Source organism: Vulpes vulpes, chromosome 5 (assembly GCF_048418805.1).
Source record: "Vulpes vulpes isolate BD-2025 chromosome 5, VulVul3, whole genome shotgun sequence".
In the NCBI taxonomy this organism is placed as follows: Eukaryota; Metazoa; Chordata; class Mammalia; order Carnivora; family Canidae; genus Vulpes; species Vulpes vulpes.
This window is the reverse complement of record NC_132784.1, coordinates 7,135,246-7,207,334: the sequence shown is the minus strand read 5'-3', so window position 1 is coordinate 7,207,334 and position 72,089 is coordinate 7,135,246. Positions and strand designations below refer to the sequence as shown.

At 35.2% G+C, this 72,089-nt stretch overlaps 1 long non-coding RNA gene across 1 annotated transcript; it reads right to left on the bottom strand.

The window, feature by feature from the left end:
• Positions 1–50,930: 50,930 nt before the first annotated feature.
• LOC140598967 (uncharacterized) lies at positions 50,931–56,241 on the bottom strand. Its single transcript, XR_012001488.1, has 3 exons — positions 56,050–56,241; positions 53,318–55,514; positions 50,931–53,014 (listed from the first exon to the last, which is right to left on the bottom strand). It is a non-coding gene; the product is annotated as an uncharacterized lncRNA (long non-coding RNA).
• Positions 56,242–72,089: the final 15,848 nt, after the last annotated feature.

Genomic DNA, 72,089 nt, shown 5'->3' with positions numbered 1-72,089 from the left:
TTTTGTCATATTGTGTCTTCATTTTCAGTCATCTCAAATATTTCATAATTTCCTTTTGAGTTTTTCCTTGACTTGTTTATTATTAATGATGTGTTGCTTAATTTCCTCATATTTGTGATTTTCTCACATTTTTTCTTACTGTTGACTTCTAGATCTATGTCACTGTCTTCAGAGAACATACTTCTATTATTTTTGACTTTTTAATTTATTGAGATTTAACTATGGCCTAGCATATCATCTTTCCTGAAAAATGTTCCATGTGCACTTGAGAAGAATATGTATGCTATTTTGTTAGGTTAATTGCTCGCTATGCTTATTAGGTTTATTTAGTTTATATTGTTAATCTGTTATTCAAGCCTTCCATTTCCTTCTTGATCTTCTGTCTACTGGTTCTATCCATTTTGAAAGTGAGGTATTGAAGTCTACAACTATTACTGTTGAATTACTATTTTCCTCCTTATTTCTGTCAGTATTTGCTTTATTTTATTGGAACTCTATTATATATATGTATATATGTATTATATATATACATATATAATGTATAATTTGTTGTAACTTCCTAAAGGATTGTTTATTTGCTACTTACAATGTCTCTATTTTTCTCTATTGACATTTTCTTACTGAAGTCTACTTTGTGCAGTATTATTATAGCTTTTCCATCTTTCTTGTGGTTGATCTTTTTATAATATATTTTTTTATGTCATTTTATTTTCAATCTCTCTCAATCTTTGATCTAAAGTGAATATCCTGGGGGTGTCTGGGTAGCTCAGTTGTGTGTCCAACTCTTGATTTCAGCTCAGGTCATTATCTCATGGGTCCTGAGATTGGGCCCCAACTTGTGAGTCTGCTTTGAGTCTCTCCTCCTATTCCTTTCCGCATTTATGTACCCACATTTGTGTGCATGTATTCTCTCTAAAACAAATAATCTTAAGAAAAATACAGTGAGTCTCCTGTAAACAGCATATATTATAACTTTTAAAAAATTCAACCTGATAAACTGGACGGTTTTATACGTTTACATTTACTATTATTATTGCTATACTTAAATGTAAATCTGTTGTTGGTATTTATATTCTTTTATTTTCCTTTTTGCTTTTGGACTCAGTAGTGATGATGTCTTTTTCATGTATAATTTTGTTAATTTGTGTCTTATCTCCTTTTTTCTTGATTGAATTGAAAGTTGATTAATTTCATTGATCTTTTCAAAGGTTTTGTTTTAATCACTTTTCTGCATTTTCCTATTTTCAATTTTATTGAACTGTGCTCTATTTTTTATTATTTGTTTTTGACTCAATTTAGGCTTAAATTATTCTCTTCTCCCTAGATACCTAGAGAGAAACTTATGTTCTCAAATTTATATATTGCTTTTTAAAATAATATATGGATTTAATGCTATGTGCTTTCCTCATGTTACTGCTTTTGCTGTCTATCAAAAATATTGATATTTTATTTTCACTTTTATTAGTATCAAAACATTTTTAAAAAATCCTCTTTAAACTTCTCTCACCACATGCTTATTTAATGGTGTGCTGTTTAATCATACAAAGGTACTTTGTATGATTTCTATTTCCTTTATATGTGTTAAAGTATGTTTTATAGCATACAGTGAATCTTTGTGAATATTCTATCTGAACATGAGAAGAATGTATCTTATGCCATTGGTGGATCTGTTGGATGTTGTTGTAGTTATAAATGTTAACTTTAAGTTGGTTAATTTATGCTATCTATATTCTTACTGATTTTCTACCTGCTTTATATCTTAATTATGGAAAGAAACATGTTCAAGTCTCTGATTATAATAGTTTTCTCTATTTTTCCTAATAGTTCTATCAATTTGTATCAGTTACTGCCTTTTAAGTTTTGGTATTCTCTTTTATACATTTAGGATTGCTATTTTTTTTATGTAGGGGGGTGGTATTTTTTCTTTTTTGTTTTCCTTTTCTTTTTGTTGTATTGGATAATTGTCCTTTCATATTATGCAATGTTCATATTTATCAATAATAATTTGTCTTTATCTGAAGTAAACTTTGTCTGGATTGAATACAGCTACTTCAACTTTCTTTTGACTAGGGCTAGCATGACTTACCATTCTCTACCTCTTTACTTTTAGCCTCTCTCTTTCTTCATATTTTTAAAAAATATTTTATTTATTTGTTCATGAAAGACAGAGAAAGAGAGAGAGAGGCAGAGACACAGGCAGAGAGACAAGCAGGCTCCATGCAGGGAGCCCGATATGGGACTCCATCCTGGGACTCCAGGATCACATCGTGGACACAAGGCAGGTGCTAAACCACTGAGTCACCGAGGGATCCCCAACTTTCTTCATATTTAAATTTGGTCTCATTTATTCCTTTTATAATGGTTTTCCTTTTTAATGTACAACCACATTTTTGACATATATACCTATTTTTTTCCTCTGCTTGAAGTTCTTTCCACATTTTTTCCAGAGCTTGTACAACCATGATGAATTCCCTCAGTTTTCTTTGTATGATAAAATCTTTATTTCTCCTTCACTTTGCAAAGATCTTTCATCTATCATCTTCTATCTATCTATCTATCTATCTATCTATCTATCTATCTATCATCATCATCTATCATCTATCATCTATCTATCTATCTATAATCTATTTATCTATATATAATCTATCATCTATCTATCATCTATCATCATTATCAAAATCATCTATCTAATCTGTTTATTTATCATCTATTATTATCATCATCTATCATCTATCATTATCTATCTGCGTACATTTTTAATGACAAAATCTAGGTTGGTGGGATTTTTTTTTTTCCTCCAACCTTTTACTCTACTCTTTTCTTGTATACATGGTTTCTGTTGAAAGGTATTTTATAATTGTTATTTTTATTCTTCTGCTGGAAAGGTTTTTTACATTTTCTTTTGCCTTTAAAGACTTTTTATTTTCTGTTGTTTTTCTGTAGTTTGAATTAAATAATCCTGAATGTGTGTAGTGTTTATTCTTCTTCTGTGCTTTTAATACTTGGTATTTTGTGAACTTTCAGGATTTGTAGTTGATGTCTGCAATTGATTTTGGAAAATTCTTCATCATTATTACTTCAAACACTTTTTTTCCAGTCCATTTGTCTGTTTTTCTGTTATACCAAATATCTGTTATATCTTTTGAAATTGATATTGTTTCTTTCATTTTCATTCTTTTTTTCTATTTATTCCAGTTTAGGAAATTCCTATTATCTTTCAATTCACTGATTCTTTCCTTAGCTAAATCAAGTTTACTATTGGGCCCATGGAAAGCATTTGTATTTGTCATATTGTTTTTGTATTTCACTTATGATTTTTATTGTTTTTTTGTTTGTTTCTATTTTTTTGCTTGTCCATTTGTTTTTGTATATTCCTTTTTACCAAAGCTCTTAACATATTAATTATAGATTTTAACAATTCCCTATCTGATAATTCCATCATCTGTTCATGCTTTAATCTGGTTCTGATACTTTTGTTGCTTTTACAGACTAATGATTATTTCTTGCATGCCTTATGATTTATTGCTTTTGTTGAAAATGAATATAGTGTCTAGGGCTCTAGGAATTACTATAGATAAGGTTTCAGTGTGAACATTTATGTGAACTGGCTAGACTTGGACTGTGTTTAGTGTTTTATGTAGACCTTGGTGTGAGATGCTTCAAATTTCTCTATTTTGCTTGTTTTGTCTCCCCTTTGACTTTGGGCTTTCCTAAATATTTTCAGGGTATTAGTCTTAAACCTTTTTTTGAAGCTTCAGCCTACTCTTCTTTTTTTTTTTTTTTTTTTTTTTTTTCCTACTCTTCTTTATTATACTAGATACCTACAGGTGTGCTGGTGTAGAGGAGTAACATTCTATAATACTTTTTTTTTTTTCATTAAGCTATCACTTCCTAACATCTGTTAGCAATGTCTTATCTCCTTAGGTGAAATAGGAAGGCTAGAGGCAGATAGAATAAGATAAATGTTTCTCCAAGGCTGAGAACATGCTTGCAAAAATTATTTCCCTAGAGTATAGGCATTTGTTGTGAATACTGAGTGCATTGTATGCTTATTTTTCCTCTCTTCATAACAGAGTCATGCAAGGATCTTTTATCAGATCTTTATCATGGGAACCAGGAGAGGTTACTAGAAGTATGTAGAAGTTACAAAAGTTTAATGATCTCTCTAAGACTGCAACCACCAAGGAGCATCTTGCTCTCATGTTAAGACTATTTTAGTTCCCACCAGTGCATCAAAATGGCCACTAATATTCCTACTAGATTATGCCTTTATAGCTTCTGTTCCAGGTAAAGCATATCTCAGTTCTTGTATCCCTCTGAATGTACCTTTCTCTCTAGATTCTTAAGCGATAGTTTTCTTTTGGATTGAAGATTTTCCTTGCAACCTCAGTTCTCTTATGGACCCAAGAAAAAGAACTGATTTTCAGTTTTCCCAGTTTTTTTCTTGTTATAAACATAGGAGTGACAACTTCCAAGCTCTGGGCAGGTTGGAGATAAATCTGGAAGTCCTAGTCAAACTATTTTTTAATATTAGTCTTATATTTTACTCTATGTCAACCTCCATCTGTAATATATCACAGATATTTATTGATTTAATGACTATGGAATAATAGATCTAAGTCTATGCAAGGGAACAACTAGTCTTCCATTTCTCGTACATAAGATATGACTTTCCTTCACAGATTCTTTCAGTTGTCATTTTGAATTCACCCTCAATTAATGTGCTCTTTTCAAGAAATTATACAGATCACACTACACTTCTCCCATATTGATTTTTCCTATCCCTCTTCCTTACTTTACTTATTTAATTCTCCGTGTATCCTACTTTAACAACTGTTTTGAGTACTTTTGGAGACATCTTTCTCAAAATTATACATTTTGAATTGACTGGTCCGTACTGTTTAACAGATTTCAATATTCTTTATAACTTTAAATAAAAGTCAGTATTTTCCAATACTCTAGTCATTGAAGTCGTTGAATCAGATTAATGAGTTAGCCTTCATGACAACTAGGGAAGAGGATTCATACATTCTTTAATTTTATAGAAAGATGACTTGTCTTAGATCCTCAAATAGTGAAGTTCAATGGATGCTTTGGAGTTTAAAGCAAATGTGAATAGATGTCTTCTTTATGCCCTTGAATAAAGAAGAGTCATTCTCTTCTATTTGGAGGCTGTATTATTTGGTGATGTTCACAAATTTGAGAAGAATATGCCCAAAGTCCGAATAAATACACAAAGAAAATAAAGGAAAGAAAAGAACTTCAGTTGGTTGTCAGGTTAGTCTGTACTGGTTCTCAATGGGATGAGACATGTGACAGCATGATCATCCTTACATCTCACAGTGATTTATTGGCATCTCTCTGTAGGATCATGTTGACATCTCTGGGCTCTTTTCAGCTGAAGCAGACCCTTTTTAGAATATTTGCCATGAGCATGATGATCCCCTTTATCTGAGATATTTTCCATTGCCCCTGAAATGGACCAGGACATAATTTTGGCAAAAGTTGGGCCAATAAGATTCTACTTTTTAGAAATGGACTGGGAATTAATTCCTCTCCATTTGTTAAACGAGCAACTAGTGTAATGGTAATGTGAGTGACTCCAAGTTTGGAGATGCAAGTGGACAAAAACAAGAACAGAAATTCAATAAGCAGAAATTAAAGGGTGGATCAGATACTCAGACAGAAGCAGAAGTGAGAGATGAGAGAAAGGAGAGAAAGAGAAACAGAGGCAGAGACAGACTGAGTGAGAATGACATGAGGAAATGATGACAGTGATTCCTGCCTGCAGCTGGTTCTGGCTTGAGTTCCCAGTGTGGCCTTGCTGCATTCTATTTCTCCAGTGAAAGGGTAATCTTCCTCATCTAACACAACTCCCTTTTGGCTTAAGCTGGCTGTATGTTTTTCTGTTGTCAGTGATCAAGAAAATCTTGATTAATATGCCTCTGTTATTTTATTGTCCTGTATATTGACTAGCAAATATTTACCCTCTTGTGCCATCAGTGTTCCCAAAGAGGGTCAGTGGAAGAACCAGGAGCCATCTCAGAGTGGAGCATTCCAACCATGCTGATGTGTAAAATGTTCCACAATCATAAGGATATTAGGAATTCTAGGTAGAACTATTTCTGCTTCACTTCTGAAATAGTTAGACCACAAATATTTAATAAAATTCCTAGTTAGTAGGTTTTAAGAAATCCTCTTCCTCAATTTTAGAGAGATAGACATACAACCAAGGGACCTAATTATTCACAGCAAATGTTAGATGTATAATCTATATTCTCCCTGAGGACATATGTTTTAAAGGAGGAAAATATAAAATACATCTTTGCCTCTAAAAATTATTGAAATAGAACCTAAGATCAGTGACATATGATGATATCAGGAGATTTTTCCAAATTGTGCAAGATTTGTTAATTCCATCATGAATCTTAGGCTGTCAACACCAATGAGTTTATGAGATACTTCCAGTTTATAGGGTAAAATTCTTCTTGCAAAATTAATTTCTTCAAACTCATTTCTTTGTTAGGCAGCCACAGATGGCATAGTTGTAAAAATGTATATGATACAAAGGTGCCCCCAGTCAGAAAATGTTCTCTGGCATTTTCCCTATAAGATGCTTCCTCCTTCCCTGTCAGATTTAAAGTGTCTTCTCTTTCACCCCATGAGATATAGTTTTAAAAGATTTCTAGAATGCATGTATCTGAAAGCATAGATTCATTTTAACCTCAAAGAAATGCAATTCTTCCAAGTGTTGGTGACTGATTAAAAAGTGACTTAGATCTGAATGCTTAGTTTTTTCTCCCACATGCCCAACATAGAAATCTAGACCAATACTTGAGGGAGAAAGCCCTTAGGCATGACGATCCTTCTTTTTTTCTCTGATTTTTATTTGTCTATGTTTATGATGAGGTTTTAAAATCTGTCTCCAAACAAGTCGATTAATGGGACTTTAAGGGTCTTTATACTTGATAGGATTTATTACTTAACATTTTGCTTAAAATTTCTGCTTGCTTTCCCCCCAAAATGTAAAGGTTTTCACATCTACTTCAGCCCTAAGCAACAAAGCAAGGAGAATTACAATCTTACCCTTAGGAAAAGAGGTATCTTTGAATAAAAGTATTTTCAGGAGTTCTAGGAGAATCATGAAATAAATCTACTCTAATAACCTTCCTCGACACCTGAACTACCTAACTACATATTTATTTTCTAAAATCAATACTTTGAGGCATACTTTATTTAAATAAAAAAGCAATATCTCCTTAGGCAGACATCATGTAATATCTCAGTAGAGATTAGTAGCTAATTACCTAAAGCAATGTATTTAGGGAGGAGAGAAAGCACAGGGCCTGACAAAACATCATGGTATGACCTAAAGGAACCTAGGAAAGCGCCAAACAAGCTCTTTCCACCCCATATCCTCTCTGACAATGATTCTAGGTACAAGCCAGCCAAGCAATGTAGCATATCAATGAAGAGAAGCCTTTTCCCTAATCTGTTTGATTCAGTGTCTGCATGCTAACCATTTGGTCTTTCTCTAGTTCAACACACAGTTGTGTGTGTGTGTGTGTGTGTATGTGTGTGTGTGTGTGTGTGTGTGTGTGTGTTTTAGCTTCAAATATATTAAAGGCGTTCAAAGCATACCATTTCCAAATATGCCACTTTGGCACATTACTTATCTTGAGTTAAGGGCACTTCAGAAACAGCAGATGCAGATCAAGCACTCTGACCCTCCTTCATATTTCCTAAAGCAGGAGATAAAATTTTTCTATGAAAGATGCTTCATTCTCTTCCAGGAGGGAAGTTACAGTCTTAGCATCAAGGATACAAAGTGGAGACCTAGAGAATTCTATATAAACAGACTTGTTAAAATAATTACTATCTTCCTTTAGCCTTCTCCTGTTGTTTCCTTACTTTTTCACAGTTGCCCCTTTTTGTTCAACCTACTACAAAAGTATATAGGTTTCATCACCTATTTGAATCTTCATTCTTGGTGAGGACTTCCATGGCAAGGTAAATTTATATACTTGCATACTTATGTACTTTCTCCCATTGGTCTGTCTTATGTGAGCTTACTTCTCTAAAAGTGTAAAGGTAATGTGTCGCTTCTCCTACAATATGAAAGTGTTTAAGTTGAACAAGCATACTCACCTGCCTTACTTTTAAAAAATACACTTCAAAATAATATAACAAATATGATTACGTAACTATTAAATGAAATTTAAGATATAAAATAGATCAAAGAAGTTCATTTTCAAATTCAGCTGTAATCCCATCATTCAAAATCAGAATAGAGCAGTTCCTTCTGGTCTGTTTCTACTCTAACATCCCATTGCATTTTATTGTATTAAAAGCAGTGTCTTGATTTTTCATATGCTATTATATTCCAAATGATGTCCAATGATTATCTAGTTGTATGGATAACATTTCTAATGCATGCATACTGTTTTATTAAGTGAAATTACCAGTTTTCTTCTAACACTCTTGTTAAAATTTTATCTTCTCTCTAATAGCCCTGTCTTAAAGAATACATAAAAAAATGACCTTAAATGAATATTCTACTTTTCATGACATTTTCAGCTTGACATATTCCTTCAAATGCAACCATTGTATTAAAAATAATAAAACACTATATACATGTGTTTATAAAACACTATATACATGTGTTTGTGTGTAGTGTTTGCTAAATTTTGTCTAATTCTTTGCCCAAATTGTTGATGATTTTGTACTCTGTCTTTTGTTAACATATATAGCAATTTAGTTATGACTAGGAAATTTCAGGGAATTATGATTTTTTGAGAATATTTTTGAAAAACCTTGATGGGCAAAATTTAGTTTTATTTTGATTTGAATTTTCTCTTATTATATTTTGTATGTTTTTGAATTATCTATCCCTGTCCTTTGTCTCTGCTTCTTTGGAATACCATCAACTAGAATTTAGAAATTTTGTTTGTATGCCATACTAAGGTATCAGCTATGCAGAAGGATGAGACCATTCCTGAGGAACACACTCACTGGACCTAAGAGATTGGCATATGCTGAAGAAAACTTACAAATGACATTTTTGATGGTCCCCTTGTCTATTGCATCTCCTAAGGGCACTTCTAAGAGTCCTAACAGTATTTCAGGGCAGAGTGCAGGGAAGAAACCTCAACCATTGGGCTCTGAAGCTTCTAATCTGTACAATTATGGAAATACCAGCCCTTCCCATGCTGTTATCAGGGGCAGAGGTGCCGGGACAGAATATTGCAATACTGACATGGCTATCTCCTTATCTTTTCAGCTCAGCTTTGTTGTGGACTTCAGTGTTAGGTTGTAACTGATTCCGATGTACTTCTGTTTGCGGCCAACTCCTTTGCGGGGCGTATATGATGAAGAGTTGACAGTTACCTTTCTGTAGTCCAATTTTAACTTCATTATCAATTGATTGACTCAATTGTGTAGGTAGCTTGATTTTTGTTCATTAGTGTTTTTTTTTAAATAAATGATATTGATATGAAAAATGCCTATATACATAGCACACAAAAATCATTTTATGCAGCTTAGTTAGAACATTTTTATGAACTTTAATCAAGTTTTTTTTAAAGTGTCTTTTGTCAGACCAGTACTAAACTCAGAGTGAAATTCATTCTAAAGTTATTGTCTGTGTTATATTTAATTGTATTTATGACGTCTGATAGTAGACCCACAATATGAAAATGGGCATCCAGTGACCATGACATCGGCTTAAGGTTATCACCCTGGGTGTGGGTAATTGATCCAAGTTGAGCCAATTAGATTCTTTCACTTTAGGATGTGGAATGCAAGCTAATGGAGATGGAATCTGGGAATCATTGATGTTACATAATGTGTATAATCTACCCAGAGGCCTGCACATGCACCCCTGCTGCTGTCTCCTAGATATCTTTATGCCTTTTTTCCTGAGTCTTAATTGTTCATCTCCTCCTTTGAGAACAGTAACCAATCTCTTTGTTGTCCATTATATTTTCCTCATCTAATAAAGCTAGCTTGAGTCTGAGCCAGAGTCAGAATCATTTGCATATCAAAGGAGGATAATTGCTGTGGTATATATTGTTACCCATTTTACTATAAATTTGAGCCCATAAGGGACATAACACGAGCACATGAGTCTACATTGCTCACTTTGTCTTGATGTTTCCTTTGAAAAATCTACTTGATTAAACACATACTTCTTCCACTTTCATTTTTCAGGTTTCCATATAAATAAAGATATATAATTGGTAACTCTATAAAAAGCTCATAGATAATGAATATTTTATTTTGGGTTCCCAAGGAACAGACACTGAGATAGAGAATAGTGTGAACAAATTTTCTTAGGAATTATTCTCAGAAAATACACCTATGTAGATTGAAGAATGTAGGACTGTGGAGAGGGAGGAGTAGAACATTACAGTCAAAATAAAAAGATGAGTGGATTCCATCAAGAGCCCAGGATCTGGAATGGCTCTTAATATTTGTCCTACTTGGAGGCAAGGGAAGAGGTCTTTGTAACCCCAAGTGAAGCAGACATTGGCTTAGGCTGTGAACAGGGAGAGGGAAAGATCTTAGGTGAAACAGCATTTTTTTTTTTTTTCTGACTAAGGATAACTCTTCAGGTGTCACACCATGGTATGCACTACAATTCACTTCTTGTGCTGTTTAGATTCACTCCTTTGCATAACAGACTTTAAGAACATCTCCTGAAGAATTCTGGCTGGGCCTATTTTCATGAAGGAACTTGTAAAAAGACAAAATTAGTTGGACATGTGTACTTTGTCATGAGCTGAATTACGTTCCACAAAAGTCACATGTTGAAGTCCTAACTCTCACTACCTCTGGATGTAAACTTGTAAGGAGATACAGACCTTAAATATAATATCAAGTTATATTGAGTTTCTTCAGGTAGGGCCCTAACTCAATATGACTGGTATCCTTCTATGAAAAAGAAGAAACACCGGGGGTGCACACAAACAGAGAAAAAAAAAACTGTGAAGACGTAGAGAGAGAGAAGATTTCTGCCTGCAAGCCAAGGTGAGAGGCCTCAGGAAAAACTAACAATGCCTACACCTTGATCATGTACTTCTAGCTTCCAGAACTGTGAGAAAATAAATTTCTGTGTTTAAACCACTTAATCTGTGATATTTTGTTATGGTGGCCTGAGTAAACTAATATCAACTATGTGGCTGCAGCAGATGTCAAAGCTGTACATGATAACTCACTGTGTCTCTACTATAGAATCTAGACATCCTCTACCTTTGGCTACCAACAATGCTGAGGTAGGTAGCTTACTCTGTAGAGTAATTAGCATACTGTGACTAATATAGTTTCTTCTACCACCAGACCATGATAACTTAGAGCAGTAACAAATTTGCAAAAGCTTGGGGTATAGGGCAGCCCCGGTGGCCCAGCGGTTTAGCGCTGCCTTCAGCCCGGGGTGTGATCCTGGAGACCCGGGGCCGAGTCCCACGTCGGGCTCCCTGCATGGAGCCTGCTTCTCCCTCTGCCTGTGTCTCTGCCTCTCTCTCTGTCTCTCTCATGAATAAATAAATAAAATCTTAAAAAAAAAAAAGCTTGGGGTATGCTGTTAAAAATATAGTTTAAATAATAACCAAATATCATCACAGTTATCTTTGATAATGGTTATTTATAACCATTTAAATATATGGTTAAATATGGTTATTTATAACCAATATTTATTTTTTAAATGTTTCTTTTTTCAATATTTTATTTATTTATGATAGACATAGAGAGAAAGAGAGAAAGAGAGAGGCAGAGACACAGGCAGAGGGAGAAGCAGGCCCGATGCCGGGAGCCTGATGGGGGACTCGATCCCGGGGCTCCAGGATCGCACCCTGGGCCAAAGGCAGGCGCTAAACCACTGAGCCACCCAGGGATCCCTATAACCAATATTTATAACCAATATTTATAATGGACTAAAAGCAGATAATCACCATATAGCTATTCATTCTCAATTAATCTGGAGGGGATTTATGTATTGTTTTTAAGGGAAACAAACAGCAGAGCTAAGAAATGTAATATATTGGCTTCTGCTTAACTACTTTTTCACCTATTAACTGACAGAATTCAATAAGAGGGAAAGCAGTGTGCAAAAGATTTTCTAATTTTATTTAAAGATGACTAATGCATATAACTTAATTACATGATTGTCCTCTCATACACTGTCACATCCCAAAAGCAACATTCTATTTTGAGTTCTGTAATTGTAAATAACTCAGTTTAGTTTTGTTTAACATTAAGTTTTGTATTGTTGCAATGTTTTGCAAAAAGAAATATGAATGTTCTGTATTCTTGAAGAAGAAAGAACTTTGATTCATATAGAAGTAATTGTCCTTTCAAAGTTAAAAATGGCTACAGGATATTTAAGTGCCTTTTGTAAAATACCAATTAAAATGAGAAAGAAGTGAAAAAGAGGCCAGAATAGTTTTGACAAAGATCCATAACAAGGAATAGTAACATCCATTCACCCAGAGAACACTCTACACGTGTACAGGTACGAGGAACTCTTAGGACAACGTCATTAGGGAAAATTAAAAATGTGTGAATTAATTAAAAAAAAATGTGTGAATTAGAGACTTCAGCAGGACTTAAAATGTCCCTATTTTAAATAGTAGCTAGATGATGTTTAATTCAGATAGATTCATTAAAATTAATGAATACCTTTTATTGATGCATTGATTCATTAAATATTTGTTTTATGTATCCAAATGCATTCCAAGAACTATGAACTTGGAGTGCTGCATAAATAAAGGCAAAATCACTGTATTCATTGGAATTATAATGTAGTGTCAGAGTCCAACATGTATATATTAAAAGTATAAAATTTTTTTTAAAGTATAGTGTTGAATTTCAATGAACACACTTTAAAAATAGGTGTTATTGGAGCCTAACCAAAGAAAGCCTAAGTGACTTAGGTTAGCCTCTAAGAAGAGGGAATATTTGAAATACAGAGAATGAAGTAGCACTTGTCACAATCTGCTGATGAATATATTTCAGAGTATTTTCTTTTTAATTAAATACCAACTCTAATTGGAATATTTAACAGTGTACAAAAGTGAATTTAATTAAAGATGCTGCAGCTTAAATAAACCTTTTTATGCGTGCATATTCGTGAGATTCTGAGACAGAAAACTACCTGTCAGATACTCATTTCTTAAGAAATTCAAACAACTTTTTACATCGTATAAATTAGCCTCTGGAGTCTGGAGAGACAAAAATGTCTGCTCCATTACCCCCAATATGGGAATAGTAATACTCTCCTTGCTCACCTGATTACAATATTAAACATGCATGGGAAAGCCTTTTCCAGGTGCTGCTTTCTTTGCCTTCTTAAAGTTTGACACTTCTTATGGTTACATTTTTTTTAAGATTTTATTTATTTTTTCATGAGAGATGCAGAAAGAGTCAGAGATACAGGTGGAGGGAGAAACAGGCTCCCTGTGAGGAGCCTGATGCCGGACTCTATCATAGGACCCCGGGATCACATCCTGAGCCAAAGGCAGATGCTCAACCACTGAGCCACCCAGGAGTCCTTATAGTTACATTCTTAACCTTATCTTCACTATCTATTCACTTCCTTAGGTTATACTATCCACTACATGCCCATTTAATGATGGTCAAAGATGGCTGTTTCGGGTCTCTCTTCTGAGCTCCAGGCACATCTCTAGATATTCTTGAATATCCTATATGTCTGCAAAACTGCCATGTTGAAAAAATTGGCTTTCCTTTTCCAAACCCACCTTCCCAAATTTGATCTTCCTTTTAGAACCCTTAGTAGCTCTAATTCTGTGGAAGACATGTAGGAATCATCCCTCTTGCTAGGTTTCAGTGTGACACATGCACAAGATACATAATGACATGAACTGAGAAAAAAATTCCTTGTCACAATATAAAACTGGTATCCCTGAACAAAATGCAACTTTACTGTCTATGGTTATTTAAGGAGCCAGTTTTCACTCAACCATTAGGATGATCCCTTACATTATTTGCATCTGGCTAATAATGGGAAGCAGAAGGTATAGAGGAAGCACAAACTCTGTGAAGGGCCCCACATTATGTCTGCTCACATGTCACTGTCAAGAATTAGACACATCTATTCCTTCACAGCTTCAGGTTGAACCACAAACTTCTAATTGTTTTATGCACTCTCAGTCTCCCCACTTGACAGCAAACTCAGATTAAAAGCTGCATTACATTTTATTGCACACATATTGCCAGCACAATGTCTAGAATACAAAGTTTAAGTATCTTGATACATAAATATGTAGATTTTTTCCCCATTCATTCATTGGTTCTATAACTATGATTTGAAAATTCTATCCAGGCAACGCCTTAGAAGCTAAGGACCTATTAGGGAATAAGACAAACTGTTTCCCACTGGAGCTTATGCATTAAAGGATGGAGACAAGAATTATACAAATAAGTAAATTTATGTCACACAGTAATGTTATGGATAAGGGTAAAAGAGGTAGAGAATGACATTATTGTTTTTGTTTTCTGTGTAGATTTTATTGAAAAGGTCACTTTTTGGGGGGGTGGAGAGGAGACGGGGCAGAGGGAGAAAAAATCTTAAGCAGGCTCTATTCCCAGTGCAGAGCCTGATGCAGGATTCAATCTTACAAAGCTGAGTTATGACCTGACTGAGCTGAAATCAAAAGGCTGCAGTTGAATAAAGCCTATGATAGGAGGCAATGAGCCCAACAGATATCCTATGGAAGAGCACCGTCTGTAGAGAGAACAGCAAGTGCAAACAGCCTGAGGAGGAAATGCACTTTCTGAATTCATGCTATATGGGGTGTATGGGCTGGTGCATGGTTACAGAATATGGAAGGTGGAAAGTGAGTAAAAGTTAGATCCAAGAAATAGCATGGATCTATAGATTTTCATTTCTTTCTGAATGAGGTGAGAGGATTTGAGTTTGAGAGATGAGTATGGTGGTCAGACCAATTTTAAAGTGTTAATACATTGTGGTGTGAAGAACTAATTATAGATGTATAAAAGCAGAGAAGGAAGATCTATTATGAAGTCACTGTAGTAACCCAGGAAGAGGTGATGGTGGCTTAAACTGGGGTGGTGGCCATGGAGGATATAATAAGGTTAGATTCTGGATATATTTTGAAAGTAGAGCCAAGGAACTTTGCCAGAGGCCTGGAAAAACATTGTGGCTGTGATTTGAAAGAGAGAAAGGAGACAATAGTGTCTTTAATATTTTAGGGCTGATCATGTAGTCATTAATTCAGCTTACCAAATATTTCTGGTTGTCCTTGAACCAGCAGAATATATTTCCTCTTCTTAGTATATTAGAGGAATATACTCCATGCCCTTTTGCATTTGGATAAGGCCACATGGTTTACTTTGGCCATTGAAACGTGACATATGATACTATTTGCTGACATTTCTGTCAATATTTGATTTCCCAGACACTTCTGATCTCCCGACTAATACTGGCAATGCTATGGATATTGGTTACTTCATCAGCCTAGATTCTGTAGTGAGGACAACAAGGGGTAGGCTACCTCAGCCTACCTCAAAGTTGATGTAGCATGTAAAAGAAAAAAAAATGTTTTAATTCATTGAAATTCTAGAGAATAGTTGTAATAAATAGATTTCAGCAGCTATGGCAGCTCCAGTGGCCCAGGGGTTTAGCATTGCCTTCAGCCCAGGGCATGATTCTGGAGACCTGGGATCGAGTCCCACGTTGGGCTCCCTGCATGGAGCCTGCTTCTCCCTCTGCCTGTGTCTCTGCCTCTCTCTCTCTCTCTCTCTCTCATGAATAAATAAATAAAATCTTTAAAAAAAAGATTTGAGCAACTAGAAGGATAGGATTTGGACTCACTGAGATTAGATTGAACAGGATAGGAGGGACAATCAGAAATCTGGGCTGATTAAAATTTAGTTAAGTCTATCAGAAATTCAAGTCCAGGGGCACCTCAGTGGCTCAGTCAGTTAAGTGTCTGCCTTTGGCTCAGGTCATGATCTGAGGATCCTGGAATCAAGCCTGCTCAGCAGGGAGTCTGCTTCTCCCTTTCCTTCTGCCTGCGGCTCTCCTTGCTTGTGCTCTCATTCTCTGTCAAATAAATAAACAAACTCTTTTTTTTTTTTTAATTCAAGTCCAGATGTCACATAAACAATCTGATATAAAACTGTAGAGCTCTAGGTAGAGATATTGGCTGAGGATAGAAATTTGAGATTGTAAAGCCATGAGATCATGTGAGATCACTAAATAATCAGGTGCAAGGAGATAAGAATAGAACTTTTAAGGATGAAGCCTGAGGCATGTAGTCATTTAGAAGTCAGAGGGAGATGAGGAAGCAGAAATGAAAACTGGAAAGGATTACCCATAATGAAGAATGAACGATGTCTTAGAACTCAAATTTTAAAGAAAAAAGTATTAAAATGGAGAACATTATCAACTGTGCTAAGTGCTGCTAAAAGTTTAGAAATGACAAAATTTAAAAATTTACCATTGGAGGGGTGCCTGCATGGCCCAGTCAGTTAAGCGTCTGACTCTCGACTTCTGATCTGGTCATGATATCAGGGTTCCGAGATTGAGCCCTGCATTGGGCTCTGCACTGGGTGTGGAGCTTGCCTAAGACTCTCTCTCCCTCTGCTCCTCCTGCTTCCCCCCCCCCCAAAAAAAAAACTTACTGTATTATCTAATGATTTGAACATCATCAGAGACATTAAAAAAACCTCTGTCCTTGGGGGGCGGTCAAGCAAAAATCTAGTAGAGGTGGTTTCCAGGGTGAAGGGGGAAGAGGGATTGAAGGCACGAAGGTTAGACACTTTAGGGGAACAATTTGTCTTAAGTGTTATCTTTAAAATGGGAGTAAAATCTAGGATGGAATATAGAATATTTTTTAACGTGAGGGATATTATAGCAGTTGAAGCAGTTGGGAATTATCTTGCAGAAAGGCAAATATTGACAATGGAGTAGGGGATAATTGTGCAAACGATGACATCCAGCAGACAAAAATGGTACTACTTAATATACACAAGTAAAAAGCTTAGCTTATTTCAGTACATGTATTCTTCATCCATAATAAATCAAGGAAATTCAGAGTAAATGAGTATAGGTATAGCTATGGGTTCTTAGAGGGAGCGTAAAACATACAGGGACAGATGCAAGAAGGTGGATGTACATACCAGGGAGTGAATCAGGACATTCTTTTCTGATTGCCTCATGAAAATAGGAAGCAGCACAATCAGCTTAGAGTGAGGATGAGGCAGGATTGATGAGAAGATGTGAAAGTTATCTAGAAATTCAGGAGAATGAGTGGATGAAGGAAATGAGTATGTCAGGCAAAATTTGAAATTAGTGATCATGAATTAAAGTCAGAATCATCATCATAATCGCATGGTTTTTAAATTTTGTTTTGTTTTGCCTTTTTTCTAAGTTAGATAGCTAAATGGTACAGATGGGGAGTAGATGGAGAGCTAAATGCTGCTGGGGTTTGTGTATCAGCATGTATTATGAAGGGCAAAAGGGTCAGGAGAGAGTGAATACAAGAGAGTGGTGGACCCACCTGGGGAAGTAGGAAAGAGACACCTAAAGCTGAGAAAGACAATGAAAATCCGTGAGATCAATGGATTTTTAGCTCAAGATGGGTGAGTGCATTGCTTGGTAAGTGTCATTAGAGGCAGTAAAGAGAAATAAATTAGTATTTAATAGTCTGGCAGTTGGAAGAGAGATAGTAGTCATTGTTTTTGATGATTTTTCTTCTTATCATTATTACTGTTGATAATGAAAAGGCAGAGAATTTTGGTGACAGTATGACATTACTGTAGACTTGATCAGCAATCAGAGACCCCTGCCAAAGACAGAAATAGCACAAGTGTTAAGTAGGTCATGATGACTTGGTCCTTGTGGTTAAATGTACTCATGGACTATTTTCCTTCATAATTCCTCAATTCAGCTCTCATTTTAAGTGGAAAAGTGATTGCTGTTGGTAACGGTAAAAAAAGCCCTAGGGGAAGAAAATAATCTTTTTCATGCCTATTTAATTCTAAGCTATATATGTTTTAAAGAGGAATAAACCAATACACACAAAACAGCTATTTAAATTAATGAGCCCTGCCAACTATGGTCTAAATACTTGTAACTAAATATATATTCTTTTATTCATAAAAACTCAGAAATAATTATCCCAGAAACCTTAAAAATAAATTGCTAATTTCCAACATGGATACAATTTCCTTTTGAATCTTATCATTTAAATTGTAAAATGTTTCCCTATTTATACAAATGTATATGCATATTTTTTAGGAGAAACTATTTCAGAAGAAGGCATATTCTGATATGACAAGTATTTTTATATGTAATGAGAACACAGAGCACAAACTGAAATATAAAGCTGAGTGGAATATAAGAGAATGAATTTATTCAATGTGTGGACAATTAGGCTCACTATTTTTTCTCTCACAAAAAAATAAATTTAAGTGAACTTAAAAATGGAAACCCATATTAATGCAATTAAAAGAATGAAATGGACCTGAGATTAAATTATCTTCAACCATTCTATGGGATATTTCCATAAGCCTTTATTTTTTCATTCACTAGATAAGAAAGCCCCTTTCTCTTTTGCCCATTTCTGAAAGTGCTTACATTTTATAGAGAATTAATCAATATCTTTTAAATTTTATTTATTTTTTTTTCACGATTTTGTTTATTTATTCATGAGAGACACAGAGAGAGAGAGGCAGAAACATAGGCAGAGGGAGAAGCAGGTTCCCCATGGGGAACCCAATGTGGAACTTGATCCCAGGACCCCAGATCACATCCTGAGCTGAAAGCAGATGCTCAACTACTGAGCCACTCAGGCGTCCCAATCAATATCTTTAGGTATAAATTCACTGCATGTAAATAAAGTTTTTGTAAGAGTTTTGAAAATATCCAGTATTTAATTTAGTCTAAACTGACTGTTTACCTTGGGCCAATTCTTATTCTACTAAAACTTCTTATTCTACTAATTCTGAAACATTTTATTAAAGTAAAGTTTCAATATTCAAATAATCTCAAAAAGGAGCAAAATTGTATTAGATATATACATAAAAGTATACTAAAAGGGTATTGCTAGATGAATCTTCTAATCAAAATACCCATGAAATCAGAAATTAGGACATCCCAAAGTAATTCCCTTCAACAGCCCCCCAACACCGCATGTGCGTGCGCACACACACCTGACACACTGTGGAACCACTGGAATGCAGAATCATTTGTGTGTTCTTGAAATTTACACAAATGGAATCATATTATATGCAAACTTCCATGTCTGGCTTTTTTGCCTTAATATTTTCTTTGTGTTTCACTCATGTTGTTGCATAATGCAATTTACTTATCCTTTTGATTCATATTTTTTCATTGGATGGATATGCCAAATATTATTTATGCTTTTTGATTTTAATGCTTATTTGGGTTATTTTGAATGGTTTGCCACTATATATTATCATTCACATTTAGATCTACTATTGTTTTAATTACCTTCTAGTCATCTCATTGCTGAGGTAGGAATTTTTGCTGAAGGTTATGAGGGTGGCTGAACACGTGACACTCAACAATAAACTGATCAGATAGGCAGAAGTTTGTTAGTCATATATACTCACCGCATGAAGGAGGAGGACATGCCACAGAGTTTTATGCAGGGTTTTATTCAGAAACAGAGTGAACAATTAGGGGCTATGGGAAGTAGGTTTAGTTAAGTGTCAAGAGGGGGAAGTGACCTGTAGCTTCTGCAAAAGATGTCATTAAGTTGTGTGCAAAGTTTTATGGGCTGGTAGTTAACTGGGAACTGCTACTCAAGGATAAACAGAAACTATGCCTAGTCCCCTCATAAAGAAGGTTTGGGGGCAGCCCTGGTGGTGCAGCGGTTTAGCGCTGCCTGCAGCCCGGGGTGTGATCCTGGAGACCCGGGATCGAGTCCCATCTCGGGCTCCCTCCATGGAGCCTGTTTCTCTCTCTCTCTGTCTCTTATGAATAAATAAATAAATATTTTTTTTAAAAGAAGTTTTGGGGGCCAGAACATTTTTCAAGGGAGCAGAGTAAGTAAGGGAACTTATGATTAGGCTGCTTGAAGCCCTCCTATTTTCACCAGATGTCAAGGCAACAATGATGTTGGCCTTTAATTTGAGTCCTTACACCGCAGTTATCCATCTGAAATTTTTTTCTTCCCATATGGGAAATTAATTAATTTAAATTTTTATTGGGGAATAATATCTTTTGCACAGCCCTGTCATTAGTTTCACAAGTCATTCTTATATACGTATGTCCATCTTGGAATCTATTATTTTTCGTTACTGCAGTTGCTAACTCATATAATTTTATTGCTTCAAAATAGGTCTTGATATTTCATTAACCCTCCAGTTTTTATTTCCTTATTCAAGAATACCTTGATCATACTTTGCATATATATTTGATTACTCCTTCCACTTTCAAATGCTGGGAAACTCATAAACCTACCTGGATTTTTATTGTGATCAAATCCAATTTATAGATTAATTGCGAGAATATTAACATCTTTACAATAACAACCTACCAACTCATAAATTTGATATATGATCCCTAAATTCTCTTCATTTTTCTCAATAATATGTGTGTGTGTTTCCCATAAATATATTTCATGTATCATTTGTTTGATTTATTTCTTAGTGTTTGTTTTTTTGATGGAAGTGCATGTGAGCATACTTTTTTATGATTCAGATGAAATTCACAACACATAGAGTTAACCACTTTAAAGTGTGCAATCCAATGGCATTTAGTGCATTCTAATGTTGCACAATCATTAACTCTTAGTTTCAAAACTTTTTCATCACATTTATATAAGTTTTCTCAGATCCTCTATCCCTCCATCCTCCGTTAATAACTAACTGGCTTTCTGTCTCTAGATTTGTTTACTGGGGATATTCCTTAAAAAGAGAATCATAAAATTGATAACATTTGTGTCTAGTATCTTTCAATTAGCATAATGTTTTAAAATGTATCCCAGTTGTAGCATATGTCAGTATCTTATTCTTTCTGTGACTGAATAATATTTGTTTGTATGTACCACACTTCATTTATTCATTTTACTCTTTGATGAATATTTGAAAACCAAATTGTTTCTGACTTTTGGTTATTAGGAATGATACAACTACAGACAAGCATATGCAAGTATCTGTGAATACACGTTTTCAATTTTCTTGAATATATACCTAAGAAAGGAATTGTTAGATGATATGATAATTCTACATTTAACTTTCTGTGAAACTGCCAGACTATTTTGCACTGGAGATGCACCATTTTACCTTGCCCCAACTAATGGACAAGAATTACAAATTTTTTGCATTTTTACCAATATTATTTATTTTCTCATTATTTTTTTATTCCTTATATATGTGAAGTGGCACTTCATCATTATTGACTTAATGATCGATGATATCAGAGAACTTTTCCTGTGTATATCTTCCTTGAAGAAACATCTATTAAAAAGCCCTTTGCTCGGGGATCCCTGGGTGGCACAGCGGTTTAGCGCCTGCGTTTGGCCCAGGGTGTGATCCTGGAGACCCAGGATCAAGTCCCACGTCAGGCTCCGGGTGCATGGAGCCTGCTTCTCCCTCTGCCTGTGTCTCTGCCTCTCTCTCTCTCTCTCTCTGTCTGTGTGTGTGTGTGACTATCATAAATAAATAAAAATTAATAAAAAAAAAGCCTTTTGCTCATTTTTTAACATGGTTCTTTGTCATATCATTGAGTTGTAAGACTTTTTTTTGTATAATCTACATGTTACACTAGATTTATTATTTGCAAATATTTTCCCCTGTTATCTAGCTTCTCTTTCCATTTTATTGATAATGTTCCTTGATGCATAAAAGTTTTTAATTGTGATAAAGTCCAATTGATCTTTATTTTTCTTTTCATGCTAGAACTTTTTGTGTGAGATCTAAGAATCCATTGTTAAGTATGAGATTCTAAAAATTTACTTCCATCATTTCTTTTAATAGTTTTATGGTTTTAGCTGTTACATTTAAAATTTTGGTCCATTCTATGTTTTATACGGATGGCAGTAGGGTGTCAACTTCATTTTTTACATGTTGTTATCCAGTTGTTAGGGTCCCATCTGTTGAAGATGTTATTCTTTTGACCAATGAATAGTCTTGGCACACTTATCAGCAATCAATTGGCCATAAACATTTGAGTTTATTTCTGGATTCTTAATTCTATTTTATCTCTCTGTATGTTGCTCCCTATACCAGTACCAGACTGTTTAGATTACCTTAGCCTTAAAGTAAGTTTTGAAATTGAGAATCATGAGTCCTCCAACTTTATTTTATTTTGCAATAATATTTTGGTTATTCAGTTCCCTTCCCAATTTTATATGATTTTGAAGACCGTCTTTTCCATTTCTGTAAAAGACAATAAGAATTTTTTAGAATAATTGTTTTGAATATGTCCATTGTTTTTGTGTTATTTTTATTTCAATAATGGTAAGTTTATCTATCCATGAACATGGGATATCATTTGATTTACTTAGGTCTTATTTAATTTATTGCAGGAATGTTTTACAGTTTTCAGGGCAAAGACCTTTCACTTCCTTGGTTAAATTTATTCCTAGATACTTTTTAAAATTGCAAATGCAATTTTTAAATTTTTTTTTTATTATTTATTTATGATAGTCATACAGAGAGAGAGGCAGAGACAAGGCAGAGACAAGGCAGAGACAAGGCAGAGGGAGAGGCAGGCTCTATGCATGACGTGGGATTCGATCCCGGGTGTCCAGGATCGCGCCCTGGGCCAAAGGCAGGCGCCAAACCCCTGCGCCACCCAGGGATCCCGCAAATGCAATTTTTAAATTAAAGTTCCATTTGGAAAGTTTATTGCTGATGTGGAGAAACACAGCTGACTTCTCTGTTTATCTTGTCCAGTAGTTTTGCTGAGTTACTTATTAACTCTGGTACTTTCTTTTTGGATATTTGGAAGTTTTAATATTTAGAGGTCTATTATCTGCAAATAAAAATAGTTTTACTTCTTCCTTTCTACTTTGGATGTCATTTATGTATTTGTTTGTTTGTTTGTTTGGCTCATTTTCCTGCTTAGAACTTATAGTAATATATTGAATTTTTACTGTTAAAAAAAAATCACAGTTAAAGTGATGTCTTGTCTTGTTCTTGATGTAGGAGGATAATTTTTATTTTTCCCCAGTGGAATCTGATGCTAGCTGTGGGTTGTTGATAGATGCCATTTATCATGCCAAGGAATTATTCTTTTGTTCCTAGATTTCTGAGGATATTTATGATGAAAGGTGATGGGTTTTGTCAAATGTTTTTTTTTTATCAATTGAGATTTTTTTGTTGTTGTTGTTTATCCTTTGATCCCTTTAATGTAATATATATTGATTGATTTTATTGTGTTTAACTGTTTTTACCTTCCTGGGATAAATTCCACTTGTTTGTGGTGTATAATTCCTTAATGTGCTATTGAATTTAGTTTGTAAATGTTTTATTGAGGACTTTTGTGTCCTCAGAATAGAAGATATTGGTCTGTAGTTTTCTTTACTTGTGGTATTTTTGTCAGGCTTTCATATCAGCATAATTCCAGTCTCCTAGAATAAGCTAAGATGTGTTATCCTTTCTATTTACTGAAAAAGTTTGACTGGAATTGGTATTAATTTTTTAAATGTTTTGTAGAATTCAGTATTGGAGACACATGCTATTAAATTTTTCTTAGTTACTAGTTTGTGGTTACTGATTCAAACTCTTGTTATAGGACTATTGAAATTTTCTATTTATTTAGTTTTGGGAATTTATGTTTTTCTTGAAATTTACCCATATAATTTAGATTATCTAATTATTTTAGTACACAGTTATTCATAGTGTTTTCCTGATACTTGTCATTATTGTAAGGTTCATAGTAATGCTCCATTTTTATTTCTGATTTTAGTTGTTGGCTTATCTTTATAAGTTTGACCAAAGGTTCATCAATTTTTGTTGGTCTTTTAAAGAAACAATTTTTGATTTTGTTGGTTCTATCTATTGTTTTTATATTCTTTATTTCATTTACCCCTGTTTCAACCTATATTTTTTCCAACCTTATACTGAGTGTGTGTTTATTTGCTATTCTTTACTAGTTCTTTAACGTTTAATATTAGGTTGCTGATTTGAGATCTTTCTTATTTTTCATTAGGTGCTTAGCTCTAAATTTCCCTTTGAACACTACTTTTGTTGCACCACATAAGTTTTTACTGTTTTCATGTAATATTGTTTCCATCCTCACATTTTCAAACAATTTGTATTATTGGAACTAATATGTGTGTCTTATAAGCATATATATTTGGATCATGTTTTCTTAGGCCGTTCTGCAAATCTCTTATAATAGAAGAGTTTAATTTGCATTAAAGGTGTTACTGCTGATGGGCAATTTCTGCCATTTTTTATATTTCTATGTTTCTATTTATTTATTTTTATTTATTTATTTATTTATGATAGTCACAGAGAGAGAGAGAGAGGCAGAGACACAGGCAGAGGGAGAAGCAGGCTCCATGCACCGGGAGCGCGATGTGGGATTCGATCCCGGGTCTCCAGGATCGCGCCCCGGGCCAAAGGCAAGCGCCAAACCACTGCGCCACCCAGGGATCCCTATTTCTATGTTTCTTTCCTTAATTCCTCCAAATTGCCTTCTTCTATGTTTGCTAAAAGATTTTCTATTATATAATTTTTATTCCTTCTTCAATTTCATTGGGTATATAATTTAGTTATTGTAGTTATTATCATGGGAATATTAATATTTTCAACTTTTATAAATCTAGTTTGAATTGATAGCAAGGTTAGTAGCATACACATTGCTCACATTAAACTCAGTGAGTCTTATTTTGTCATCATAAATTACATCTTCACACACCTTATGCCTATTAACATAGATTGTAATTATTATTTCATGAAAAGTAAAATCATATGGATAAAAAGAAGAGCTAAAAACAAAGCTATAGTAATATAGTTTTTATATTGTTAAGTATAAATACCTTTATAAAAGATCTTTTTTTGTATGGCTTTAAGTTGCTGTGTATTGTCCTTTTATTTCAGCCTGAAGGATTCTCATTAGCATTTCTTGTAGGACAGATCTATTAGTGATAAACTTTCCTACCTTCTGTTTATCTGAGAAAAAGAACTTATTTTTTTTTCTTTTTGAGAGTTTTTCTGTATATAAAATTCTTGATTGAGATCTTTTTCTTTCAGCACATTAAATACATCATCCCACTGTTTTCTAGCCTCCATGGTTTCAAAGGGGAAATCACTTGTTAATTTTTTTCAGGATATTTGTGTATGACAAGTCATTTGTCTCCATTTATTTTTCAGGAATTTTCCTTTATCTTTGGCTTTCAACAGTTTCATTATAATGTGTTTTGGTGTGAGTCATTTTGGATTTACTATATATAGAGTTTGTTGAACTTCGTGGGTGTGTAGATTCATACCTTTCATCAAATTGGGACATTTTGATCATTACTTTTTCAAATCTTTTTTCTTCTCGGATGCTCAGAATACACACACTGATATGCTTTATGGAAATCTATAGTCCCCCTACCTGTTAATCTTTCTTAATTCTCTTTATTTCTTTTTTTTAAAGATTCATTTATTTATTTATATATGAGAGAGAGAGAGAGAGAGAGAGAGAGAGGCAGAGACACAGGAGGAGGGAGAAGCAGGCTCCATGCCAGAAGCCCAATGTGGGACTTGATCCTGGGACTCCAGGACCGCGCCCTGGACCAAAGGCAGGTGCTAAACCGCTCAGCCACCCAGGGATCCCCAATTCTCTTTATTTCGTTTCTCAGACAGGTTAATTTCAATTTGCCTTATTTTCAAGTAATGATTCTCCTTCCTGGCTGCTCAAACCTTTATTCAACACCTCTACTGAATTTTATAACCATAATTATACTTTTGGGCTCTGGAATTTATGTTTGATTCTCTTTTATAATTTTTATCTTTTATTGAAATTTCTTACTTATTTCAATATTATCCTCCTAATTATCTTTCTTTCTTATTATGTCCTTCAACTTTTTGAGCATATATAACTGATTATTTATATATTTGAGAAGGAGTAAAAGAGAAGATGAGGAGGGGCAGAAGAAGAGAGGAGAGAAAAATCTCAATCAGACTCTGCCACAAGCATGGAGTCCAACATGGAGCTTGATATCATTATCCACGAGTTGATGACCTGAGCCAGAATCAGGGATTAGATGTTTAACTTACTGAGCCACGAAGGCACCCCTATATAACACATTTAAAACATTTTTTAAAGTAAATCTAATCTTTGACTTATCTCAACAATAGTTTATATTAATTATTTCTTTTTAAAAATCTTCCCCAAAGATTACCGTAGTTGATTCTTGAGAACTGCAGTCATCCATTTGTTTAGTGACTTTACCAAACTGTTTTTTGTCTTGACTATAATCCTTATATGTGGTCACTGAAATCTGTTCTATCACCTTCATACTCATGCAGTAACCTGACAGAGATGTCCTAGAATGCTAGATTCAATAATAAAAGAAAACAAGAGGAAATAAAGGTATTTGTCTTTTCAAGTTCTTTCAACAAAACTCATGCCAAGGAAGAAATTTTAGCCTGACAAACTTAAAACAATGGTCAATCTCTGGAAAGGTCCTCAATGAACCACCAAGGTGATCAAAGCGTACAACCTCATTTTTCTTTTTTCTTTTTTTGAGGACAAAATCCTTTTTACCTACTCTTTCATCAGGAAGCTGTACAGGTATGTGAGATATCACATAACTTCTATATGAAATGTCAAAATTCATAAAAATGCACCTGCCTATTTCTTCTTCAATCTGATGCTTGGATGCTTAGGATGTTACCTAGACTCCAAAGTTTTAAATAATTGATTCCCACAGTTCTTGCCAGCTTGATAGTTATTTCAGAGAAATGTCTGATTCCTGGAGCTTTCCATCTTTCACAACATCAGTATAATTTTTCATACTTTCATTCTTTATTATATTTCTGGTACAAAAAATATAATTTTTAAAGATTATTTATTTATTCATGAGCTATACAGAGAGAGGGAGAGAGAGGCAGAGACACAGGCAGAGGGAGAAGCAGGCTCCACACAGAGAGTCCAACATGGGACTCGACCCCAGGACTCCAAGATCATGCTGTGGGCCAAAGGCAGGTGCTAAACTGCTGAGCCACTCAGGGATCTCCAAAGAAATATAATTTTTAGGGATAAGTGGCTGAGTGGCTCAGCAGTTGAGCATCTGCCTTTGGCTCAGGGCATGATCCCAGGTCTGGGGATCAAGTCATGCATTGGGCTCCTTGAGGGGAGCCTGTTTCTCCCTCTATCTATGTCTCTGCCTCTCTCTGTGTGTCTCTCATGAATAAATAAATAAATTCTTTAAAATATATATATAATTTTTAAATTGTTGTCATATTCAGCAGCCATTCTAAATTCACATATTGGTTGTAAAAATATATACTATTTCTCTTCACTTTCATATTATTTTTCTTTAAAATCATAAATTGTATTTTTTCAACTGAGGTATGATTTGCACACAGTGAAATGTAGAGAGTTTCTTTAAAAGCCTAAACTTCTCAAAATAAAGAATATATTTGCATAATCACAACTCCAATCAAGTTTTTTTTTTAAGATTTTATTTACTAATTCATGAGAGACACACAGAGAGGGAGAGAGGCACAGACACAAGCAGAAGCAAGCTCTATGCAGGGAGTCTGACGTGGGACTCAATCCAGGGTCTCCAGGATCATACCCTGGGCCAAAGGTGGTGCTAAACCGCTAAGCCACCCAGGCTGTCCTCCAAACAGGTTTTAAAACATTACTTCAGCAGATTTCAGACCTTCCCCTACTTCAGGAAAAACATCATTTTAATTTTTAGAAACAACATAGTTTAGTTGTACTTGAACTTGATTGTCTTTGACTTACTCAAAATAAAGGATTTTGTTTTGTTTTGTTTTTAGATTTGTCTGTCGCTACATATATTAGAAGTTCACCCTCTTTTATCGATTAGTAATTGCATTATATAGCTTCATGAGACATTATCTATGTACTTCTGATAAATATCTATATTTTGATTTACTATTTATTTAGCTCCTGTAAATATTCTAGTCTGTGTGTGTCCTTATGTATGAATTGCCTATTTAATCTTTTTTAATATTTTATTTATTTATTTTAGAGAGAGAGAGGGAGAGCGTATATCTACAAGCGGGGGGATGGAGAAGAACAAACAGAATCCATGCTGAGCATAGAGCCTGACACAAGGCTTGATCCCATGGCCCTTAGATCATGATCTGAACCCAAATCAAGAGTTGGATGATCAACTGAGCCAACCAGGCACCTCTTATAGCATCTTTTTGTAACAAAAGTTTTAATTTTCATGAAGTCTAACTTATAATTTGTCTTCTGCTTTTTGTGTCCTGTTTAAGAATATATCATATGCTTTAAAGTCAAAAATATTTTAAAATTTTTTAGAAGCCATATTTGTACTTTTGTGTTTGATACCCATACAAAATTATATTTTGTATCAAATTTGAAATCAAGTTGACTTTTTCATCTATGGATATCCAGTTTTTCCAGAACCATTTCTGAAATAGCTCTCTTTTAAATTTTTAAATTATTCTACTACTTTAGTGAAAAAAATCATTTGACAACATATGTATCAGTCTATTTCTGCACTTCTTTTTTTTTAAACGCTTTATTTATTCATGAGACACACACACACACACACACACACACAGAGAGAGGCAAAGATATAGGCAGAGAGAGAATCAGAGAGTTGTATTTTTGTATTTACCTTAGAAATTTCTAAAGAAATAATTCCATATGAAAATATAAACAACTTTGTTTTCCTTATTTCTCTTATTTATGTTTCTTGTCACATTGCACTGCTAAGATCCTCTAGTGAATAAGAACAGACATCAGTCGTGATGTAATATTTTTCTATATTTTAAAATTCTATTTACTAATGTACAACCTCTATAGGCCCTCTATGCTCAATTTAGGAACACAAAAGGGAAAGAAAGGAAATCTATAATAAATGGAATTTGAGACACTTGGATTTATGTGTCTATGATTCTTATCTTGGAAGTCTAAGAAACCCTTGACCTGACTGATATAGGAAAACAATTTTCCTTCATGTATGGATTATATCAAAGTATAACTTGAGGCATTATTCTTCAATATTCTTTATCAATATTTTCCTTGTCTTTCTCTTTGACTTCAGACAAAAGGTCAGGTCTCAACATATCCCAACTGAATTCAGGTACCTCTTAGCAGTAGTGTATATACTCAAAGAATTGTGATTTATGGTCAGAAACTAGGGAAGCATATATGAAAGTAGAAAGTGAGTTTTGAGGTTGTGAAACCACAGAGGGCATGATATTAGGCTAGTTAGGGAAGGTTTTGTTGGTTACAACACTCCCTTATGACTTGGCTTAACACACTCCAAGGATATCTGAAATTGGTAGTAACATGCTCTAGAATGGTTTCTTGATATTTAACCTCAGTAAACTAGATGGGGTGCCAGAACTGACTTTATAGGATATTCAGAAAAGAATTAGTAGTTATAAGGAGTAAAAGCCTCTAGAATGGAAAAATAAAACAATGAATCTGTGTCTTCATTGCTTCCTGGGAGTGACCAGAGGACATTTACTACATTAATACATTAAGGAATTCATTATGAAGCAGTTATGGCAACTTTCAGCTCTGTTATGGCTGAATGCTATAGACCAGGATTAATGATAGAGATGCTTCGGTAAAACTGGAATTCCTGATATTAAATGGGATTATAAAGCTACAGAATAACTAAAATTAGGTAGTACTTTTGTATCCCCCACTGCCCCCCAAAAAGAAAACATTGTAAGGCAGCAACAATAGGGCATCAATCATAATATCTTGACCTAAAAAGTTCTGGAATTCTTAGTAATCAATCATAGAGATGAATTGATAGTTTCAATATTGAATTAATTAAAATTACTGGGTTGCAACCAGGACAATTAAAATCTGGTAAGCCAAAAGCTAGCATCAGTTGTCACAACAGAAGAATAAAAATTCCTCACCCAATTTTCAGGTCAAAGTTGGTTCTGAGAACCCAGTAGCTAGAGGAGACTCCAAGTCATTTTTAGGAAGGAGACTTCAATATCAAATTATATGATAATTATTCCCCCAATTCTTATCCAAAGGTATTTTTCCATTTTCAAAAATATAGGTACAATGGAGAAATGAGATATCCAGATGGTTTGAAGGCTGTTTGAAGGAGCTGACACCGAATTCAGTGTATGCAAATACCCTTACCACTGATTTGAGATCTACTGGAGACTAGGTGATGATGGAGCCCTGGCCATGTGTAATGGACTCCATCTCATAATTGGTCCAGTGTTATTAACTGATCCCTAAATGCCTAATCGAGATAGCTGTACTTAGTGGCTGACACAGTCCTCACATTATAAGTTGGTATAAAATATGCATGTCACTATTTTCCTGTTAGCCTCTACCACAGAGACATATTCAACAATTTGCTAGGATGACTTGTTATGTGATGTCAGTCCATCCATTCCTTTAATGACTTGAGGGGCTTATACAATGAGATCTGTGGCAGAATGGCCATAGTTTTTGTTTTAAACTTGATTTTACCAGAATATCACTAGAATATGGCCAATGTTCAAGCATGTTGTTCAGACTTATTAAAGTCAACTTACTGAAATCATATAGTATAAGCCTTGACAATTGGGTTTTCTCTTTTTTTGTTATGCAGGTGCTTTACTTAAGCTTTGACTGCAGAGACATTTGCTTCAACACATTGCCAGACACACTAGGTAAAGATTCATGTTGCCTCCTGCTGCTAAGAATCCTTTGTTTTAGAGATCTTGGTTGAATCCAATAACTGACCATTTGGGCCATTTACTTTTTATTCTTCCTGAATTTTGAATTCCCACTTTTATGTTTTAAATTCACCAATAAAGAGTGAGCCTGTGAAAACCTACGGCCCTACCTTTGATCCCAATAAAAACAGACCCCTAGGACCATGAGTGTTTTCTCTACCAATATACCTTGCTATGTGACCTCAGGTGTGCTGTATGGCCCGAGGTCCTATAAAGAATAAATCTGATTTTTTAAAGGTTTCCTGGAGGTTACTGCAAAAAGGATTCTTGAAATCATAATAAGAACCACAAGGGGTGGTCCAAACACAACAATGCTTATTGACAGGCTAAGACCAGCACAAAACAAATCATTACTAGCTAGAATACCAATTAGCCAGAATACCAATACCAAGAGTCAAAATTTTGAATATAGATGTCAATGACTTCCAAAATACTATTTTAATTGAGGTAGAGTCAGTTAAATTTATAAATGACTAAATATTCATTGATTTGTCTATTTATTCATATTTTTATTAGAAAACCAATTTTTAATCTTGGGATATACTGAGGTGATGATGCATTATCCTTTCACTTAAACTTAGCATCTTCTTTAGAGGAGTTCCAAACACATTGCTATCTGAATAAGATATTTCATTTGGTCAATTGAATTGTTTTCACCAGCTAAGTGAAATTATCAGAGTCTGGGATAGGGTCTTACATTCCAGTGGTTTACTTTTAAAGTGATCCAAAGAAACAGAGGCAGGGAACTGGGTGGCATGAAATGGGGGAAGAAGTTCAGGTAGTGGTTACATTATCAAGCTGGTCCTTGCTGTGGGCTACTGGCACTTGATCCAGTTCTCATGAACTCTGTGGAAAACAAACAAACAAACAAACAAACCTTAAAACTATTTATTCCCACTTTCAATTTTTAAAGACTGTGTTATATAAGCATTCTCCACACATGTACTTCCATATTTGCACATGAGCCAAATTGGAAGAGCAGGTTTCTTTCTTTCTTTTTATTTATTTATTTATTTATTTATTTTTTTGGAAGAGCAGGTTTCCACTAGACAAAGTATTGGTCAACTACAAAATGTATAAAATAATACAGGATAGATAGTAGAACAAGCTACATTTCTTTTTGCTACAACAGATCCAAGTCAGGCATTGATTTTCATCATTTTTTTTTACTACCTTCCAGTCTGTATTTCCTTCAAAGTCAGGGCTTCAATAGTTCTAGTACCCCTAATCTTATCCTGAAGGGATAAATGTTTTATCATTTTTAGTGTGCATTTGCTGAACTTGTCTGTTTACAGTAGTCACTAGGCAAGAAACACCAAGAGATTAGTCCCTTGACTTTTATATCTACTCTTCAATTCTTCTATTTAATAGCAACCCTACTTCCTTAGGTTACTTAGAATCAATTGTTCCATCCATAGCTTAATTATTTTCTTTGCCTTCTAGTCTATTGACAAATCACATAGCTCAAATGGCTGTATGGTTGTCATAGCTTCAGGTTCAGTAAACCTCTTATTCTGTGCCCCAATGAAAGATGACTTCCTCTAGGAATAATTACTTCCAATTTGGTATAACCCAAATTGTTCATACAGAATGCATAAATTCTACAATAATTGTAGGAAAGATGGTGTAAAGTTTGCACCCTTTGCTTGCTAGACCCATGTATTCTTACTATGTTGGACACAGCTCCATATATAAGTTGTTGGTACAGTGCAAATATTATATATTATAATATTATATATTACATTATATATTATAATATTATGTATTATGTTATAATAATATAAGTAATATAATATAAATATTATATATATTATGAATATATTATATATAAGGACAACACCATAATTTCAGGATGTGCACCAAATGAGTGCTTTAGGCTACTTTTAGTAGAACATTCCAGCATTCTATTGGTCTAGCTATTTTATGACACAGTACATAAGATGACAAGAGTTCCTATGGCCATGTACCTACACCTGCTCCTCCTTTCTAGTGAACAGTTTCTTGGGCTGGGATGACTTTATTCAGGGTTTCGTGTTGTTATATTGGACAGCCTACAACCATCTGAATGTTCACACCAGCAACCACATAGCAAACAGGATAGACAAATCCACATTAAAGTAATTGCCAATTCTGATAAACAAAAAAGTACTAACCCCTCAAAATGTCTGTTTGGATTCCTAAGGGGACAGTGAAAGAATGAGTGTTCAGTTCAGGTCCTTACTACTGGCACACTGGGCTATCAGCAAACAAGTAGGTGTATTAACCTTAGTGAAAAGGAGATAATCTTTGGGGCCAGTGCTGCAGGTTGAGAAACTTGGCTTTAGAGGCTTCATTGGCCTTATGAATAGATCACTATCACTAGGTGAGCTATTCCATCAATAAGTAATCACATCATATTGAAGAGTTTATGAGGACTAAGTAATCTACATGCATTGTTTTATTTTCACATGTATTAAATAGGATATTGCCATTTCAAATAGAAGAATCTAAATGAGTTTTCACTAAAGCAGCAAAGGAAAAACATCTTTTATGAAGCCTATCCTGTTAGAATATATATGTATTCAATGTATACATAAGAGTTTCTTGCTTACATGAAGTAAAGAAAAAGCGTTCAGGGAAAGTATTATATGAAAATGTTGAAGGAAATCCATATTTTTAAAAGTATTTTTCTTAGAATTTGAACACAAAATACAATGATGGAAAAGATTATTCTTTTCCAGGCATTTAGAGACCATTATCCTTTAGGATATCTACAAAGAGCTGAGACTGATCAAAGCAAATACAGATAAGTTATTAAGTAAGTATATCCATGGACAGATGGTGTAAGAGGGAGGTGTTTCTAAACAGGAAGGGAAATGAAAAAAAATCTTTTGCACTAAATCATGCCCTGTGTGTCAAATAAAATACTTTCATGTGTTGACAAAGGGTCTTTTTGACTGATGAATTCTGTTGTGGTTTATATGTTGCTACCTAACTCTGTCATTCAGCTAATACTCATCACCTATCAGCAAAATTAGAGTTTCTGCACTCAATTGACCCTTCTTTTTCAAATTTAGTGGTTTATTTGTATCATTGATGATTCCTGTTTCTATGAAGGGCAATTTGATAAACCTCGGAAAAATGATAGATTGTGTTTCTCTCTCCTCATCTATCTCAAAATCAATCCTTAATTTTTGTACTGTTATTTTTTATCCCTTTTGAAAAGAGCAACCCCAATATATGTTTCCAAAGTGTGTGAGCTGTAAACTAATCCATGTAAGGATTCTTTATTGTCTACTATATGCTAGATACTTTATTGACATCAATGAACAAAACAACAAGCTCTATTTTAGATTTTTATAATACGTAACAAGTGGCACAAGTATAAGAAAAAATATTTAGAAAAATGAAGAGCAGGGGAAAGGTTATCTGGAGTTCAGAGAGAATAAAGAGAGTTGCAATTTTATATAGTTAAATCAGGATTGGGGTAGTAACACAAAAAGAAAACAAAGTTCAATTGTTAAGTATATTTGAAAAGAACTGCTATCATTTGTTCTTGTCAGAGATCCAAAATGTCATTAGTGAAATTACACATTTGAGAATTACCATAGTGAGAAATGTATTTCACACCTTAAAATCCAATTGTTCACAAACATCTGACTCTGTTTCAAGGACTTTTCTATTACTGTGCATGTGATAAAAATTATTCATTATCTTATCAGCTTTCCCCATGCTTCCCTGGCTCTCCATGTTTTTTTCCAGCTGCACTTCTCACTGATTCCTAAAGATAGTACAGTGATAGTCTAGTTCTTCAATTATTGTGGAAAATAAAATAAGCGAACATGTAGAGAGAAGTCATATACAACATGACTGCAAGAGAAATAAGTTAGGTCCCCTCCACAGTAGAAATGAAGAAGAGGAAGGAATGTGAGACAAATGTGGTCAAAGTGAATTTACCAGAACCTCCAGGGTTTGTCAATGTGTTTAGTGAGTAGTCCCTATTCAAAGAATATATAAAAATAGTCATTGCATGAGTGGATAAAATGTCCTGAAAACTTCAGCACACAATAAAAGAAATTTGGTAGAATTCTTTTCAAATTTTACAGTGATCAGAATTGTCTTTTCTTTTTTTTTAAGGGCTGTTTTATACTCACAGCAAAATTGGGGGAAGGTACAGAGATTTGCCATATACCACTTGCTCCCATGCGTGCATACCCTCTCCTATTAACAACATTTCACAGTTTACATTAGGAATCACTCTTGGTATATTCTATGGGTTTAGACAAATATATAAGGACATGTATTGACTACTATAGTGTCATACAGAATAGTTTTACTAACCAAGAAATCCTCTACACTCTGCCTATCCATGTTTCCCTCCCCGCTAACTCTGGAAACCACTGATCATTTTACTGTCCCCATAGTTTTGTCTTTCCTAGACTGTCCTACAGTTAGAATCACACAGCCTGCAGCCTTTTTAGATTGGTTTATTTCACTTAGTGATATGCATTTAAGGTTTTCCCATATCTTGGTAGCTCATCTGTTTTTGACACTGAATAATATTCTATTGTCTGGATGTACCAAAGTTCACTTATGTTTTCACTTACTAAAGGACATCTTGGTTGCTTCCAAGTTTTGGTAATTTTGAAAAAAGCTACCATAAAAATTTGTAGGCAGATTTTGGTGTGGACATAAGTTTCCTGCTCGTTTAAGTAAAACCAGAGTGTGATTACTGGAACTTATTGTAAAGGTTTGTTTAATTTTGTAAAGAATCACTGTACATACTGTGGTCTTTCAAAATGGATTTACCATTTTGCACTACTGACAGTAATGGGCGAGAACTCATGTCACTTTCCATCCTTTTGTTTTCAGGGTTCTGGATTTGGACTAGTCTAAAAGGTGTACAGTGCGATCTCTTTGTTTTAAAATGCATTTCCCTGGTGACATACAGTGTAGAGCATCTTTCCATGTGTTTATTTGCCATTGCATACTTTCTTTGGCGAGGTATCTTATAAGGTCTTTGTCCCACTTCTTAATAAGGCTGTTTGTTTTCTTGTTAAAGAGTTCTTTGTATATTTTGGGTGGCAGGGTTTTGCTTTTTTTTAATTAAATAATTATTTTGTAAATATTTTTTTCCTGGTCTGCGGTTTGTCTTCTCATTCTCTTGGCTTTCTTTATTAGAGAATTTAAAAAAAAAATTAATGGAGTCCAGTTTCCAATTCTTTCTTTCGTGGGTTGTGTCTTTGAGGTATCTAAAAAATCACCACCAACCCAGTCATCTGGATATTCTGTTATCTTCTAAAGTTTTATGGATGGTGTTTTACATTTACATCATCAACCCATTTTTAGTTAATCTTTGTGTCTAACTTCATTTTATAACATGATATCCAATTGTTCAACACAATTTGTTGAAAAAACTTATTTTTATGTATTACATTGCCTTTGTTCCTCTGTCATAAACTAGTTGACTATATTAATGGGGGTCTATTTCTGGGCTCTCTATTCTGCCCCATTGATCTATTTATCTATTTTTCTTCAATACCACCAGTCTTGAATGGTGTAGCTTTATAGTAATTTTTGAATTCAGGTAATGTCGCTCTTTATTTTGTTCTTCTCTTTCAATACTGCATTGACTATTGTAGGGTTTCTGCCCCTCCATATAAACTTTGGAATCTGTATGTGAATCAGATCAGATTCATCTCACCATATAAACTTTATAATCCTTGACAAGTTACTTTGTGAATATTGGCCACAAAACAATTTGCTGGGATTTTGTATAGGACTGTTTTGGATCTGTAGATCAAAGATCTCTTCATTTATTTAGTTCTTTGATTTCATTCATCAAAATTTTATAATTTTCCTCATATAGATTTTTAATTTAATCTGAGGTTTTTAATGACATTACCAAAAACAAGTTGTCACACTGAAGGAATATTTATTAAAAAATTATTCATAAAAGAAAGGAAGAGAAAAGATGACAAAATCTTTTACCCCAGCTATGGAAAATTATGTTATCAAATTTTTGTCATGTTACTATAAAAAAGAATGAAATTTTACCATTTGCAATAATAGTATAATTATTTTTAATTAACCCTTTATATACCTTCCTTCTGTGTTGGCAACACTTTCACACTTTATTATTAGATTTTTCTTTACATGATGAAAATTTGATAGCATAATTTTCTATAGCTGGAATAAAAGAACTAGAGGGTATTATACTAAGTGAAATAAGTCAGTTAGAGGAAGACAAATAACATATGATTTCACCCATATGTAGAATTTAAGAAACAAAAAAGATGAACATAAGGGAAGGGAAAAATAAAATAAGATGAAAATAGAGAAATACAAACCATAAGAGACATTGAGTTCTAGGAAACAGACTGAAGATCACTGGAGAGGAGGTGAGTGGGGGATGGGGTCAGTGGGTGACAGGTGTTATGGAGGGCACATGATGTGATGAGTACTGGGTGTTACATGCAACTGATGACTCACTAAATTCTACCTCTGCAACTAATAATACAGTACATGTTAAATAAATTGAATTTAAATTAAAAATTTATACTATCTGTACATTGTAAGATAATCTTTTTTATTTGACAAATTTTAAATATTGTGTATATTTGTGATTTTTTTCCTAAATAAGTATCCACTTATATAACTAATTACATATTTTTCCCCAAAAGAAAGCTCCTAAAAATGGTATAGCTCAGGCCTAGCAAGATTTATATCTATCCTTATTAAGCAGATAGCATCTATGAGGCCCACTCACTGATGATGTATGGAGGCATCACTCAAATTTCATCAGCAAAATAAAATAATTTAGCTGATAATATGCGTGCTATTTGGACCCTCTACACACCATTTGAACCAACTATTACATAGTTAGCCATAACTTTCAGGCTTTGTGTAACATAAACATCTTGTAAATACAGAGATTCTAGGCAGAAATTGAACACAGACCATTAAAAGTTTAGACATATGACATGCATTAGCCTAGTTATGCCATTACCCACAGGCCATGCCTTTCCTTGACCCTACAAGTTCTTCCAAAATCTTGATCTGTCTAAAAGCAATTAAGGACTCTTCTTTTGAATCTGTATTTTTCAAAATGAAATCTAACAGGTAATCATAGTTGGAAATCTAAAAGTATTTAAGGTATTTATTTTTTAAGATGAAAAAGAACTATATGCAATGATAGTCATTCTATACTTCTGTTTTATTTTTTTTATTTCCCCCCAAACTCAAAGAAATTAACTGTTCTATACTGGTACATTAATAGTTTCAAATATTCAATTTACTCAATTGACTTTTAATTGTCTCTCTCTTTTTCTCATGACATTCATTGTGTGAGAAAACTAATCATTGAAAATCATTATGCATTTAAAGGTGGTTGAGTCAAATTCTGTATATTATGAACACGGCATAGTAGGGCAGTTAGTAGCTCTAGCTGGGAACAGCTTTTTGGAAATTAACCAATTAAAGATTTTTTTTTTGTACTTCCTCAGAAAAATGTATCAATTTTAAGTGATTGTATATCCTTGAATTTGAAATTAATATAAGGAAACTAATTGGCAAGCCTTAATTTGAATAATTAAAAGTATTTACATATAATTTATAAATGATAATATAACAAATATAATCAGATATAGTTATAAATTAAAAATTATTATACCAGAAATTTGCATGCTGAATAAGACATAATTCTACATCATATAATATTCTATGTCATACAACAATAAATAGTGGTAGTAAATGGCAAGAGTAAGTTGTTAGTTATACTGTTATGAAGAATGATGTTAGCATTTATAAGTTCAATCTCTAAAATTTCTAAATATTTTAGTAACTTATTAATATAATTCTCAAAGACCACTTATATTTCTTTTATTTCTAGGTTTCTTCTTTATTTCAAACAAATAGATGTTTACTGAGCTCTATTATTTGGCCAAGGTCATCAGCAGGTCATTTTGGTTGGAAAATGAATGAGAGTGACAATGTTTGAGAATTACACCTGAGTTACGCACTAAAAGTTTGAAGTACATGGTGTGTTGAGCAAGGAGAAGGTAGGTACAAGAAAATGTTTTTTACTGCAATAATGCATTTTATTAAAGCCCATTCTATCTGATATTAAATTTATCACCTTTAATTTCTATTAGCTATCAGTCGCATGTATTTCTTATTTATTTTTTATGCAGTTAGGGAAAAATTTACTTTTATACTTCATCCTATTTAGCTCTACAGCTATTGAAACACTTGGAGTCATGCAAAGCATTGCATATTTTTACTTTCTTTTTATCCAACTTTCCCTACAGTCTTTGCTTGCTGCTTTAAATTGTATTGATGGTGCTTTCTTTAGTCCTATCCTTCACCTTACTCACTTGCCAATATGATAATACAAATAATATTAATAATAGATCACAGTGGATCATACTATGAATTGAGCACAATTCCAAGATATTTACATAGATTAAGAATTTAATTATCCGAATAACTCTGTGAAGTTGGGACCGCTATGATCTCCCCTCATTTTGCAAATGAGAAAGGAAGCAGTTGTCAGGGCTAAATTACTCCTATGAAAAAGTCTGCTCTTTACCTGCACTAACAAAGTTTAAAAACACCTCAAAAGGTTCCAGCCTCTGTAAATAACTTTCTCTGCCAGGAGAAAGTCTGTTACTCTTTAAAAAAATTGAAATATCAACCAACATATTATTAACAGTAACCATCATCCGGTCATTCATTGCTGGATATACAAAAAAGCTAAACAATTCTACCTAGAATCAGAAATTGAATCAGTCAATAGAAACAAACATAAGAATTGAAGATATGACAGAATTAGCAGAGGATAAGTTTAAAAGGGTTTTCTTAAATATGCTCAAACATCTTAAAGGTATTATTTTGGAGATTTCAGGTCAAAGCACACATTCACCATCCTTTTGGATTGGTAAATCCAATCCCTTTGGATTATGAAGAGTTGTCAAATGCCTTCCCACTTCTGTTCTGGAATCTACTTGCTAAAGGGGTATAAATATAACTCCTACACATGTGGGAATCTGCTTCTCCTGAATAAAATTCCCAGAATTCTTTTCTGCTTTGGTAGCTCAAGATATGCTTAAATAAATCCTGTAAATCCAATAAATGATATTGCTCATTTTCTAGAGTTTTTATTGGTAGAATCGATTTTGATTACCATTATCATTCCTAAAAATGGAGATCTACCCTTAAATATTAGTAGACATGTGATTTTATTTTATTTTTTTTAAGGATTTTGTTTATTTATTCATAGAGACACAGAGAGAGAGAGAGAGAAAGAGGCAGAGACACAGGCGGAGGGAGAAGCAGGCTCCATACAGGGACTGTGGGACTGGATCCCAGGTCTCCAGGATCACACGCCAGGCTGCAGGCCTCACTAAATCCCTGTGCCACAGGGGTTGCCCTAGCCATGTGATTTTAGAAGGCTTGATATTGATATTTTAGTCACCCACAACTGCCAAACGAAAGAAACTTAAGATTCTGTAAATCTAATAACCCTTTCTGTGTTTCTATGTTGTTTATTCTTTTATTGCTATGTTGTTTCTTTATACTTCCAAAATCTTTGTTTGTATATTGTTTATATTATTTATATTTTCCTTTTTTAATTATAAATAAATGTTAGTGATTTGGTTGCCATTATTTCTACCATCTTATCTGTATCCTAGATTTAATTAGTGTTCTCAGTTACATGTTTCCTGTTTATTAAAAATGAGGAATGACAAATAACTACAAAGTGCATAAAGTGTAATATCCTTAAATTTACAGTTTAATGATGTTATCATGTGTTTACTTCCATGTGTCAACCACTGAGACAACATATGGAATATATAAGAATCTCATAAGGTGCCTTATACCTTTTCCCCATCTATAACCCTAAGATATCCACTATTACAACTTCTATCATCACTGATTAATCAAATAATTTACGTTAGTAAATATTGTCAATTAAATCACATACACTTACTGATTTTTTTACCTATCCTATCACCTACAAAGAGACATATGTGAGGGATATCTGGGTGATGCAATTGGGTGAATTTCAAACCCTTGGTTTCAGCTCAGGTCATGAATGCAGTGTTATGAGATCAAGTCCCACGTCAGGCTCTACACTCAGCTTGAGATCTGCTTGGAATTCTCTCTCCCTCTCTCCCTGCCTCTCCTGCTCATGTACTCACTTTCCCTTAATAAATAAATAAATAAATAAATAAATAAATAAATAAATATCAATCTTTAAAAAGAGAGACATATGCAAAAAATATCCACCATGGATTTGTGTATTAGAAGAAAATATTTATTACTTTATGTCATATATTTTGTTATATTTTTAGATTAATACTTAGCATTTTAGGTTAATACTTTGCATTGTTTTTTTTCTATTGAATGCCTATTACTATGTTTCTTTTCTGAATGATTTAAAGATTTTTCTCTTTGTTTTGGTTTCAGCATTATAACTGTGATGTATTTGTTTTGGTTTTGTATTTGTTTTGTATATTTGCATTTTTCTTCCTTTTTGGGGTGTTTTTTTGATGTCACTAGGTTTTTTGTATGTGTAGGTAGATACTTTTTTGCAATTTTAAAAAATCTTAACTTTATCTTTCAAATATTGACTCTGCTCCAATTATTCTCTCCACTTTTCAGTCAATGTGTTTATTCAATATACTATATTTATTTGTCTTAATAGTTCTCTCCATATGGATAATTTATATTAATATATATCTGAGTTTACTAACTTATCTTCTACTGTGTTCAGTCTGCTGTTAAATACAGCAAATGAGTTGAAAAATTCAATAATTGAAATTCCAAAAAAAAGTCACTACAGAGTTGCAACAGTAAATTTCAACCAGCAAGAAAAGGAATAAGTAAAATTGAAGAAATATTAATAAAGATTACACAATCTGAAGATAGAGGTCATACAACCTAAAAAACAGAGAGAAACAAGAATGGAGAAGCAGAGACCCAGAGAATAGTAAGATACCAATGTATACTAACATATGCATAACTGGAGGACAAGAAGAAAGAAAGAGAAAGGAAAAGAAAATATCTTCAAAGAAATAACACTGAACACTTCATGAATTTACTGAAAAACAATAACCTACATATCCAGAAAGCTTAGTGGGTTCCAAGTAGGATAAACACAAAGAGAGTCACAAACATTAAAATAAAGTGCTAAAACTCAAGTACTAGGGAAAAAAAATCTTGAATAAAACAAAAGAAAAAAAAAACAACTCTTTTCTTACAAGGGAATTCCAATAAGATAAACAGTAATTTTCTCAGCAGAAACAATAGATTCCAGAAATCCATGAGATAACCTATTCATAGTGCTCAGAGAATAAACTGTCAACCTTGCAAGTATCTTATATCCAGAAAGGACATTTTTCAAAAATGAAGGTAAAATAAAGACTTTCTTAGATCAACAACAGCAGAAAACTTATTGTTAACAGATCTGCCTTAAGATAAGTAGTAAGGGAAGTTCTGCAGGCAAAAAGCAAGAGATCCGAGATAGTAATTCAAGTCCAAATAAATAAATAAATAAATAAACAACCACCAGCAAATGTTATCATGTAAGTATAAAAGTCAAATGAATTTTTACCCTTTCTAGTTAATATTAAATTGTAGAGAATAATATATACTTAATTTACTGTTGGGCTCATAATATAAATGCAATATATGTGAGATATATTGCAAACAATAGCACAAAGGAGTTGGGTGGGAGCAAATCTTTACTGAGGCAAGGAAATGACAAAAATACATGGTGTATGTTGAATTTGAAACATTAAAAACTGTAATACATATAATAATAATACATAAGAGGGAAAAGGAATAGTAGTGCATAAGAGTAATGTTTCTATATATTTCTGGATTGAGCCACTATGAGTCTGAAGCTTATTCTGATTAAGTTAGGATGTATATGGTTAACCATACAACCACCAGTAAGAAACAACAACAACAACAACAAAAAAAAGCAAAAATAAAACAGAAGGAAAAGTCTCAAAAGTGGAGTGAAAAAATCAGCAATAAAAATACATATATACATTAGAAAATTATTTAATGCAGATAAGCAGTAAAGGAAGAATAGAGAAATATAAATCACATAGAAAACAAAGTATAGAATAGCAGATGTGAATCTAACAATATCACTAACATTACAAATGGAGGAAACAACCACATTAAAAGCCAGATATTGTCAGACTGGATTTAAAAAATAATTCAACAGTTGGCTGTCTTTAGGAGGCACAGTAAAGTTTCAAATATACAGATACAGTCATACCTTGCAAGTTTAGTTCCACTGCCATAAAATGAATATTGCAATAAAGTGAGTCAAATGAAGATTTTTGGTTTTCCAGTGCATGTAAAAATTATGTTTACATTACACTGTAGTCTATTAAGTGTGCAAAAGCATTATGTCTAAAAATAAGCATTTGTATACCTTCATTAAAAATACTTGAAAAAAATACTTGATTGCTAAAAATTGCTAACAATTGTATGTGCCTTTGTCAAGTCATAATCACTGATCACAGTAAAAGATGTAATTAAAAAATTTGAAATGTGAACATTACCAAAATGTGACACAGAAATAGGAAGTGAGAAAATGTTGGAAAAATGGTTTCGATAGACTTACCACAAACCTTCAATTTGTAAAAACCATATCTGTGAAGCTCAGTAAAGCAAAGGACACTAAAAGAAGTATGCTTTGTACATAGATGGAAACATATATATCATGCAAACAGTAAACACAAGAAAGCTGGAGTGGCTGAACTAAAATCAAAATAAGCTTGTTTTGGGCTAAATTTTGTTCTCCTGAAATCCATGTATTGAAGTTCTAACCTCTATTATCTCAGAATATGACTTTTTTACTAGAGGAAATTGGACATACAGGCAGACACCAAGGTCACACCAGGACAGAGGAAAGATTGTGTGAGGACCCAGATAGAAGGAAGCCATCAGCAAGGAAGAGGGCTTTGAAAGAAACTAAACCTGCTAACATCTTGGTCTTGCCTCTAGAGCTGTGAGAAAATTAATTTCTGCAGTAAAAGCCACCCAGTGCAGTGATGGATTTTTTAGCACAGGCCTAGAATTAGAACAAATAATTAAAACAAAATATTATTAGAGATTGGTACATTTTACAATGATAAAATGGCCAACTTACAATAAGGATTTAACAATTACACATATGTAAGTATCTAATAAAAGCTGCAAAACATATAAAGCAAGAACTGACAGAAATAAGGAGGGAAAATAGAAAATTTAATAATAATAGTTGGAGATTTCAGTAACCCACTTCCAATGATCGATAGAACGACTAGAAAGATCAAGAGGAAAATAGAAGATTTGAACAACACTATAAACCAAGTTGACCTGACATCTATACAACACTCCACCCAACAACAGAACAGACTATTTTCAAGTGCACAAAGAATTTTTTCAATATATTCCATCTGTTAGGTCATAAAACAGACTTCAATAAACATAAGGATAGAAATTATAAAAGTATGCTCTTTGACCACAATGAAATTAAACTAGAAATGAATGGCAGGAACATTTTTAAGAAACACAAAAATGTGAAAATTAGAGCACATACTTCTAAGTATCCAAGGGGAGAAAGATGAAATCAAAGGGAGAATCAAAAATATTTGCAGATGAATGAAAATGCCACAGCATATCAAAATGTAAGGGGCACAGCTTAGTAATGCTTAATGGAAAATTTATAGATGTCAATACCTACCATAAGAAAGAGGAATTATTTCAAAGCACACACACACACACAACACACACACAGAAAACCAAGAGCAAACTAAACCTAAAATAAGCATAAGGAGGAAATAATAAAAACTAGAGTGAAAATCAATGATACAGAGAATAGTGAATATCAATGAAACCAGAAAAATCTGTTCTTTGAAAAGATCAACAAACTGATGAAAATTCTCCAAATAAACTGAAATGTATGCCCATACAAAATCTTGTACTCAAATGACGAGAGCAGCATTATAGTTAAAACGTGTAAGTAACTCAAATGTTCCCTAAGAGATAAATGGGTTAAATTAGTGTATACTTTTCATACTACCATGTATTATTCATCTATAAAAAAGCAAGAAAATACTGCTGCATGCTGTAACATTTATAAATCTTGAAACATTATGCTTACTGAAAGAAGTCCGGCACAATGGCCTCACACTGTATGACTCCATTTATATGAAATTTCCAGAATAAAATAATCTACACAGACAAAAGTTTAGTATTTGCTTAGGGGTGTAGGGATATATGGTAAGACATGCTACAGAAAAAAAAAATGTACAAGGTTTCTTTCTGAAGCGATAAAAATGTTCTGCTTTACTGTGGTAATGGGTGCACATATCTATGAAATGGGTAAATTATATACTACTATGTGAACTATATTTCAATAGTGCTGTTAAATTTTTCCATTTAATTCTTAAATAACAAATCTGCCTGCAAACTTTTAATTGTGCCATTTTTCTTATGTTTAAAAATTATTTTAAAATATTTTAATCTGTTTTGTAGTCAAAATTTCATATTTTTAAATTTGTGATTGAATTTATCCTTCCTTCCTTCCTTTCTTTTTTTTTTTCAAGATTTTATTTATTTATTCATGAGAGACACATAGAGAGAGGGACAGAGACATAGGCAGAAGGGGAAGCAGGCTCCATGCAGGGAGCCCACTGTGGGACTTGATCCTGGGACTCCAGGATCATGCCCTGAGCCTAAGGCAGACGCTCAACTGCTGAGCCACCCAGGTGTCCCCCTTCCTTCCTTTCTTATGACCTTCACTCATAATAAATTATTTCTCTGTATATTTTTTGAATTTACATTTCAAGTTTATATTAATAGGAATTTATAGATATGTATTCTGGGTCAAAAGTATAATCCTCCACATTAGATTGTACTGTCTTTCACTAGGTGCCTCATGGATGTGCCAGAGGTATTCAGATCCAGGACTCAATACAAATATTAAAAGGTGCTCAAATTAAGTAGCAATCATGGGAATGCTATTTAATTTTTTGTTGTTATTTCAAGTTGTTACTTAAATTTTTGTTAATTAACATATAATTTAATATTGGTTTCAGGAGTAGAATTTAATAATTCATCACTTATGTACAATACCCAGTGCTCATCACAAATGCCTTCCTTAATCCCCCTCACCCATTTAGCTCATCCCTGGCCCACCTCTGCTCCAGCAACCCTCAGTTTGTTTTCTATAGTTAATAGTCTCATTTGGCTCGCTCTCTTTTCTTCTTCCCTCTCCTATGTTCATCTGTTCTGTTTCTTAAATTCCACATGTGAGTAAAATTATATGTTATTTGTCTTTCTCTGACTTATTTCATTTAGCATAATACACTGTAGCTCCATCCTACATTGTTGCAAATGACAATTTGTTCATTTTGATGTCTGAGATATTCCCATTATGTGTGTCATACATGCACATACATACATATATACCACATCTTCTTTATTTATTCATCGGTCGATGGACATTTGGGCTCTTTCCATGAGTTGGTTATTGTTGATAATGCTGCTATAAATATCAGCGTGCATGTGCCACTTCACATCTGTATTTTTGTATCCTTTGAATAAACACTCTTGTTGTACAATTGCTGGGTCATAGGGTAGCTCTATTTTTAACTTTTTGAGGAACCTCCATACTGTTTTCAGAGTGGTGTACCAGTTTGCAAGAAAAGTAAAACCCTAACTTACCATTTCAAACCCATGATGGCCAGTTTTGTTTTTTCTCGAATTCTAATAACATTAAGTGTTGATAGGGATGTAGGGAAATGATATAATTCAATCCTCACTAGTTGGAGTATAAATTTTTACAACCACATGTTTCAACATACATTAACCAGAAATTCATTTGGGGAGCTTACATTAGAGAATAGCTATTGCCTATGAGTAATTTTCTGTAACTCAGAAACACTGAAACAACTTAAGAGACTTGGCACATATAATGATTTTTATACACGGGATGGAAATATTACAAAGCACTTAAAATGAGTGAATCAGATATAAATACATTAAAATGAATTGGAAAATTCCCAAAACAATGATTTTCAAGGAAAATGGAAAATTGCAAAAAATGATGTACAATCTGATACCATTTTATTATTTTAGGGAAATTGTGTGTATATATACACACAAGTTTAAATTATTAATTGCAGTAATGGGAACCAAATTCCACTCAAGAGATAAGAGATTATGGTGGTAGTTATATCTGAACTATGCAAAGAGAGAAAGCAAATAAATACAAATATATTATTTCAATATAATCAAATATATATCTGGCAAAATATTAAACTCAGGTAATAGGCAGCCAAGAGTTGTTTTTTTTTTTCTTTTTAAGGATTTATTTATTTATCTTACAGGAAGCAAGAGTGGGAGAGTCAGAGGGAGAGGGAGAGAGCCTCCCTTTCTGCTTAGCATGGAGCCTGATATCAGGTGAGATCTCAGGACTCTGAGAACATAACCTGAGCTGAAATGGAGTCGGATGTTTATTTTGTTTTGTTTTGTTTTTAAATATTTTATTTATTCATGAGAGAGAGAGAGAGAGAGAGAGAGAGAGAGAGAGAGAGAGGCAGAAACACAGGCAGAGGGAGAAGCAGGCCCCAAGCAAGCCCCATGCAGGGAGCCTGACCAGGACTGGATCATGAGTCTCCAGGATCAGGCCCTGGGCTGAAGGTGGCGCTAAACGGCTGAGCCACCCGGGCTGCCCAAGAGTTTGATGTTTGCACCACCCAGGCACCCCAGGCAGCCAGCTGTTCTATTTTATTTTCTCTAAATGTTTCTCCAAAAAATGGACAAGAAAGGATTTTCAGTTTGAAAGGTATTAAATATTAAATTTATTTGGAATGTAATCAACTTTTGTAGAAACACAAATTTTTATAGATATGATTTTAAAGAGTAACAATAAAATTGCTTACAAAGGGAGTTCTTAAACATTTAGCAATTAAAGAAAACAGAATTGCTTTCAATAATCAAAATCTAGAATTCTCAGTAATTCAAAATGTCATGGAAAAATAAAGTTTTCTCAGACTTGAAATATCTACTCTGCAGTTAGTCCAAGACTATTATATCTCGAGATTTCAGTACCCTATAAAAAAAAGCTAATGAAGAGACAAGTTTACCTATGTTTCACTTAACTAATTTTAAGTTGCTTTGATTTTCAGTTGTTAAAATACGAGGGTCTGACAAAATATATAGCCTATTTCCTCCTACTACTACATTAGAATAAAATAATAATATTGACAACTAATATTTGTCCCAGTACATGAATCACTTTTGTCTTATTTTTGAAATTTCATTAAATAATTAGAATTGCAGAATATGACTAGATGAAGATCTATTCAAAAGACAATGTGTGTTCATTCTTTATCACACTTAAAAACCGTTGTTAAGTATATTCGTAATTCCAAGGATGTGGGGATCCCTGGGTGGCGCAGTGGTTTAGCGCCTGTCTTTGGCCCAGGGCGCGATCCTGGAGACCCGGGATCGAATCCCACGTCGGGCTCCCAGTGCATGGAGCCTGCTTCTCCCTCTGCCTGTGTCTCTGTCTCTCTCTCTCTCTGTGACTATCATAAATAAATTTAAAAAAAATTAAAAAAAATAATTCCAAGGATGTTAAATGCATATAGTAAAAGACAAGGTGCTGTAATATACATGTGTGAGAAGATATGGAAATGCCTCTTTTAGCAAGTGGGAAAAGTCAGAAAGATTTGTCTCATACACATGTAGAGGAAAATATAGATGCATTTGACTGTATTAAAGATACACAAGCTGAAATATATGCCATGGAATAAAGGTAAATATTTACAACACTCTTAAAAACTAGTATCCAGATTATATATATATATATATATATATATATATATATATATATATATATTTGTTGTTGTTGTTATAAAAATTTTTGAAAAAATAAAATAAAAAGGTTGGTGAATAGTAAAACATGTACCAAGAACATGAAAACTCAGTTTTTAAAAATCTGGACTTCCTATGAATTTTCAAAAAGTTAGTTTATATCCTTATATATTAAAGAAATCCCACTTCAGATCCTTTTAAATTCAAACAATCAAAAATCTCTGATAATGCAAAACATTATATGAGGATATGACAATGTAAAAATACATACATATGTGAAATTATAAACCATTACAATCACTTTTCAGGACTAATTGTGTTTCACTATTTTAATCAATTAGAAGTATAAACTTCATACCCAGTACCTTCATTTGCATTCCTATGGGCGTGAATTTAAGAATATCCCAACTACCGTTTGCAATTAAAAACATGGACTAGCAGGAGTGTCCATTAAAAGGGGAATAAATACATTTTAAATTTAAAAAATCCTAAAATAACCAAATAATATTCAGCATTAAATTGAATAAAACACATACACATGAATCTTGAAAAGATAATATTGCCAAAAATAAGCAATTTCTTTGAAAAAATGTACAGTGTGACTCTGGTAACTATAATGTTAAAATATGATATATTTTAATATTAAGTCATACTATAGTTTATATTTTTAATGAATATATTTAAATATGAGTGGGAATAATACAATTAACTTTGCTATTTTTACTTGGGGAGAAAAATATTGAGAAAGGGATTGAAAGAGATGCTTTGCTCTTACCTATAGTTTCCATGTTTAAAATTAAAAAGGTTTAAATTAAATGTGGTATAACATGAACATTTGTTAAACTCATTCCTGAGTATATATTTTTTGTAATGTTAAGTAAGTGTGAATTAACTCATAATTTAAAATATAAGAAAACACAAAGCTAGGCCTACCTTTTATTCTCTTTTTTTTAAAGATGTTTTAAAAATTTATTTATTCATGAGAATAGAGAGAAAGAGGCAGAGACATAAGCAAAGGGAGAAGGAGGCTCCCTGTGGGGACTTGATCCAGGGACCCTAGGATCATGCCCTGAGCTGAAGGCAGACGCTTAACCACTGAGCCACCCACGCATCCCTACCCTTTATTCTCTATACAGAAAACTCTTCTTATGCTTTTTCTTTTTATACTCTTTGCAAATATATGAAAAAATGCATTGGCAGCTTCATAGAGTCAGAATTTGTAATGTGCTTGAAATTATTTTCCTTATAAACAAATTTCACAGTGGGCCAGGATCATGTTACTTATATACCATCTTCTGTCTTCAGGGAACTAAACCAAGAAAATGACAGATAAAGTTTCGTGCATAAATATGACATTTTCAAATAAAAATTCTGCATCTTTTTAAATAGTGAAAAGATAGAATAAACAACTTACATTTTTGAAATAAAATGTGTGATTTTTAGGATATGTGTGGGGGGGAGGCTATATTTAATTTCAAGAGATGATTCAAAGCAACAGATCATCTTGTAACATAATTGAACTGCTTGTACCTTAATTCTTTAATCTATGTGTTTTATCTAAATTTATAATCAATTTAAGTTTAAATTGTAATTTAAGTTTATTATCCTTATTGGAACTTAAATAAGAATTTAAAAATAATTGATAGCCAACATGTATTTAAATGGTTTACCTTCCAAGAATAATTTATATTGTCCATGTAGCTGAATTTTTACCTTATAATGAGACTTTGAAATGAACATATAAACGGTTTCATATCAGTATTAGGATAGGACACAATTGCATAAGAGCCAAAGTGTGAGCTTTTCTACTCGCCAATGTTCCTAGATTTGCAAGATACCCAATTGTTTATAAACATGAACTTTGGAATCAGACTGGCCAGGGTTCATTTTTTAGTACTATTGCACATCTTACCTGTCATTTAGTCTCTTGAAGACCTATATTAACTATGAAATGGGAACAATAGGGATCCCTGGGTGGCGCAGCGGTTTGGCGCCTGCCTTTGGCCCGGGGCGCGATCCTGGAGACCCAGGATCGAATCCCACGTCGGGCTCACGGTGCATGGAGCCTGCTTCTTCCTCTGTCTATGTCTCTGCTTCTCTCTCTCTCACTGTGTGCCTATCATAAATAAATAAAATTAAAAAAAAAAAAAAAAAAAAAAAGAAATGGGAACAATAATATATTTTTTTTTTTTTTGCAATTAGCAAGAGGGTTTATTGGACGTTTGCGCAAACGGGCTCTCCGCCTCGCCTCCGAGGAGGAAGAGAGCCCCGATTAGCAATTACAGGTATCTTTTAAAAGCAAAAGGAAAAAAAAAAAACCGCTTAAAGACAAAAGAACCTCGGGAGTTGCATAGCATTCAGGTTATTGATTTCACAGAGGGTCAACATGAACCTATTCAGGGACATTCCAATCAGGGTGTGGGGGGAAATGGTTTTCTTATTGTAAACAGAATGCTTTTAGTTGCTAAAATTTCAGGAAGGCTCCCGGATGGGCTGCCTCTGGATTAGGGCTGGCCCTACTTACAAGGGGGGAGGTTTCTTCATTCCCTCCTCTTGTTTGGGCTGATTTTAATCTTAAAATCTTAGGGAACATTTATTTTTTTCAGTCTGGAGGGCCCGACATTGTTGAGTTAATACCAGAGCTTGGGTAATAGACAATCTTTCTCGGACGAAATGGAGCAGCCGGTTGAGGATGCAGGGGCTGAAAGTTAGCAGCAGGAGCAGGATAACTAGAGGGCCCATAATGGTAGAGATTAGGGTGGTCATCCAGGGAGACTGGTTAAACCAGCTTTCAAACCAGCCCTGCTGGGCCTCCGGGTCCCTTTGTCTTTTATTTAGCCTATCCCTGAGTTTGGCCATGGAGTCCCTGATGACTCTAGAATGGCCTGCATAGAAGCAGCATCCCTCTCCCAGGGCCACACAGTCCTCCCTCTTTCAGGAATAGTAAATCCAAGCCTCTCCTGTTTTGAAGTGCTACTTCTGAGAGTGAGGTGAGGGACTGTTCTAACTTAGAAACGGACTGCTCTAGTGCCCGTAGATCCTCCTCTACAGCTGCCTGGAGTTCTATATAACGTCGTGAGCCCTGGATCAGAGCAGCTGCGCCAGTACCCACCCCAGTAGCGACCCCTAGTCCCAACATAACGGCTAGGGTTAGGAAGACAGGTTCGTGCCGAAAACGGGTGGGATGTTCATCATACTGACTTTCTAGAGTTTCAGCAGGGTGATAGAACACCCTGGGTATGATCTGCACCATGACACAGAAGTCGTTTGAGCTATTTACAACCTTAGCTGACACACAGGGGGTGAGGCCTTTGTTGCATGCCCACCAAGTTCCCGGCTGGGGCTCCAGGTAAGAGTCAGTCCCTAAAATCGGGGCGGTAGTATTGCAGAGTTCCTGGTAACCCCGGGTGAGTATAGTTAGCCTTGACAGTGATGTAATCCCAGGAGGAGGAGGGCCTCTCATCCTGTGTCTCCCTAGTCTCGCACCCCCAATTTTTACAATAGAAGTATTCCCCTCCTCCACAGGTGGGATTTAGCCTGCGATCTCTGTGGTACCCGGGACAGACATAAAAGGGAAGAGTGCTGAGCATGGCCCTTCTGTCAGGCGTGTCACATCCTCCCCATGGGTCTAATCCCAGTCGCCCTGGAGGGCTTTCTCGGTTAGGGGATCTAGAGGTGTCGAAGTATCCCTCTAGGTCCCATGGGCTAGGGGCCCCTATGGTTAGCTTGCATAGGTCAGGATATAGGTTAGGCCACCAGGTTCCCACAGGGGCGGTCTTAGTTATAGACCAAACCTCGTCACCCCCAGACGTTAGTACCTGCCAGGTTAACCTTTTGAGGGCATGAGGGTCACCTCTGGCGGAGGTGAAGAGCGCTAGGAGAGGTAGGAATATAACAACTGTCATTGAACAATTTTTTGAAAGTCTTATCTTGAGCGGGTTTTGGGTGCGGTGGAGCTTCCATTGGGGTGGCTCGTCCGGTCCGCCTGGCTGGCGTCAGCGGTGCTCGTTGATGGGGCGCGCTTCACGTGTGAGGCGTGGACCCAAGCAGCAATGCCGTCTACCTTTAAGGCGGTTGGGGTGGTCGGTAGTACAGTGTATGGGCCCTTCCAGCAGGGCTCAAGCGTCCTGGACTGATGTTTCCTGACGTAGACGGAGTCACCGATCTGGAGCGGGTGTGGGTCGGTTGTGTCTCCGGGGCGGTAGACAGCCGCAAGGGGTTTCCAGATCTGGCGCTGGATAATCTGGAGCGCCTTTAGCCTGTCCTGTAAACCGGGAGTTTTAGCAAGAGGGTCAATAGCAGAATCTAGTAAGTCCGTTACTGGTGGGGGACCTCCATAGAGAATCTCGTAAGGAGTTAGCCCATGGCGCGCGGGAATGTTCCAGACTCGGAACAGAACCATAGGGAGGAGTTGGACCCAGTCTCTAGTGCCAGTCTCCAATGTCAATTTGGTTAGGCTCTCTTTAATTGTTCTATTTATTCTTTCTACCTGCCCTGAGCTCTGGGGTCTGTATGCACAATGTAATTTTTAATTTATCCCCAGTAATCTGGCCACCAACTGACTTACCTGGGAGACGAAGGCGGGGCCGTTGTCCGACCCTATTACCTTGGGCAGTCCAAACCAGGGGAAAATTTCTTCTAGGATTTTCTTGACAACCACCTGGGCAGTTTCTCGTTTGGTGGGGAAGGCTTCTGTCCATCCTCCTGTGGGCCTAGTGCAGTGGCCCGTGCCGTTTCATCGGCCATCCTGTTCCCCTCTGCTACTGGGTCGTTTCCTTGCTGATGCCCCGGACAGTGAATTATCTACCACGGCCACCCCGGCTTTCAGTTCACCATTTCGTAGAAAGCTACTCCCCTCAGTGTACCAGGTTGCCTCAGCATCTGGCAAAGGCTGGTCCGTCAAGTCCCCTCTGGTGCCATGGACTTCAGCTAGGATCTGGTGGCAATCATGCATTAGCAGGGAGGGGGACTCGGTTTCTGGAAGCAAGGTGGCCGGGTTTAGGGATGTAGCCGTTCCGAACCGTATCCGCTCAGAATTCAGTAACATGGCCTGATAATGGGTGGCCCGAGCGTTTGAGAGCCATCGATCAGGGGGCTGGCGGATGACTGTCTCTATAGCGTGGGGGGCCACCACAGTGAGGGGTTGGCTGAAGGCCAACTTATCTGAGTCTTTTACCAGGACTGCCACAGCCGTTATTATTCGGAGACATGGGGGCCATCCTGCAGCCACTCTGTCTAATTTTTTTTTGAAAAGTATGCCACGGGCCTTTTCCAGGGTCCCAGTTTCTGAGTTAGGACCCCTTTGGCTATTCCTCAGCGTTCATCAGCATATAGCGCAAATGGCTTGGTTACATCTGGGAGGCTCAGGGCAGGGGCGGTCAATAAGGCCCTTTTTATTTTGTCAAAAGCCAATTGTTGCTCCTTTCCCCAGTGGTAGGGGGTGTTGGATTTCGTAAGAGGATATAGGGGAGCCGCCAGCTCTGCAAACCCGGGTACCCAGAGGCGGCAGAACCCGGCACTGCCGAGGAACTCTCGTAGCCCTCTGGCATCAGTGGGTGCTGGGATCAGGGCTACAGCCTTTTTGCGGCCCTCCGTCAGCCACCTCTGGCCTCCTTCCAGGAGATATCCCAGATAGGTCACTCGTCTCTGGCCTATTGGGCCTTTTTGGCCGAGGCCCTATACCCCAGTCCTCCCAGTCTCTCGAGCAGGGCCCCCGTACCTTTTACACAATCCTGTTCTGTCTTAGCCGCTATGAGCAAATCATCCACGTACTGCAGGAGAACAAGGTCTGGATGGCCAACTCGGAAGTCTGCCAAGTCCTGATGCAAGGCTTTGTTGAACAAGGTGGGGGAGTTTTTGAATCCCTGTGGTAGCCTTGTCCAAGTGAGTTGTCCTGAGAATCCCGTCTCAGGATCTTTCCATTTAAAGGCAAAAATAGGCTGGCTTTGAGAGCTTAACTTTAGGCAAAAGAATGCATCTTTAGATAGAGCTCAAGGGTCCTTCTGCCTCAGTTAAAACTGAATGTTGAGCTCCCGTAGCAACCAGGAAGGTCACTGGTTGACCCCCCCCCCCCCACTTTAAGGGTTATCTGAGGCTGGGGGGGGAGGGGGCTCCTGGCCCTGACATCCCTAATCTTCATCCTCTAGGGACAGTACGGGAATAGGCTTCTTAGGTCCCTGCGTTTGGCCCTTCTTTGGACAATCTTTAACCCAATGTCCTTTTTCCTTGCAGTAGGCACACTGGTCTCGTTCAACCCGTGGTCTTCTTTTGTCTCCCAGGTCCTTACTCTGTCCTGACTTACTCTGCCCTGAGCCCTGTACTATGGTGGCCAGTATCCCAGTCAGTTCTTTATTGTGTTTCCTTTATCTCTTTTATTTTGTCTCTCTCTCTCTCTCTCTCTCTCTCTCTCTCCTCTCTCTCTCTAAGTATACATACGGTAGCCTTCCATTAATCTTTCCAGAAAACCTGCACTATAGCACGTACCTTTGCCAAATTGGTGGGGCGTCACCCTGCCCCTCTGAGACCCGCTAGGAGTACCTGGCGATAGAGACGGAGCCGCTCCCTCCCAGCAGCAGTGTCATAGTCCCAGGTCGGGCGAACCAAGGGGAAAACGTCCTCAATTTCATTAGGCAGCTGGGGCGGCCTCCCATCCGTCCCGGGGACGTTCTTCTGTAGACGCGCTGTCTCTCCTCCGTGGTGAGGAGAGTCTGCAGGAGCTGATCAGGGTGCCCATGGGGTCCTGGCTGAGAGACCGGGGCCTTCACCTACAAGATAATATCAATATTAAAAGTTCCGTTCCTGGGCCACCCGACGTTGAGAGTCGGCCACTCTGAGGAGCAGAAGGTGACCCATCTTCGTCTTCTGACTTCAACCGAAAGGTTGTGTGCCCGGCCGGCGACTTCTTTCCAGTGATCTAGAGCGAGGCTTAAAGGGGTGGTTACAGTTTGCCCCGCGGGTGTAGAAAAGAGGTGAGCGGGGAGGAAGAGGACAGGAAGAAAGACACAGAACAAACAGACGCACACAGATGACAGGATCGGTGCAGCAGATTCAGACGGGAGCGGTCGCCAACAACGACCCTCCCCGAAGAGGAGCGAGTGCCGGGGCTCCGTTCCTCTTCCAGACCACTCCGGAGTCCGACTCCAGAGGGGGACCAGGGGTCTCGGGCACGTCTGCCTCCCCCGCTGGTCCAAATACAGAGTACAGCGTCCTGCAGGCACAATACAGACCCGGCACAATACAGACCCGGCCAGTCAGACAAACGGACGAGACAGATATGACATTTAGCGAGCTCGGTCTTACCTCCTACCGGTCTTAGGATTGAGCCTGGGGCGTCTCGGATCCCGGACGAGCCCCCAAATGTTGGACCCTGGCTCACGGGTGCCAACGTGTCCCGGCGGACGCCCCAGAGACTCAGACCCCAGACAGGCAGATGCAATTAGCAAGAGGGTTTATTGGACGTTTGCGCAAACGGGCTCTCCGCCTCCGAGGAGGAAGAGAGCCAACAATAATATTTTTATAGGTTATCAACAATGACTAAAAAGATAAGGATAAAGTGGTTAGAATGGGACTAAAACACCTTATTGTTAATAATATTACTAATATCGGGATCCCTGGGTGGCGCAGCGGTTTGGCGCCTGCCTTTGGCCCAGGGCGCGATCCTGGAGACCCGGGATCGAATCCCACGTCGGGCTCCCGGTGCATGGAGCCTGCTTCTCCCTCTGCCTGTGTCTCTGCCTCTCTCTCTCTCTCTGTGACTATCATAAATAAATAAAAATTAAAAAATAAAAATAAAAAAAATAATATTACTAATATCATTATTATTTATTCCATAAAATCCTTGATTGAAATGCTTTCTGATCTTCGAAATCTAAAAAAAAAATAATAATTAACCCCCCCATATTTACTTCTACCAGTCATCTATTAAGAATTTAATGTTCTATTTCAAATCCTAATAATTATCTAGATTGATTAAATTCCTTCCTGAATTCTGAAAACTGCGGGCTGACTTCAGTATATTTCTACTGTGGGTTTCCTTGGTCTCTCCCATTTTGGGTTTATGCCGTAGGTCTCTCTGCCTTTTTTCTTAAGGACAGGTGTCTTAGTGTTAGGCTGTGTATAAACACTCTGACGTAGACTTTCTTTGTGGTGTCAATGATGGCATTTCATGGTTATTAGGGGTTTATTAAATGCAATAATTAATTAATGAAGTTGAAAAAAAAGTCCTGACAAAAGTTCCATATATTTATAGAACAGGCAATGTTATTTATCTCTTGCACTATTCAGAATTCTCCAGATAAACAGAACCAACAGAAATAAAATATTAAACATATTTAAAATACACATTATATATGTTTATTTTTATTCATTTAGTATGAGATGTTGGCTGCCACAATTATGGAGGCTGAGAAGTCCCATGATCTTCTGTTTGAAAACTAGAAGTCCTGGAAAGCCAGGAATGTAGTTCAATCTGAGGCCAAAGGCCTGGAGACTAGGAGTAAACGTCTTTGTATGAGGGCAGGAAAAGACCAATGTCCCAGCTCAATCAATCAGGCATAAGTGATGAATCCTCCCTTCCCTCACCTTTTGTTCTCAAAGAACCTCAAATGATTGGTTAATTTCTGGCTCCATTGGGAATGGCAATTTGTTCTGCTGAGTCAGCCAATTCAAATATTAACCTCATGTGAAAACATTCTCTTAGGCATACTCTAAATAATTTTCAGCCAAAGGATCCCTGGGTGGCGCAGCGGTTTGGCGCCTGCCTTTGGCCCAGGGCGCGATCCTGGAGACCCAGGATCGAATCCCACGTCAGGCTCCCGGTGCATGGAGCCTGCTTCTCCCTCTGCCTGTATCTCTGCCTCTCTCTCTCTCTGTCTGTGACTATCATAAATAAATAAAAATTAAAAAAAATAATTTTCAGCCAAATATCTTGGTACCCCATGATTCAGTTGATTGATGTACAAAATTAGTCATCCCAAATCCACTCATTGTCAACCTGGCACTCACACCCATCTCCTTAAACCGTATTTAATCTCCCAATAAAGTCAACAACATGGTAGTGAATTCACTTAACATGCTAATAATCATCCTGTCTTCAAGTAAAACCACACTAACCCTTTCTAAAAGAGGAATTAAAGCTCTTAAGTGATGTTTACTATTGTTAATATACTATAACCTAAATACTGTGATATAGAATTAAGACTACTTAAACAGTATGATATAACGTCGATAGATCTTATGTTACATTATAGAGTAAGAAAGAAAAGAAAGTAGATTTATATATCTATATACATATATAAAGGTATTCAAAACAAAGAAGGCATATTCATGACAATTAGAGTCCTCATTTTTGTAACTAGTCATGTGGTTGTAGTTGGTATTTATAACTATCTTCTTCTCCTACCCATTCTATATATCTTTACCTTCAAGCAAACGCCTAAGCTGGTTCTTTACCTGGTAGAGTAACTAAACTTTCATAACTGAAGGGTCTGAGCCATGAGTAGTCATGGTTGGATTGGAAACTTATAGTTACCCATTAACCTTTATCACAGGGCACGATAATATTGAGATACTCTAAGCAATCTCCGGTATTCTAGACATATTCTTCTTTAACTCTAATGTGGAAGAGAAGTCACCCCAGTCAAAATAGTAACTCCTTTCTTTTTTTATTTTATTTTATTTATTTATTCATGAGAGACACACAGAGAGAGAGAGAGGCAGAGACTCAGGCAGAGGGAGAAGTAGGCTCCATGGAAGGAGCCTGATGTCGGACTCCATCCCCGGACTCCAGGATCATGCCTTGGGCCAAAGGCAGGCACCAAACTGCTGAGTCACCCAAGGATCCCTGTAACTCCTTTCATTTACCTGTGGATTCAGAGTCATGAGGAGTCCAAAGTGGCCAAGTGGCAGTCTAAATTTCCAGTTCAGTGAAATCATTGTTATGCTTCCTAACTGGAGCATTCTTTTTGTTGTTGTTGTTAGTTTTTTTGAGTAAGATGCACCCAGTGCTGGACTTGAACTCACAACTCCAAAATCTAGCATCCATGCCCTAAGGACTGAGCCATCCAGGTGCCCCAAAGCCATCCAGGTGCCCCATCCCCTTTTTGGGAGAACAAAAATCTCTAAGCTAGCAAAGCATAAAATCACTGGAACAAGAATCCAATTTTCCTACAAGTTTACTGGGTATAATAGTGAGCATGTAATAACTCTTAATTCCTGTACCTATGAATCCTGGCTATGAGAGAAACAGCATCATATTTTATTTTATTTATTTTAATTTTTTTATAAATTTATTTTTATTGGTGTTCAATTTGCCAACATATAGAATAACACCCAGTGCTCATCCCATCAAGTGCCCCCCTCAGAGCCTGTCACCCAGTCACCCACCTCCCCTTCCACCACCCCTACTTTGTTTCCCAGAGTTAGGAGTCTCTCCTGTTCTGTCTCCCTCCCTGATATAAAAAATAGTGAAAGGGAATAAAGGGGAAAGGAGAAAAAATGAGTGGTAAATATCAGCATCATATTTTAGACATTGATTCAGAACATATATAAACTTTTGAATAACCTTACCCCAACCCTACAAAGTATAGCCACCAAGCTGTCACTGTAACTGAGTTTTCAGAAAATCTGAAGCAATTCTGTGTGAATTGCCATTGCAGTGGTATGACTAAAAAATGACTATAAAATTTGTATTCCAAATTAATCAATTATATGTGCAGTATCAGGAAACCATGTCAAGAGTACACATTTCTACAAGGTTTGATGCAGCTATGAGTAGTCATATGCTACAACTCTGGGCCAAGAGACTTCTTTGTCCTATAAGACGAAATATATTGACAAAGATTCTCCCCTTGACCAAACTCTGGATAGGTTCCCTGAGCTTTCTTCTTAACTAGACCTCAACCATGACTTATAAAACTGTGGATGCTTTTATCCACTCCTCACTTCTCCCACCCAATTAAAATACTTGAACAAATCCTAGCCCAGTTTCTAAGAGCTCAACACCACATCTCCAGGATAACAATTCCAGCATCTTTGAGTTCTTTCTTGGAGAAGCTCAAAGCTGCCAAAAGAAAAATACTGTTAGTTCCAGCCAACATCTGATTATAGGACCCCTGTCTCCCAGTCTCTGTGGGAAGGTAGGAGCCTAACTTTAATAATTAGCAGAGAGCAAAAATCCATGTTTCACATGGACCAATATTCATTCCTACTTTTTATAAATTTCCACTTCCCTGACCCCTACTGAGTCTCACTTACCTCTCCATATTCCCTCATTCTCCCTTGAAAACTCCTAGTTACCTCTGCAGAAACAGAAATTGGGTTCAGTTCACTCTTTCCTTTTGTAATAGGTTTTTTTTTTTTTTTTTTTTTTGGCTGATTAAAATCTATTCTTTCCAGTCAAATTAGTGTCTGACTTTTTGAATCTTTGACGACGGCAAGGATATATTTTTTTTCCTTCCCTGGAAAGTGGACAAGACACACAAAGGAGCCTGAGCCATCTTGGATCCAAGACAATGAAAGTCACGTACAAAGGGTGGTGCTTTGTTGGAAGGAAGAAATGAAGAAATGTGGTTCTTCAGGAAGGAAGAAAGAAATGGCCTACTTAGATCCTAGACAACACTCTCAAGCAATTTTTCCTGAGAGACATAAGACTGACTACTTTTAGGTTGTTCTATAATAAAACAAGAATAACCTTCTATTTGATCAAGCCACTACAGCCTAATTTTTATACTTACAATGTAACACTATGTTACCTGATATAATCTGTCCTATCATGGCATCTTAGTTTACTACATGAGGTTAGAAAAATCTCTATAAAAATGAAGGAATTAAACTACACTACCTAAAAGTGCCTCTCCCATTCTGAGATTTTATTTATTTATTTATTTATTTATTTATTTATTTATTTATTTATAAACTCCTCACCCACCATGGAGCCCAATATGGGACTTAAATTCACAACCCTGAGAATTTAAGATCTGAGCTGAAACCAGCAGTCGAACATTCAACCTACTGAGCCACCTAAGCGCTTGCAACTGGGAGAATAGTTATGAAAATCTGAATCTAAAATCTTTTGTCAAGAGTGATTTTTATGACATTATTAAACATATAGTAACAATAAATACTTCTTAGTTACTTGCCCATGCCTATTGGAGATTTGCAAAATTCTTGATACTCTTAAAATAAAAATTTCTCATTTCCTGAGATCTACCTGTAATATCAGCAACATTTGAAACTTAAACATACATTCAATTTAATTATTTTGTATTTATCATCCTTGTAACCTCATGACTTAATTAACTTCTACTGAATATGATGATCTGTTAGAAATCATACAATTAGTTCTGCATATACTGCACCTGCTGAAACTAACTTGAGGACATTTATACATGAAGATAGACTCCTGGCATAAATATAGGCCAGGTGTTCCCAAAGGGTCACATTGGGAATGAACCAGACAGAACATAGTTTTCAAATATGGAATAATTTGTGAATGTCCTTATTTTCATGTTAATATTTTATTTCTTTTCTCATTACCCCAGAACTTACTCTCCACATCATGGCCTAAGGGAATTTAGATGATTTAAACCTTGTAATAAATGCTTGAAGAATTCTTGTGAAGGAGATTAAAGTATATGTAGACGAAAAACAGAGATAGTCTCTCCCAACCAAGGTGTCAGGCAGAGTGGGGGCAGAGGGGAGAATGCAGGTGACAGGAAGAGAGATTTAGACAAAGGGTCCCAGAAATGCCAGGTTTAGATTGTTAGTGGTCTCAGCAATTAAAAAGTGATGAAGCATTTACCTATATTGAATTCAAAACAGTAACAACATAAATCCCTAAAATAAATAAGAGCTTGAATAAAATTTTAATTGTTCATGACCACTGTTTCAAACTTGTCACTAGTCTGTAATACTAAAATGAAATAGTTTTAAACTATTATTTTTGTATTTATTTATTTATTTGTGGTCTTGCTTTATTGGTGACCTAAACACTCCTTTACCTGCTGATGCTTCTGGGTCTCATTCATGGTCCTTCACAGGCAGCTCTGTGGAAGCAGTAGGTGCTGAGAGGGAAAAGCTGGGCCTTGAAATGTGGAAGACACAGCTAGGACTTGGCTGCATGAGAACTTGGACTCAGACCTTCCTGATTCTAAATGCCACACTTTTCCATTCTTTTCTAGCAAAGCATTGCAACATCAAAGGTCCATGATAAAGGCAATTTAGAAATAGAAAGTAAATTCATTTCTTTTTAAGGAGGAAACCAACAGGAAAAGCATATGTTGGACTCTCAAGTTTGAAAGCAGAAGAATTTGGGTAAAAGAATGTAAAAGGCCTTAGAGGATGATAGAAGAGAAGGAAAAACCAATGCAAGAGCCCCAAGTTCCAGTTTTCAGCCAAGGACTTTCTTCTATGTTATATCGTATCCCAGGAAACAGCGAAGCAAAGTTTCATTCATCTACAAATCAAAATCCTTCTAGATCAGCATTTAAATATCCTTCTGTGAACACTATCTTCACAAAATACTCCATCACCAACATTATTGAAAAACAGTACAACACACAAGCATGCATCTTATAAATTTCTAGTGTATTGGAAATACAATGTTCTGAGCCAACACATACTAACCTGTATACTTTGTTTTGTTAACAGTCTTTCAAAGTTATTTAATCATGGGATACTTTATTCTTTGGAATAGTTATTAATATAGCACAGAACTAGGGTGTCATGAAGAATAGTGTGAGAAATACTGCCTTAGCTTACTTTCCAAATACAATTTCTAGGTCACCATGGGAGGAGTTAATGCTACATAATAAATTTAAAATACAATCGAGCTGAGTAATATATGTTACATAGTATAAGGATAGTTCAGGAAACATGATTAGAATGCAAATGACATAAAGGTATCCAAGTAAAAATATTAAGTCTAGATCTGGGAGAAAGAAAAGCTATTGGAAATAATAAAATATAATGGCTAAAAGGTAATCTGCTATAATTGGCATTAAAAAATAAAAACCTGTTAGCATTTCATGTTTAGCACATGTTCTAAAATAAATTTGCCTTGAGTGAGATAATTAGAATGTTTTGTATGGTAATACTATTTTCCAGTGGTTCAAATTGTTCAGGGTAATTTATATTTCCTTTTCATTTCTATTTATGCAACTGAATTGCTCACTGGTGGTAGATTGCCCTTTTGCTGAATTTGAAAATGTAAATCACTAATCAGAGTCGGTCTGCACAGCCATTAGATTGTATTTAGTAAACTCTATTTACCCACATGACTAATATATAAAGTAATTTTTAGTTAATGAAATACAGCAATATGTCCTCCAAAACTGTTAGTTATCTAAGACTCTGAACTGCTAATAATCAAAGCAACTGACTTAGTAACATTAATTTAATAGCATTAATATTTCCTTTAGGATTAAGAAATTGTTTTGGCACCTTTCAGTGGTTTAGAGTTATTCATAAAGATAAAGTTTAAAGTTACATTTCCCATGTGTAAAGTTCAAGACCAAAAATTTTGTTTGGCAGACTACAAACCAATCTTCAAAAGTACCATCTTCCTCCACCATATCTCATAAATACTTACTCCTCTAAATTACTTTCCATAACTATAAGTTGTTCTTATCCAGCTAATTTCTAATCCATGAGATTTTATATTTAACAAAAATTATCTGTATAATCATTAGTGCATAATCATCTTTTGCAAATTTCATAATGAATAGAGACAAGATATAATTCATAAAAATAATAATTCTAGGAATATCAGATCCTCATAAACATACAGTAATTTATTGAAGAGACTTTAATATTGACTTCTCAATATTAAAGCTATAGTCAGTAAAATAAGAATTTCTGTCTATTTAGTTTTTAATCATTTATCAAAAGCCTGTCATATACATTATTTAAATGTCTAGTCAGTGAAACTCCTTGTCCACTGTCTTAAAGATATCGATTAAGACCCTAGGATGTGCAAATCACTGTGGTAGGTAAGTGATTAAAAGCTTTACTTAAAGAAATAAAATGGCCATGGTCTACACTGGAAAAAAAGTAAATACTAGTGGAAGAAACTGAAGTATACATGAATATTAACCAAAAAAAACCCCAAAACAATTGACAGAGTTTAATAATAATGATAGTAAAAACAACCTGTATCTAGTCTACATTTGTGCATTTGTTTTTATTCTAGGAAGCTTACACATATTAACTCTTTTACTCTTTTCACAACACTGTGATTTAGGCAAAATTATTAGCTCCATTTTACATGGAAAAAAACTGAGCCACAAAGAAATAACTTGCCTATGGTAGGTAAAGTGACCAAGTTCAAATCCCAAGAAGCAGGGCTCCAAAGCCTATACAATTAATGGTATTGTTTTATTACATTTGGAAATTTGAATGGAAGAAATTTTAAAAACAAAAAACCTGGTTGCCTTTAGAGTTTTTTTAAAGATTTTATTTATTTATTCATGAGAGATACACACACACACAGAGAGAGAGAGAGGCAGAGACATAGGCAGAGGGAGAAGCAGGCTCCAGGTGGAGACCCTGATGTTGGACTCCATCCCAGGACCTGGGAACAGGACCTGAGCTGAATGCAGATGCTCAACTGCTGAACCACCTAGGCGATATTTCTTTTTGTTTGTTTGTTTTAAAGATTTTATTTATTTATTTATTTATTTATTTATTTATTTATTTGAGACACACACAGAGAGAGAGGCAGAGACACAGATAGAGGAAGAAGCAGGCTCCATGCAGGGAGCTTGACATGGGATTCGATCCTGGGTCTCCAGGATCAGGCCCTGGGCTGAAGGCAGAACTAAACTGCTGAGGCACCTGGGCTGCCCTAGATATTTCATAAAAGGTATTTATACTGGTGAATTTACAAAATACCAGGGCTGCTTTGCAAAACAAAATAGTTTTTTGGTTAACCAACTAGAATTAATGTATTTTTTCAGGAGCATTTGACATCCTTCTATCCATTTAGTTCATAAACAATGACATATAAAGCCTAAATGACAATAATTTATATAAGACAATGTATCAAAGAACTGCCACATAAACCATGATCGCTTTCTGTAAGTGTATCTAAATTAGAAGCTAGATTATAATCACAAAATTGGTGAATGAAAAATCAGATTAAGTAAAATTAATTGGTGATGGGAATAGTTGATGGCACTAGGACATGATGTCCAGGTTATATATTCATATTGCAGCATGGAAACATTAGGAGTATAGGTGCGATTAAAAATAAAAAGCATTGGGACACCTGGGTAGCTCAGTGGTTTGGCCATCTGCATTTGGTCCAGGGCATGATCCTAGAGACCCAGAATGGAGTCCCACATCCGGCTCCCTACGTGGAGCCTGCTTCTCTCTCTCTGCCTGTGTCTCTGCCTCTCTCTCTGTATCTATCTCTCATGAATAAATAAATATAGTCTTTTAAAAAATAAAAAGCATATACGAATGTGTTGTCTAGTACATCATACATCTGAGAGAGATTAGATGGGAGAGTCTTAACTGGATACCTTCTTTCTGAATGTATGTATGTATGTATATAAAGTTTAAAGCAATAAATTCTATTTTTTCCAGGAAAGAATTGAGAATGTAGGGAATTTTATTTTTAAGCAATCTCTACACCCAAAATGGGATTTGAACTTATAGTTCTGAGATCAAGAATTGCATGCTTTATTGGCTGAGCCAGCCAGGCACCCCTGAAAATGTAGGAAATTTTGTACAAGAAAAAAATTATTGATAATCATACAACTGAAGATTTTCTTTCACCATATGCACATTCTGTTTGCCCTTTTTAAAAATATTTTATTTTTATTTATTCATGAGAGACACACAGAGAGAGAAAGAGAGGCAGAGACACAGGCAGAGGGAGAAGCAGACTCCATGCAGGGAGCCTGATGTGGGACTCAATCCCAGGTCTCCAGGATCAGGCCCTGGGCTGAAGGCGGTGCTAAACTGCTGAGCCACCCAGGCTGCCCTGTTTGCCCTTTTTAAAAAAAAGATTTTATTTATTCATTTGAGAGAGAGAGAGACAGCATGAGAAAGGGGAGGGGCAAAGGGAGAAGAAAATGTAGATTTCCCACTGAGCAGGAAACCAGGCACCAGGCTTGATCCCAGGACTCTGGGATCATGACCTAAGCCTAAGGCAGATGCTTAACAGACTAAACCACCCAGACGCCCCTACCTCTTTTTAAAATATGAAGTAAAAAAATGAACATTTATTAAGGTCAATTAAAGTCTTTGACATTCTTATTTTATAAAAAGGAGACATAGAATCTCCAGAAGACTCCCCACTGAGAGTAGAGCCATACATGGCCTTGATCCCATCCCTGAGATCATGAACTATGCTGAAATCAAGAGTCCAATGCTTAACCCATTGAGCCACCCAGGTGCCACTGTATTCCCTTGTATTTAGACATTTAGATTGTACCCAGTTTTTCACTTCTATAAAACGATCTATAATAAGCATTACTCTACATAAATTTTAACCCAAATTTCAGAGTTTTTGCTTAGATTGTTATCTTAAATATGGAACCAATGGAATAAAATATGTGTATGACCTTTTAATAAAAAAATATTTTTTTCAGAAGGAAATTGTATCCAGTGTATATTTCTTTTTTTCTGTTTCTTTAATTTCTAGTAAGGTTAAATTTTATCTTTATGTGTATATTAAGCATTTGCCATTTCTATTATTTGAAATGTATTTTCTAAAAAATGTATTGAAGTCAATTTGTATGAACTCTATACATTAAAAATTAGCTTTTGCTCAGATTTGTTTATCTACATATTTCCTCCAGCATATGGTTTACATTCAATGTGTTTCGTGATATAGATTGATGTGTCCTCCAAAGAACTTAGTATATCCAAGAAGATTTCAGTAGATAAGATTTCAGAAAGCTAGACTGAGCTTTATTGTACAAAACACTGAACTCTATGGTATAAATCTGAAAGGAAATAAGATAATGGTGAAGAGAAAGATCAATGTAGCTTGAAGACTTAGTGAGGTACATGAGAAATTCCATTTTTCTATTGAATATATACTTAAAGCCTGGGAACCACACTGCAGGTTAGGCACTGACTGGATCCTGGGAATGTAGGTTGGGAATGGAATAAGAAAACCAATGACTCTTCCCTCAAGAAATTTATAGTTTATTTCAGGAAACCAAGTTTAAACAAGTAAAACTAAACCTAAGTGCATTGCATATAATAGGTGCTGTTCTGGTTACTTAGGTATTAAGTATGGGAAAAACTTGACACTGTAAAAACAATGTAATAGAGCAATTCTTATTTGGTAAAAAACATAGCCGGGGGAGATGCAGACATCAATGTGATGTGATTTGTGCAATAAGAAGTCTTTTAAGCAAAAAGAATAGAAAATATTAGGCACATGACATCAGGTATAGATAGAAAGATTTGAAATTATTTTGAAAATTAGATAGAAAACATGATGTTAAGTATATAGAGGTATTAGTATAAATTAGTATAAATTTATTATTCCTTTTCCTAACAAAGGTTACCTTTGAAATTAGCCACTGAATTATAAAGTATGACTCATTTTTTCAATTTGTATTTTTATGATCATTTTCTATTATACAGTTGATTTAATCAATTAATAGATTGTGTTGATTTGCTGATTAAAATATGTTATAAGATTAAATTATAAATTTATTTTTAATATTATAAATGCAATTTGTAATTTGGAAATGATACCACAAAATTTTATTTAAACAATTCTTTATAAATAATCTTACCAGTTAAATTTTTTTATTATAAGAATACACTTTTAACGGTTTGGTATAGATATTTTCTGATTAGTTTCTATGCAAACAAATATCTACAAGTTGAATATATACATATCTATTTTTTCTTTCATTACTACAGCCATAATACATGCATATGAAAATAAGTCAAGTCTAAAATGATATAAAATCTTTAAATAATTTTTCTGTCAAAACTCCCAATTTTGTTTCAATTTTAAGCATTATAATTTTAAAATTTTGCTACTTATTTATTGACTTCAATAACCAATTAGTGAATATGTAGTTATAATATTATTCGAATACTTTCTTCCCCAATCTTATCACAAAAAATTCACTATTTGTCAAAAATTCACAAATTTTTTCTGTTTCTATGTTTGAGACTCATGTTTTTGTTCCTATTAATAATTACTTATTTAAAATATTTTATTTATTTATTCATGAGAGACACAGAGAGAGGCAGACACATAGGCCGAGGGAGAAGCAGGCTTCCCATGGGGAGCTCGAATCGGGACTTGATCCCGGGATTCCAGGATCATGCCCTGAGCCAAAGGCAGATGTTACCTGCTGAGGTACTCAGGAGTCCCAACAGACATAAGTTTTGAATAAATAAGAAATTGGATGAAAAATATTAATCAACTTATACAAGAAGTTTAATAAAATCTATATAGAATAAAATCAAAGGGGCTGCCTGGATGGAGTTCAGTCAGTTAAGTGTCTTCCTTTGGCTCAAATTATGATCTCAGGGTCCTGGACTGAGCCCCACATTAGGCTCCCTGCTTAGCGGGGAGCCTGCTTCTCCCTCTGCTGCTCCCCCTGCTTGTGTTACCTCTCTCACTCACGCTCTTTCTCTCAAATAAATAAATAAATAAATAAATAAATAAAACCTTTAAAATAAAATAAAGGAACTAGACACACCATAGTCAAACCGTCAGAAGCTAAAGACAGAATCTTGAAAGAAGCAAGAAAAAAAATGACGCATTACATACAAGGAATCCTCAACAACCTTAACAGATGACTCTACATCCAAATCTTTGAGGTCAGAAAACAGCGTGATGGCAATCTGAAAGAAAAAGACAATCAAGAAGGAACTTTATTTTCTGGAAAACCATCCTTCAAACATTAAGCAGAAATTAAAACATTCTTGTTTTAATGAAAACTGAGAGAACTGCCACCATCAAGCTTTCCTATAATAAATACTAATGGCAGTCCTTCAGACAGAGAGAAAAGGACATAAGAAGTAAATCAAATCCACATCAAGATGATTGCTCCAGTAAAGGCAATGATATAAGTAAATATAAATGACAGTGAGAAATGCATTTTTGTAATATTCTTCTCCTTCATTATTTAAAATATAGCTGCATAAAACAATAATTATAAAATTGTTTTGCTGGACATGGCTATATATATATATATATATATATATATATATATAATTTACATGGCAAAAATAGCACGAGGAATAAGAAAAATATGGAACTATATTTGAGAAAAGTTTCTATATATTAGTGAAATAAAGTTAGGAATAATATGACTAGTCATATTATGACTATCATAATATGACTGTCAGCTATTTATGACAGGAAAGAAATAAAATAGCTATAGTGATATACAAAAAATAAACCTTAAGACAAAAATCGTTACTAGAGACAAAGAGGAACATTTGAGAATGATAAAAGTATCAATCCATCAAGAAAATATAAACATAGGGACACCTGGGTGTCTCAGTGGTTGAGCATCTGCCTTTGGCTCAAGGGCATGATCCTGGAATCGGGGGATTGAGTCCCACATGGAGCTCTCCATGGGGAGACTGCTTCTCCCTCTGCCTATGTCTCTGCCTCTCTCTCTGTGTCTCTTATAAATAAATAAATAAATAAATAAATAAATAAATAAATATTTTCTTTTAAAAAAAGAAAATATAAACATATGCATTTGACAACTTATATACAAGATGAAAAATAAAAATCAGGGGAGAAATAGATAATTAAAGTATAATAGCTATAGACTTCAATACTCCACATTCAGTAATGAATAGAACTGGCATTAGATTTGTCAGAGCTTCTTAAGCAACTCTTAGAATCTGCAAAGACTGATTAAAACTGTGTTATTACTTAAGTGAAATTGGTACATAATATTATTAAAGTGTGAAATATATGTTATAATTCGACATACATATACACCTCACTGCCAAAAGCTAGTTACCATCTATCACACTAGATTTCAAAGATTTAGCATGAAAAAATAATGTACTATATATATTAATAATTTGCATTGATTTCTTATTGAAATTTTTTGGATATTTTGGGTTAAATACAATATATTATTAAAAATTTAAAAATAATGGATAGAATTAGAAAACACACAGGAAATTAAAAAGTTTGAGCAGTAGTGTAAACAAACTAGATTGAAGCAAAATCTATAGAATATCTCAGACAGTAAGAGCAAACACACTCTTCTCCTGAATGCTTGAAATGTTCACCAGGATAAACCCTAAGCTAGGCAATAAAACCATAAAATGAAAATGACTAAAATCATGTAAAGTATGTGGTACAAAAATGATGTAATTCATTAGAAATTTATAAGCTAAGGAAAGTTAGTAAATTTAAAAATGAGAACTAATGAGGGAAATTAGAAAATAATTGAGCTGGAAATTAGAAAATAATTCGAAAGAAAATAAAAACAATAAATTATTTATGGGTTGTAACTAAGCACTTGTAGAAGATTTAAAGTGTAAACAACTCTATTTTAAACGAAACCTCAAATCAATAATCTAACTTTTTACTTATGAAACTAAAAAGTAAAGAGCAAACTAAGGAAAAAAAGAATGGAAATTAATGCTACAAAAACAATAAGAAAGTCAATAGATAAAACCTTAGTTCTTTGAAAAGATCATTATAATTGATCTTTAGTTATACTGACCAATAAATAAATGAAAGATGACTCAAATTACTGAAATCAAAAATAAAAGTAGGATATTACTGACCTTAGACAAATAGAAAGGATTATAATGAACTACTATGAACAGTACACACCAACAAATTAGATAACCCAGAAAAAAACAAAAAAATCCTATAATGTCAGTAACTGCTAGAACTCATTCAAGAAAAAACATGGTATCTGAATGGACTATAACAATGAAAGTATTTGATCAGTTATTTTATTTTATTTTTTTCAAAGATTGTATTTATTCATGATAGACATAGAGAGAGAGAGAGACGGGCAAAGACACAGGCAGAGGGAGAAGCAGGCTCCATGCAGGGAGCCTGATGTGGGATTCGATTCCGGGACTCCAGAATCACGCCCTGGACCAAAGGCAGCAGCCAAACTGCTGAGCCACCCAGGGATCCCCTGATCAGTTATTTTAATCACTTAAGAATTAGCTCACACCCTGGATTCACTATTACGTTTTTTGAAGAAAAATTGACATCAATCCCTCACAAGCTTTTCTGAAAATAGAAGGAATTCTTTCAACTCATTCTATGAAGCCAGAATTACTCTGATGCCTAAGTGAGCAAAGACATAGCAAGAAAGCTACAGACTAATTTCTTGTAAGGATGTCGACATAAAACTTCTCAAAATGATACCAACAAATGGATCCAAGCAATACATAAAGTGGATTATGTACCATGACTAGGTGAGATTTATCTTATGAATACAAGTTTGGTTATATGCAAAGATAAACTCAAAATGGATGAAAGATCTAAATGTGAGACAGAAGTTCATCAAAATTCTAGAAGATAACATAGGTAGTAACCTTTTTGACCTCAGCCACAGCAACTTCTTGCAAGTCATGTCTCTAAAAGCCAGGGAAACAGAAGCAAAACTGAACTATTGGGACTTCATCAAGATAAAAAGCTTCTGCACAGCAAAGGAAACAGTCAAAAAAACTAAAAGGTAACCTATGGAATGTGAGAAGATATTTGCAAACGACATATCAGAAAGGGCTATTATCCACTATCTATAAAGAACTTATCAAACTCAACATCCAAAACCAAAAAATCCAGTCAAGAAATAGACAAAAGACATGAACAGACATTTCTCCAAAAAAGGTATACAAATGACTAACAAAAGCATGAAAAAAATGTTCTTCATCACTTGGCATCAGGGAAATAACAGATGAAAACTACAATGACATACCACTATACACCAGTGAGAATGGTTAAAATTAACAAGATAGGGAACAACAAATGCTGGCGAAGATGTGGAGAAAGAGGAACCCTCTTACACTGTTGGTGGGAATGAAAACTGGTGCAACCACTCTGAAAAACAGTGTGGAGGTTCCTCAAGAAGTTAAAAACAGAGCTACCCTATGACCCAGCAATTGCACTACTGGGTATATACCCCAAAGATAAGGATGTAGAGAAACAAAGGGGCACTGGCACCCCGAGGTTCATAGTAGCAATGTCCACAATAGCTAAACTGTGGAAGGAGCCATGATGTCCTTCAACAGATGAATGGATGAAGAAGATGTGGTATATGTGTGTGTGTGTGTATGAATATATATACATATAAAATATATAAAATATAAAAAATATTACTCAGCTATCATTTCTGATATGAGATTCTGAGTATTCT